At 57.8% G+C, this 67,098-nt stretch overlaps 1 protein-coding gene across 2 annotated transcripts; it reads left to right on the forward strand.

The window, feature by feature from the left end:
- The first annotated feature begins 15,749 nt into the window (after nt 1-15,749).
- WSCD2 (WSC domain containing 2) lies at nt 15,750-59,394 on the forward strand. 2 transcript variants are annotated; one of them, XM_056114462.1, is made up of 9 exons: nt 15,750-15,753; nt 25,935-26,340; nt 29,939-30,053; nt 33,507-33,691; nt 44,118-44,239; nt 47,094-47,268; nt 50,915-51,079; nt 53,917-54,117; nt 59,000-59,394. In XM_056114462.1, the coding sequence occupies exons 2-9, from the start codon at nt 25,953-25,955 to the stop codon at nt 59,350-59,352; spliced, it is 1,704 nt and encodes a 567-aa protein (XP_055970437.1). In that variant the 5' UTR covers nt 15,750-15,753; nt 25,935-25,952; the 3' UTR covers nt 59,353-59,394. The 2 variants fall into 2 exon arrangements, with proteins under 2 accessions (XP_055970437.1, XP_055970436.1); XM_056114461.1 differs by lacking the exon at nt 15,750-15,753 and having other exon boundaries at nt 25,919-26,340.
- Nucleotides 59,395-67,098: the final 7,704 nt, after the last annotated feature.

The following is a 67,098-nucleotide window of genomic DNA, read 5'->3' on the forward strand; positions in this document are numbered from 1 at the left end:
GATGAACAACGGGAGGACAGTGACAGTGACAGTGACTGTATCCTGTGCCACAGCTGAAATCTCCCCCCCCCCCCAGCATCCCCCTGTCCCAGCCTGCCCCTCCACCCTGAATCTGGGGCAAAGACTAATATTTTTATCATCTTCATAGTTTTCCCTTTTCTTTGTTTTAAATTTTGATTTAGGGCTGGAGAGAACATAACAGCTCGGAAGAACAGGTTCTGCTTGTGGGTGATGATGGGATTTGATCCCTTTGCACTGGAAGGTCCCTTGGGCACCTTGGGTAGCAATCCTTGAGCACAGAGCTGGGAGGAGCTCCTGAGTTCTGCCAGGTGTGGCCCCAAATCCGAGAAGAAAAAAAAATAGATTTTGTTTTCAGGGCCCAGGGGTGAGGTTCCTCTGTGAAATACTTGCCCTGCACGTGTGAGATCCAAGTTTCCATTCCTGGAATGCACCCCCCACCCCCAATCAGTTTAGCTTCCAAATGTAGAACTTCTTGGTTTGTTTTTGTGTTCAGGGCTTAGTCCTGTCTGTGTGCTCAGAGACCACTCCCCACCGGCACCTCCCTCCGGCCTCCTTCCGGCGGGACAGCGACCTCTGCGATGACCTTCCTCCCGGAGGTCTCATTCTGTGGTTCCGTGGCTTTCCACAGAGCGATTGGCTGGGCCCGCTGACCACAGCCCCCCAATCAATACTCGGCAAACGTGGCCACCACAGAGCCAGCAAGCTGCGGTGACTATTCCTAGTGCACGCTTGGGGGCAAGACCCTGGGGTTTAGGGCAGTGGAGACAAACCCTCCACAGAAGCCACGAGAAGCCCACGGGGGCTGTGGCACTGGGATTCTCCAGGGGACTCAGATCCCATCTTTTTTTTTTTTTCAGTGTGAAGATTGTTCTGTTTTGGCAGAGGCCATTAAGACATTCTTTAGGGTATCACTAACATGTTACAGGTTGAGTGATGTGAACTTTTGTATATAGCACTGTAGCAGGATTGTCCCGTTGTTCATCGAGTTTGCTCAAGCAGGCGCCAGTAACATCTCCATTGTGAGACTTGTTGTTACTGTTTTTGGCATGTCGAATACGCCACGGGGAGCTTGCCAGGCTCTGCTGTGTGGGCAGGATGCTCTCGGTAGCTTGTCGGGCTTTCTGAGAGGGGTGAAGGAATCGAACCCAGGTTGGCTGCGTGCAAGACAAACGCCCTACCTGCTGTGTTATTGCTCCAGTGATATATAGATCTCTCTGAAAATATGTATGTATGCATATATATTTTTTTCCTCTGTGATTGGTCGCCTACTATTTGAACCCCATCAGATGTGGCATGGTACTCTTGGAGGAGGGGTAGGGAGTGTCCTGGAACGTGTTCACTCGTGCGTGAGGCTCGGCCCAGTTGTGTGGAGGGTGGCCTTGAGCATGGTGGGAGTGCTCCCTGAGCACAGAGCCCACAGTCAGCCCTGAGCACCACTGGGTGTGGCCCCCACCAAAGCAGAGTGGCCCCGGGACCAAGGACAGCCATGCTGAGCCAGGCTGAGGTCGGAGTTCAAACCCCAGCTCCGGCCTCTCTCCTGCCTGGAGCTGCCTGGCCCTCACTTGCTCGCTCCCACCACCCCTCCGAGCCTTTCGTCTGGTCACTGCCCACGGGACATGCCCTCAGGACTGACCGTCCAGGGCAGCAGAAGGGAGCCCCCCCACCCCAGTGCAGCCGTGGAGCCTGGGGCTTGCTCCGAAGCCATACAGCACCCTCAGGCTGCTCGGTGACCCCCGTCCTTGAACTTCTCCCCAGGGCATCCTGGCGCCGGTGCCTCCCGCTGCCCGCCGCTGCCGCTGCCCGCCGTTCAGCAATTTAATCTCTGGGTGTCTGGTTCCCTGACACGCTCCCGAAAGGAGGTCAGTAGGGTGAAACTGCAGCATTAGCATAAATTATTGACCCTCCGCTGTGGCGGCCACTTAAGAACTTCAGCTGCAACCCACCCCTGGCGCCCAGCCTCGGGCCACCGGTCGGTCAGTCGGGGTTGCCCGGTGGAGGAGAAAGCTGCCAAACACGGGCTCCTCGCGTTGGTCCTTCTGGAGGTGGGCTCTGTGAGCACAGACAGACAGATAGACCTGCCCAGGCACAGCAAAGGGGGCGAGGCTTCTGCCCAGATGTGACGGGAGCCCCGGGGTCAGGGGGGAGGCACGCCCAGCTTCCTTGCCGCTGGGAGCCACCCCGCCCCCCGCCCGTCCCTTGAACTTATGGGCCCGGAAGGGAGGAAAACGGGGGGAAGGCATCAGTCACGGGGCCACTGGGCCACTGGGCTCTGGTGTGTTGCCTGCGGCCCTGGCACCCAAAATCAGGGTCTGGCACGGGGCGCGTGCCCACAGCATGGGTCTCTGTGGCTACCATAACGTGGACATTCTGCTTTGGGGTTCGGGGGAGCCCGGTGGGGAGCTCTGGGCCGGTCTGATCGGGAAGGTTCCTCACCTCTAGAAGGAAGGTTCCGTCTGATCAGTGTCACAAGACCCTTCCCGGGACTCCTCCCCTGCCCTCTGCCCATTGGACAGAGGAGGAGACTGGGGCTCAAAAAGGTCGCTTGCTCAAGGTCATCTGGATGGGGCCCTTAGCCCTGGAGCTTGGAGGAGGGAGGCCGAGGCTGCAGCCGGGCCCCATCCGACTGGGCCACGCTGCTCTCGGCCCCTGCCTCGGGCTTCTCCAGAGCCTGCCTCACTCCCACGGCTCCTGGACAGTCCTCCTTCACAGCGGGGGCCCCAGCACCGCCCCCACCTCGTGCCAGTGCTCACAGTTCCTCTCTCACACCCACGTCGCCTGTGTCTGCAGACACACAGGAGCCGAGCACTGCTGGGGGAGGGGGGAGGAGACTCTGTTCCGCATCTTGGCATCTGTTTTCCCCCAAGTGCCAAGGAAATTCCATCTCCGATAAACAACAGGCAGCGCCCAGGAACGCCAGGGTGTTTGTTCCCCGCCTGGGCTCTCCTTTCCCTGCAGGGGCTGGGGCCAGTCCTCACGGCTCTGCCCTGATCGCAGTCCCCGGGGCTCCACAACACACGGACGGGCCAGGCCAGCGGCAGCGGGCACAGGAATGAATGGCTCCTTTCACTGCCTTTGCTGCAGACGTAGCATCTTCCGTGCCCGGCTCCACGCTTCCTGCCTCCCGTGCTGTTCCCAGGAGCGCTCCCCACCCCCCCGAATGGGGGGCACCCTCCGGAACCCTCGAGAGAGGCTGCCTTTGGCCTAAGGACTGTAAGGACGGCGGTTCTCGGGGGTCCCAGGGACTCTGGCCTGCTTCAAAATCTCTGTGCTCTGAAAATGTGGATGCTGAGGGCCTCAAGCCATTGCACGGTGGGGAAGGCGTCTGTCTTGCACACGGCCGACCCAGGTTCTATCCCCGGCATCCTGAGCACCACCCGAGTACTCCCCGAGCACCGCCGGGAGTAATTCCTGAGTGCAGAGCCAGGACTGATCATTGAGCACTGCTTGCTGTGATCCCAACGCTAAGAAAAATTAAAAAGTGGATGCTGGGCCAGGGACCAGCCTTGCATGTGGGAGACCTGGGGTCTGGCCCCGGGTCCTACGGGCTTCTCCCCCAGCACCCCAGGAGATGGCGCCCAAAGGAAGAGGACAGCAAAGTGGGAACGCTGTTGTGTGTCCACATGGGCACTGAAGCACCTTCTCAGAGTGGCCCACGGTTTCCTCTCCTCTTCCCTGAAGCGAAGGGGCTTTGCAGCAGCCCCGAGGGGCTGGATCTTGAGATGGGCGGGGGGGGGGGGGGTCGAGGGGTGGTTCCTGGGCCTGCTGAAAGGGTCATGACTCTCCCCAGGGTCCTGATAAGGGGGAGCAGGAAGGTGGATGGAGAAATGTACATTGGCAAACACCGCCACAGCGGGGAGAGAGGGGGACAGGCGCCAAAGGGCATGGGCAGCAGAAGAGGAGTGGACGGGCTCTCCCCTGAAATCTGCTGACCTCTGCAGGCCCTGGGCGTGTCTCAGAGGCCATGCGTGTGTGTGTGTGTGTGTGTGTGTGTGTCCGGGAGCTGCTGTGGTGGGGCGGAAAAGTGCCAGAGACGCGGACAGGGATGGGTGAACACCTTACGGAGCGGCTGCCAGAGGCTGTGAGTGCATGACTGAGACACAGAGATCCTGAGTGCTAGGGAATACCTCTGAGGGGGCCAGTCTCACAAACAGGGCTCAGAGGGGCTGGGGGCACTCGCCGAGTGGCCCCACAGCCCTGCATTTGTCCCAGTTTAACTCAGGAAACTGGGAACGAAGGAAGGGGGTTCCGCACTGACACACCCGGCGATGCTCAGGGCTGACTCCTGGCTCTGTGCTCAGGCATCACTTTCCAGCGGAGCTCCAGGGTCCGTAGGGGGTGCCGGGGATTGAATCACGGTGGGCCACGTCCCAGGCAAGCTCTCTCTGGGCCCCAAATCACAACCTTTAACTTCCCGCCCAGCGAGCTTCCTGTGGACGCTTCCTTCCGAGTCCGGTGAGGAGACCAAAAGGGTAGTGTAATGTAAAATCACCGAAGAAACGGTAATCGTCAAAATGAAATTCAACTTATGACTAGTGCTAATATTAGAATCTAAAGTTATGTCTCTTCATGATATCCATGATATCCGTATGTGAAAGTTGTAAGATGTTTTCTTAAGCCATTCCCATTTTCCTAAAGTCTACCTACCAATAAAGCTTCATTCGTAGGGGGAAAAGGGAATGTTATTTATTGATATAAAGCTATATCAAGATTTTGAGATCACAGATACTCTCACATTCATTTGCAACCTGAATTTTGAATGGATGCTTAAGATACTGAGGTTCATGTGATGATTTAGCTTTGTCTTCGAAAATGTAATTTTTTTGCATTTCATTTTCCATAATAAATGCTATATCAGATAAAAAAAAAAAAAGAAGAAGAAGAAATTCCTCCACGTTCACAGAGGCACAGAATCACACTTCCGTTGCCCCGGGCAAGAGAGAACCAGTCCATCACCCTGTTCCCATAGGAAGTCCTTGGTCCCCACTCCCTCATCCATCACTCCAGGGGGTACCGGCAGCCCTGACCCCTCCCACCAGGGCTTAGCTTGCCCTTTCCTGAATCTCTGCTCTGCCTATCTGCTCCGTCCTTGGCTTCCTCCACGCCCTGCTCGGTCCGTGTGATTTCCTGCAGGCAGTCAGGAGCCTGCGGTCTGTGCTTCCTCCCCTCTTCCTGCGGAGGGACACACGGACAGAATCTCCAGCGAGGACCGGGCGTGACCTGCCTTTCTCTTCACTGCGGGCCTGGGTGGGACTCGGGAAGAGCAGCTTGAGAGACGCTTTGGCCCAAAGGTGCTTCCTGTCACGCCTGCTTTCCCTGCGTCCTCTCTCCTCACACCGGTCACCTGCTTCAAGGCATCACAAGGTACAAGGCTCACATCCCGGCTCAGGAGAATGTCATGGGGCCTGGCTCAGGGTGTTTGGAACATGACGAGAGACAGCAGAGAGGGGGACACGGTCCTTCTTGCCCAGGCCCCTGATTTGATTTTATTTTATTTTTGTCATAGACTGAGCTCTCCCATCAGCTGAGTTGATGGGCAGATTGGAGGTGCCTCTCTTGAGACTGGGCCCAAACTTAATTCATTGGTCTCCCTTCCGTGGTTCTTGCATGTCTCTCATTCGCCTCCCCCTTTACATTGACGTTTTGGGGCCAGAGAGATAGTACAGTGGGGAGGGGTTTGCCTTGCACACAGCCGACCTGGGTTCTATTCCCAGCATCCCATATGATCCCCCGGGAGTAATTCCTGAGTGCAGAATCAGGAGCAACCCCTGAGCATCGCTGGGTGCTCAAAGAAATGTAGTAAATTGACTTTTTTATTTTCTGAACTGAGAACTGTTTAAGAAGTGAACCGAACGGCAGGTCTGAAATGGACATGCAGTTCCCTAAACAGAGGCTTCACCATGCTCAACTCCAGAAACCGAACCAGCTCACTGCGCTCGAGCCAGGCCCTCTGGCCAGGCAGTCCTGTGAGCCGGGCGCTCCTGGGCAGCCAGAGACAGGATGTTCTCAAAGGCGGCGGGGACATGTGAAAGTTTTATTAGCACCTGGGAGAGATTTGCTCCCTGGCGCCGCTGTCATGGTGAGGGAGGGAACGCAAATTCGGAGGGAAGAACGTTCTCACTTTCTGATGGACTGTGACGGATGCCGGCATGGTGGCTCTGTCACGGCTGGTCCTGGCCCTCGGGGAACTCCTCGGTGCCGCGTCCCTCCCTCTTCTGCCGTGTGTGTTGCACTCTGTGCATCTGTCTGGAACAGGGACTCAAGCACCTCCCCGCTCTCTGTGCCCTTGTCCTGGGACGTCCAAGCCTCGAGGCCCGTGGGGTACCTGTGGAATGACTCTGGTGTCAGACTTGCCCTGCCAGGACATTGAGGGACTCTTTTTTTTTTCCTTTTTGGGTCACACCTGGCGATGCTCAGGGATTACTCCTGGCTCACGCACTCAGGAATCACTCCTTGGCAGTGCTCAGGGAACCATACGGGATGCTGGGAATCGAACCTGGGTTGGCCACATGCAAGGCAGATGCCCTCCCTGCTGTTTTATGGCTCCAGCCCCCCATTGAGGGACTCTTGGGAATAGACGTGGGCTGGTATGTGGGCGGGATCCCTGCGCTGTGATTTTATCAGGACCGTGTGCCTCCCCAGTCTGCTCCTTGGGCCCTGCCGGTCCCTGGCCATTCCAGGGAGGGTTTATTGTCCTTGGGATCCTGCCAGAGGTGGGTGGGGAGGGGGGAGAGGAGACCTGCCGGTGCCTGGGGCTCTGCCTCACCCCTCTGGGTCTCAGCTTGTTCGTCTGTAAGCGGGAGGGTGCCCCTCTGCCTCACTGGGGGCTGAGGATGGCAGAGAAGCTGGTGCATACACACACAAGCCAACAGAGGTCCCCCCAATGCTGGTGTAGCGAGTCTTTGGGGGGGCAGCCAGGGGCTGTGCTTAGGTTTCCTGCATGGTCACCCCCAGTCTCTGGCTCAGAAATCCACCCTCGCGCTGCCTTCAGCCCTTCCCGGAATTCTGCCCTCCCGTCTCTCTGACCGTCTGTGTTCCTGCCCTGACCCGGCTTGGGCGCCCCCCACCCCCCACCCCGTCATGTTCAGAGTGGCGAAAGCACGGCTCCGAACGACTGTCTCAGGAGTTAAGCAGTGAAGAATGGGTTTTGATTCACAGACATCCAGAGCACAGCACCTTGCTTCAGGTCTGTTTCGATCCAGGCACCGAGAGCCTCCGGGCCAAGGTTTTTGCCTCCCTCCCTTTCCCAGACCTTGGACTCCCCGGGACAGTGACAAGGAAGCCACACTTGCCTCTCCTCGGGGCCAGGTCCCTGTGGAAGGAGAACCTTGCCCTTCCAGGCCACCTCGTGGTTCTAAAGAGAGGATTTGTCTGTCCCCAAACCAACCAGAGTGGCAAGAGAGGGTAGGGGGTGGGCTCTGCTGGTCAGCTGACACCAATTAGGACCCCTCTGGGGAACTGAATGTGGGGTTGCCCCAACCCAGCCCCACTTCCCGGCCACCAGTGTCCGTCCTGCCCGGTATTAACGGCAGGAGGAAGGGATGGTGGCGCGGTCATCAACCAGAACTTTCTCAAGCCGAGAGAGGCCGGGTGTTGCTCTAGAGCCCCGATTGCCCGCAGGACCGCAGGGGCACCCCCTCTCCACTCCCCCGTCCCTGTTCCCTCTCCCTCCACTTGTTCTGAGTGCCCGTTGCCTGAAAATAACAAGGTTGGAGGCAGAGTGATGAATGCGGTGAGATCAACTCGGTACTAATTTTGCCTGGAAGCCATCGCTATTTTGGGCTCCCGCTGAGCGCTGGTTTAGCTTAGCTGGTTAGAGAACAGACTCTTGAGGTCAAGGGTATGAAAAGGAGCAGAAACGGGCCCGCGAGCGCCAGTCCGAGGTCCCGAGGATGCTCTGCCACCGGGCCACTGGAATCTTCTAGTAAGTCATTCTCTCTTCTCCTCGGAGAGGCCTTCCCTCCTGTCCCTACCCACCCCCCAACCGCCAGTTACCCTCCACTGTCCTCTGAGTGACCTGCCCTCCTGCCCCTCCCAGCCCCCACTAGATCTGCTGGCTGGTGGGGGCCCCCGAGCGGGGGGCTGGCTGGGCTTCCTTGTGTCTTTGCAGGAAGCTGTCTAGGTTCCAGTTTCCAGGCCCCAACTTCCTGTGGATGGACGAGGGGCGAGTGGGTGGGCCGAGTCTGTATTCTGGGCTCCTGGTGGCAGCAGGCCTGACATGGGGTCACCGCTGAAGTCATTTGACATAGAGTCACACTCTCAGTCAATGCGCATTTGAAAAAAAAAAACAATGCTTCCGTTTTATTGTGGTTTGTTGTGTGCTCGGTGCTTACTCCTGGCTCTGTGCTCAGAGACTGTGACTGGCACGGCTAGGAGATGTGTGTGTGTGTGTGTGTGTGTGTGTGTGTAGGGGGGGTTGGGGCGGGGGACAGCATTATGCCGTGCCAGGGATCAGCCCAGGTCAGCCTCGTGCCGGGCAAATGCCTTAAGCCGTGTACTGTCTCTCCGACTGGAGGATGATTCTGAAATGCCAGCAGAGCGTCAAACCAAGAAACCACGCCTGTCCCCGGGGAGAGCGGCTCTCCACCTCTTCCCTACTTAGTGCTGCTGGGCCTCCCCTACCCAGATACTCAGGACAATTTGTGGACAAAACGTTACCAGTCAGTGTTTAAGGGATTCCCCCGAGCTCACATTTATTTTTAATTTTTACTTATTTATGACTTTTTTTGTTGCTGTTATTTTAAATTTTGTATTGAATATCTGTAGCATAGCAGTAGGGCGTTTGCCTTGCGTGCAGACTGCCCGGCCGATCCGGGTTCGATTCCTCCTCCCCGCTCGGACAGCCCGGCCAGCTACCGAGAGTATCTCGCCCGCACGGCAGAGCCTGGCAAGCTCCCCGTGACGTATTCAAGATGCCAAACACAGTAACAACAAGTCTCAAGATGGAGACGTTACTGGGCCTGCTCGAGCAAATCGATGAACAACGGGAGGACAGTGACAGGGTATTGAATATCTGTGAGATAGACCGTTGCAAAGCTGTTCATGGTTGGGTTGAGTCATACACTGATTCAACGCCCATTCCCTCTACCACTGTACATTTCTCACCACCGATGTCCCCCGTTTCCCTCCCACTATCCTCCAACCACTCGCCCCCCACCCCCATCCCCCGCCTGCCTCTGGCAGGCACTTTTCTTTTCTCTCTCCTTTTGTGCATTATGGTTTGCAATACAGGTGCTAAGAGGCCATGGAGTTTGTTCAGGGCGTTCAGTATTTTTATTAGGACGGTAAGGCTGGAGTAGCTTTTTAACTGAGTGGCGGCTTTGGGGTGTGCTGTGACTGTCAAGGCTTCTGGAAGTACAGGGAGGTGGGGGAGAGGTAGCCCATCCGGACCCCAAGAAAGCCTGGAGATTTCAGTCACAGAACCCCGCATACCAGAATTTTTAGCAGTTTATATCTGCCTGGCAAGCTACCGAGAGAGAGTATCTCGTCCGCACAGCAAAGCCTGGCAAGCTACCCGTGACGTATTCAGTAAGCCAAACACAGTAACAACAAGTGTCACTGGGCCTGCTCGAGCAAATTGATGAACAACGGGAGGACAGTGCTACAGTGCTATATCTGGTGAGGTCCATCCCAAGACTGTGGGATCCAACCGGGAGCATGGCAATAATTTTGGATTATGGAAGCAAGAGGCTGCCGGGGGCTCTGCTTGGGCGGGCACCAGGCTGACCCACCCCCCTCTGATTTACGTCCCCCCCCCCCCCACGGTCTGTTCAGTCATGCATGGGTCCAAGATTAACTGTGGCTTTTGGCTTTTGATCTCTGTTGACATTTATTTACGGGTCTCTGAAGCAAGGCCAGTAGGAACCAGCTCACATTTGAACTGGCCTGGGCAGGAGTGCCAGGCTGGCAGGGCGCGTGTGGACCAGGGCTGGGGAGTTTCCTGTATTGAGCCCAGCTACCCAGCGGTGCTGCCTGTGCTCTTGGAAAGATTCCTCTCTCCGCCGGCCCCAGCCCCCCGGCCCAACTGCCCAGCACTTAAAGTTTGGGAGGACCCTAATCACGAGCACAGATGGGCTGGGGGATGGTCCAGCAGGTCAGGCACTGGCCTTGCACAGGGGCCGGGGACCTGGGTTTGCTCCCCAGCACCACATCTGGTCCCCCAAGAACTGCCAGGGTGATTCCTGAACACTGCCCCCCCCCAAAAAAATCAAAAGTTAAATATCGGCTACAAAGTTGCCATTCCCTCATATGCTGCAGGCTTGAAAGGCGTCACTGGGGTTGCTACAGGGGGCCTGGGGGGCTGCGAGCCCAGGGGTCCCGGAGAGGGAGGGCTGGGTGGGGAGTGGGGCTGATGCTCTGGAGAGGGCAGCCGGTCAGTGGCTCTGCGGGCCGGGGAGGGTGGCTTGGCTGCCAGGGCGCTGACAGGGATGAGAACAACGCCCAGACAAGGCGCCCTCTGTTCCGGCAGCCCCCGGGGGCCAGCGGAGGCCGCTTCTCTTGGCCACTTCTCCCGCCGGGGAGGCCGCACTCCTGGATCCTTCGCGGGAGGAAAACAAACTCTAAATGGACACAGGACAGGGCAGGGCAGTGCTCGGTCTCCCCCCAGGCCTTCCCTGGGTTCTGTGCTGTGGGTGCTCCTGGCGGGGCAGAGGTCTGGGTGCAGTGGTGTGTGTGTGTGTGTGTGTGTGTGTGTGTGTCTATGTGAGAGTGTATATGTGCTTATATATAGATGTAAGGGTGCATATGTGCACATGTGTTTGAGTATGTGTGCATATTTGTGTACATGTGTGTATACGTGCATATGTGTGTTGAAGTATGTATGCAAGTGTGTGTATATGTGTGTATATTCGTGTTTACATATGAATGTGGGGGAATGTTCATGTGTGTTTGAGTATGTGTGTGTATGTGTGTGTGCATGTGTGTGTTGACGTGTATGTGAGTGTGTATATATGTGTTCACATATAAGTGTGGGGAGGTGTGCATGTGTGTATTGGAGTTTGAACATGAGTGTGTGTGTGTATATGTGTGTTTGTGTTTACATGTGAGTGTGGGGAGATGTGCACGTGTGTGCTGGAATATATAGGTGAGTGTGTATGTGTGTCTTATAGAAGTGAGTGTATTATGCGAATGTGTGTTTGTGTGCAGGTGTGAGGGTCACATCCGTGTATGTGTGTGACTATGTGAGTCTCCCCGGGGACAGCCGGTCTTGCAGGATGGTGGGATGTAAACCCGCCCTTCGGCCTGCTTCGACCTGTAGCTGGGGCCTCTCCCCAGAGCCCACGTGGTGGGCCTTCAGCTCCATGTTCGTGGAGTGTGTGTCTCTGCCCGCCCCCGGTCATTCGTCATTCTCTGTCTGGGCCTCAAAACCGCCCAAAGGCCGCAATGCCCTCAGCCAAGGGACGATGATCGGGGCCTGAGTGAAGCACAGCGGATAAATATCACGGTCCTCCCGTTGTTCATCGATTTGCTCGAGCGGGCCCAGTAACGTCTCCATTGGAGACTTTGTTGTTACTGTGTCTGGCATATCCAATACTCTCGGTAGCTTGCCGGGCTCTCCGAGAGGGGCGGAGGACTTGAACTCGGGTCGGCCATGTTGGCCGCTTGTAAGGCAGACGCCCTACCACTGTGCTATGTATTAGCTTTCTGAGTCACACCCGGTGATGCTCGAGAGTCACTCCTGGCTCTACTCAGGGATCGCTCCTGGCAGTGCTCAGGGGACCACATGGGATGCCGGAGATCAAACCTGGGTTGGCCGAGTGCAAGGCAGACGCCCTCCCCGCTGTACTATCGCTCCAGCCCCATGCCGCTGATATTTCTAGGCTCAACCCTAGCCTGCCCACCAGAGGGCAAAGTGCCCTTGTTTGGGTCCCGGGCAGAAGCGGGGCCCTGCGTACCGGGGCAGGGCGGGCCGAGGGAGACAGGCCTGGCCCCTGCCCCGTGGTGACCTGTCTGATGGCTCCCTGACCAGCAGTGCTCCCTGCTCTTCCCTTGAGATGTCTTCAAGCCTCCCAGCTGAGCACGCAGGTGGGGGGTTGGCGAGTGCAGCCTGAGGGGGAGACCCGGGCACCTTCTCTCCTTCCCTTGGGCCTCTCAGGAGGCAGAGGGGAGTGACGGTGACGGCCTGGGGAAGGAAGTCTGGCCGTGTGCAGAGACATTTCGTTTGAGGACCGTATCTGAGGGTGCTCAGGGGCCGCTCCCAGTGCTCGGGGGACCGTGTGGTACCAGGGGTGCAGCCGGGGCTCCCGTGGGCAGAGTCCGTTCCAGTGCTCTGCGCTTCTCCCAGGCCCTGTGTGGCTTAGAGGGTCATGGCGGTGGGAGCAGGCAGGGTGCCAGCAGACAAAGCCGAGGATGTTTCTGAAGATCCTGCAGGGCCCAGGGCTCCCCCCTCGACAACAACAAACCCCCCTCGGTGCACCACCCCCTCCCTGTCTGCTGACAGCTGCGCGGAGGTTGGGATATGCTGGTTCTGGCCCCAGCAGGCACGGGGTGCCTCGGTGCCGTCTCTGTGCCGTGCAGAAATGAAGCATCAGCTGCCTCCAGCCAGCTAATCAGGGCGCCCCAAGTTTAATACAACCCAGGCGGCTGAGGCAGGCGAATGTGGAAACAAAGCCGCGTGCAAATGTGTTTTTATGTAAACACAGCAGGGGGTGTGGCTGCCTGCGGAGAAAGTACCGGGGGCTGGTACCTCTGAGAGCAAAAATAGCCCTCCGCCCTGAGTTAGCGCTCTGGGTGCAGGGCGGCCTGGGGTGGGGGTCACGGGGAACCAGCTGCCTCCGGGGGACCCCCCTGCCCGGAGCCGCCCTGCAGGTGGGCAGCAGGGCCGGGGCGGGTGGAGGGCTTCTCGGAGCCTCTGCCTTGCAGAGAGCCGCCAGCCAGCGCTGCAGAGAAAGAGCACTGGATTGGCTTTAGTAATTTCACGACAAGATAGATGCCCAGGCTTGTGCTGTAGTTTCAGTCTTGGTGTTTTGTTTTGTTTTGTTTTTGTTGTTTTTGTTTTTTTTTTTAAGCAAATGCGGGTGGGGGGGGCTTGGAGCGATAGCTCAGTGGGTAAGGCGTTTGCCTTGCGCAAGGCCTACATGGCCAGCTCGGGTTCGATTCCTCCGCCCCTCTCAGAGAGCCCGGCAAGCTACCGAGAGTATCTCGCCCGCACGGCAGAGCTGGCAAGCTCCCCGTGACGTGTTCGATATGCCAGACACAGTAACAACAAGTCTCACCACTTGTTGTGAGACGTTAGTGGTGCCCGCTCGAGCACATCGATGACCAACGGGAGGACAGTACAGTGCTACAGTGCGGGTGCCATCAGGGAGGGGGCCAGAACACAGCTACCACAGCCCCCCTGCCCCCCCCACTCCCTACCTTTCATTCCTCCCCCCTGAGCCTTTTATTCCTCCCCCTGAGCCCTTAGGCTGGAGCCCCTGCCTGCCCACCCCCCTGGCTGGCTGGTTTCCTTTTGATCTTTCTGGAATGTCCTGCCAGTGAAGCTAGAGCCTGGGTCTGGCTGCTGTGTGTCTGTGGTCAGGAAGGGCTGGGCCACAGCCGGGGGTGCTCAGGGCTGACTCCTGGCTCTGTGCTCAGGGATCACCCCTGGTGGAGCTTGGAGGACCCTCTGGGGTGGTGGGGATCACAGCGGGACTGGCCGTGTGTGGGGCTTTACCTCCCCCTGGTGCTCTTCCTCCAGGCCTGGAGCACCGTCCTCCCGTTGCTCACTGATTTGCTCCAGCGGGCACCAGTAGTAACGTCTCCATTGTGAGACTTGTTGTTGCCGTCTTTGGCATATCGAATGTGCCACGGGGAGCTTGCCAGGCTCTGCCATTCGAGCAGGATATTCTCGGTAGCTTGCTGGGCTCTCCGAGAGGGGCGGAGGAATCGAACCCGGGTCAGCCGCGTGCAAGGCAAACCCCTACCCGCTGTGCTACCACTCCAGCCCTGTCACTTAATACATATATTTTGCAGGAGGGACCCACATCTGGCAGTGCTTAGAGCATAACTCCCGGCTTAGCACTCTGAGATCACTCCTGACAGTGCTCAGGGGATCCTTTGTGGAGCGGGGAATTGAACCCCGGTCAGCCCCGTGCAAGGCAGGTCGTGTGTCTACTGGGCGGATTAGTACAAAAGTGAATTTTCCTGCACTGTGGGACTCCATGGAGGATTCTCGTATGAAACTCAGAAGGTGAAGAAGGTTGAGTTTATTGTCCAGTAGATGGGTCTGGGTCCCTCCCCAAATGTCTGGGCCTCTCCCTTCCCCATGAATGACATCCCTGTCCCTCCCCATGCGGGTCCACTCGCCTCTGGTGATGGCAAGCCCCCCCCCCCCCCCCCCGTCCCCGTCCCCGTCCCCTCGTGAGCTGAGAGGGGCCTCCAGGCTGTCCTCAGCCCCCAGGGAATGAGAACATGGTGGGGGTGGGCAGTGTGTGTGTGTGGGGGGGGGGAGGGGGATGCTTGTGCCCCTTTAAGCAAGTTTGGGAAGTGGAGCGCCCAGGCAGGGCAGTTCCAAAGGGAGTTCAGCCTGTGGGTCAGGGTTCCGGCCAAGGTTCCTGCAGAGCCCCGGACCCTGGTCGTGTGCACTTGAGCAGGAAGATGCCAACAACACCCGTCGCGGCAGGGAGCCTCCACGGCATGCCTGGATCCCAGCTCAGTCTTTGGGGGTGCGGCGGGGGCTGAGGTCCTCCATAGCCGTCACCTCCCTGGGTTTTACCCAGAAAACCCAGCCGTTTTCTGGGTAAAGAGCCTGTGGCTTTGAGACTCTGCGCCTCTGTTCCTTCTCGATGCTTGTGGGCAGCTCCCGCCCAACTGCCAGGCTCCCGGCCACTGTCTGTGTCCACAGCAGCCAGGGGCCCGGAGTGATGGGACCGCGGGGAGGGCCCTGCTTTGCGTGGGCTGAGCGAGGCTTGATCCCTGGCACCCCGTCTGAGTAATTCCCAGTGCAGAGCCAGGAGTGGCTCCTCAGCAGCGCTGGGGGGCCCCCAAACTAACACCTCCCCCGAATCTTGCAGCCAGTTGTGGAAAAGAGCCGTCCGGAGGCTCCCGAGCGGCCCCTGCAGGAAGAGGCGGTCCCTGGTGTTCGCTCCGCCGCCGGCTCTTCTCTGCCCGAGGGGAGGGGCTTGCTGCTGGGCTGACCCTTGGCTGTGTGCAGTGGAAGGGCGATCGAGAGACGGTGTGATCAATAATTCATGGACACCGCTCTCCTCGGGTGAGCGGGAGGCAGCGAGGCCTGGCTGTCTTCCAGGGAGAATTCGAGCCCTGACACGCAGGGCTGTGGGGTTGTGCGGGGCGGGGAACAGAATTCCTGCCGGAGGGCAGCTGGACCCGGCCTGGGGGGATGGGTGCTGAGGCCTCAGGGCTCTCCCGGGAACCTTGTGTTAGGGCCGCAGGAGCCCTTCGGGAGCTGAGATCCAGGTGTGGGGCCTGCAGTGTTGGTGGTGCCAGGGCTTAACCTTGCCCCGTGTTTGCAAAGACAAGTTCTCCAGCAAAGCTGCATCAAAGGGTTTGGCATTGTCCTGGGGCTGCTGCAGGGCTGAGGGGTGGGGGGATGGGGCGGGCCTCCCCTCCCCTTCCCTCCCCTTCCCTCCTTCCCCCTTCCCCACCCATTCCTTCTTTCCCCTCCCCTCCCCTCCCCTCCCCTTCCCTTCCCTTCCCTTCCTCCCTCACCCTCTCCTCCCTTCCTTCCTTTCCTTCCCCTGCCACCCAGCGGGTCTGCCCTGTGGGTAAACATTCTGCCCAGAGCCCGCCGAGCCATCCATTATCTCCCCCAGACAATTAGCAGCCCATTAAGGAACTGATGCAAATGTGTTCTAATTGACCTGCGACTCAGCTCCCAGGAGAAGGATGACTCCAGATGGCTTAATGATGGGGATTTAGGGCCTTTCTTTGGCGTCCCTCTTGGGGAGCACAGAGAGTTGGGCTCCAAGGGCTTCCAGCTGCCCGGCAGGGAAGGCCAGAGACGGTGACCCGCGCCCTGAGTCTCTCCCACCCCTCCGGGGCCCACGAGAGCGGTCAGCACTCACTCCTTCCTGTTCCACGGCTGCCCCGCTGCACACCCCTTCCCCGGGGCCCTGACCCAGGCACTGTGGGGTCACTGCATTCACCGTCCCCCTAAGGACACTCGTGCCTGTGGGAGCAGGCTTGGGTTCCCAGGAGACCAAGCAGGAAGCATGGAGAGTCACCACCCAACTCCATCGCTCCCCCAACACACACACAAATACACACACGCACACAGACACGCACAACACACACACACAACACACACGAACACACGCGCACACACACACACACGCACACACACTGCCCGCCAGTGTGGGACATCCTTTCCACCCGAGGAACCACCGTAACTTAGCACATTCCCCTAAAGTCCATGTGTATGTTGGGGTCCGGGGGTGGGGGGGAGTCTGTTTCACATGGTGGGCGGGTGCTGAACAGCAGAAGCTGCCCCCTGGAATCCGCTGGCTGTGGCTGGTTCTTCCCTCTCCCTGCTCCGAGGCATTGCCCTCCCCAGAGCACCAGGATGCAGGGCTTGACACCCTCCTGCTCCTCCGCCCGCCCGCCCGGTCTCTTACAGGCCTAAGGGCTCGGGCTTTGATGCTCGGAAGACTCATCCCCCGCCTGGACACAGCTTGTTTGTTTACCCACCACTTGTGAAGCTGAGTGGTTTCTTACAAGGCGGCAGACCTGGGGTGGGCTCCGGGATGGAGCACGCCTTCCTGGTAGGAGGTTAGGTTCGAGTCCTGATGCCTCATGGTTCCCTGAGCACTGCTGAGAGTGACCTCTGACACTGAGTTAGGGGTCGTCCCTGAATACCACTGGGAAGAAGAATGCAATGACCTAGTGTGTAGAACAGTGCCTGGCACAGCAGAGCTGTTCAGTCAACAGTAACCCATGCTGTTAAGGTACAGTAACTTTTTCATGGCTGGCGTGACGTTTGCATGAACTCAGTCCTTCCAGTACTCACGACAGAGTTGACTGCTCCCGGTTTTCAGGGGAGGAGACTGAGTCTCAGAGAGGCCCCGACCCGGGACGCTGTGTGTCAGACTGCTGGGCTCAGGCCCGGCTGTCCCCGCCTCTCTCCCACCGTCGTTCCCGCTTGCTGGCACAGCCGGCTTCGGGGTCACGAGTGAAGAGGGCCTCGCGTGTGCCCCTGGAACAAGACACACTGGGGTCTTCACCGGGGGAAAGGCAATTTTAATATTTTTTCCTAATGGGCACCATATGCTCCCTCGGATTTTTTTAGTTAATTACCTCGCGGCAGATGGCTGGGTGTGCGGGCCGGGCAGCGGATGGCGCGGGGCCTTCTCGTTTATCTTCCCGAGTTTGGGGAAAGATGAACGAGAAGGGAGGGGGCCCGCCCTGGAGCACAGTGGACCCCGGGCTCTGCTGGGTGGGCTTCAGCTCTGCTTTGGGGTCTGGGCCATGTGGGCAGGCAGACACCCGCCACCAGGCCAGGCTCAGAGAAGCTCACTGTGCGGGTCCAGCGGGGCCACCGTGTTCCCCTTGGACACAGCCAGCGTGTGTGTATGTGTGTGCATGTGTGCGTACATGTGTACACATGTGTGTGCTTGTGTTTGCGTGTGCGCACGTGTATACATGTGTGTATATGTGTGCGGCGCATGCCCACATGTGTGCGTGCACAGTTCTTCCCCAACATGAGTTGGACTGCTGGGATTCTAGACCCCCCGAGGGCTCAGGTGACCGGTCAGGAGGGCACCACGGAGGAATCGCCCATGTTTCCTGGCCTTGCTCTCACGTGCCGAGTGGTTGGTCGGGAAAGAAGGGCCAGGAGGTCGGGACAAAGGGGAAGGGGTCCGCGGCTGAGAGAAAGAGTGTTAGAGGGTCTCTGTCTGTTTCTGGGAGACACGGCGGGGAGGAGGGAGGGGGCTCGCCTGGGGTCAGGAGTAAGCCCCGAGAGAGAGACAGAGAGACAGAGATAGAGAGAGAGAGAAGAGAGGGAGAACCAGAGATAGAGAGACAGAGAGACATACAGAAACACAGAGATAGAGATAGAGAGAGACAGAAACAGAGAGAGAGAGAAAGGCAGAGAGAGACAGAAAGACAGAGAAACAGAGAGACAGAGAGAGATAAGAGAGACAGAGACAGAGACAGACAGAGACAGACAGAGGGAATCTCGCCCATCTGGTGGTAAGGAAAAGGCCGAGCACATCGGAGTCTCTCTGGGTGATGGCTCTGTTTGGTTTGGGGCGGGGTGCTGGCTTCAGGGCCACACTCGGCTGTGCTCAGGGCTGACTCCTGACGCTGTGCTCAGGGATCCTCGCGGACTCTGTGGAGCGACAGATGGCGCCCAGGCCAGCTGTGTGCGAGGCGCGTGCCCTGCCCCCGGCCTCTCTCTCCGGCCTTCCTGCAGTCCGGTCTCGGGGTGGCGGAGGGGGCCCGGCCTTCCTGTGGAGCTGGGGATGCAGCCTTAGCACACGCCACCCTGTTCCCGGCCTCCCTGTGGGCGCTGCTGCCAACCGGTCATTTCCTTGACTGCTCAGCGCCAGCGGTTCATTGAGGTGCTAAAAATAGGCCGAGTTTAGACACCCTGAGGCTCCAGCTGGAGGCACAAACCACAGTCGCCGAGTCTGCCAGTCTGCCACGGTCCACGGAGGGGCCTCCCGGCCGAGCTTGGGGGGAGCAGGGGAAACAGGGGGAACTCAGCGGCGGGGGAAACTGAGGCTCGGAGGGCTGGGGTGGGGGGAGGTAGCAAACCCGCGAAGAGAGAGGAAGAGACGTTAACTTCTTTTCGCCACAGCTCCCATCAGCCCTAAAGTCCAGCTCACTGGGAGATGGATTTTTTTTTTTGGTGATGGGTGAGGGGGTGGGGTGGGGGATGTAGCCGACCCGCCAAGCTCAGGGCTTTCTCCTGTGTCTGTGCTCAGGGACCACTCTTGGTGGGCTCAGGAGACCAGATGTGATGCGGGGGCTCAAACCCGGGTCTCCTGCATTCAGGGCAGGGTGGGTGCCTTCGGATGGGGGGTCACAGCTCACAGACGACAGGAGAGAATCCAGCCATTGTGGTGTCAGGGGTGTAATGATCACATGGAGACCGGAAGGGCTGAGCAAGCACCCCCCCAACACACACACACAAGCATACCTGCACACAGGGCCCTGGGGAGAGCCCCCCCCCCCACTTGCCTGGAAGGCTGCAGGAGGGAGAGGTTTGTGATGCCCTGAGGCTCGGGGAAGGATGACTGTTAGTTGAGATACAGCGAGGGGGGTGGGTGGGGAGAGAACTTGGCTGTCCTGGACCAGAGGGACTGGCAGCACCGGGGTACCTGGAGGCAGGTGGGCCTGTGGCTTGGCAGAGGAAGGCGTGATGTGTCTCTGCAGGGCCCAGAACGTTCTGAGGCTGTCGCTGGCTTTGCGGGGCGTGGCATGGAGCCATGCTTGAGAATCTCAGCCCCGGGGGAGGCCAGCATCCCAGCCCCTCGCTCAGTTTTCAAGCCTCCACAAGTGGGGGCTCCCAGCCCACAGACAGCGCCCGAACTCCCTCCAGGAGGGCCCCCCACCTCCCAGCACACCCGGATGGTGGAAAAGCTCCCTTCGTACCCCTTCCCCCGGTGGGGTCCCCCACTCGGCCCCCCGGCCCACCCCCATCTCTTTTGTTCCCTGCCAGCTTCTAATGAGCTCATTATCCTCTCTAAACCCATTTGGCACCCACTTAGAGAAAAGATGTGTTGGAATAGAAAAGAAAGAGAAGGGAGCAGCAAAAAAGGTCCAGACCCAGAAATAGCGTCAGAGAGATGGGAAGCCACGGGAACCACGTCTCTGCCGTCTCCACGGCAGCACAGATGGGCTGCGGCGGCCCCACGTGCCTACCAGGAGCCACCCACGTGTGGAGACGGGCTTTCTTGAGCACCTACTGCGCACCGGACGCCATCCTGAAATTTTAAATTCCGTCTTTCAGCAGCACCGTTGCAGGACTGTCAGACCTGTACGCTTCTTTTTGCTTGCTTGCTTGTTTTGTTTGGGTCCTGGGGCTTGGAGGCCAGCCCAACTCTTGCTCTTGGCAGTGCTGGTGGGACCCTGTGGTGCCCAGGTCTCAAACTGGAGCCCCTTGTGCATGAGGCCTGTCTCAGAACCAGTGAACCATCCCCTGGTTCCCAGACTCTCACTGTCACTGTCACTGTCCTCCCGTTGTTCATCAGTTTGCTTGAGCGGGCCCAGTAACATTGTGAGACTTGTTACTGTGTTTGGCATATAGAATACATCACAGGTAGCTTGCCAGGCTTTGCCGTGTGGGAGAGATACTCTCAGTAGCTTGCTGGGTTCTTGAGAGGGGCGGAAGAATTGAACTCGGGTCGACCGTGTCGGCCTCGTGCAAGGCAAACGCCCTAGTCGCTGTGCTATCGCTCCAGCCACCCAGACGCTCATCTTTTTTTTTTTTTTTTGTCACACCCGGTGATGCTCAGGGGTTACTCCTGGCTCATGCACTCAGGAATTACTCCTGGCAGTGCTTGGAGGACCATATGGGATGCTGGGAATTGAACCCAGGTAGGCCGCGTGCAAGGCAAATGCTATCGCTCCAGTCCCCAGACTCTCATTCTTCACAGGAGAGGGATCTCAGGGAGAAGCCGAATTAGTCCCCCTGGGAACGCAGCGGGAGGTTGGAAGAGGATGCATGGAGATCAGGTCGGGCTGCCTCCAGCACCATGCTCTTGCCCTCCTGTGGGATCCTGCATGTCCTCAGGGCCGCTGGGCATTTTTCTCCCTGGCCCTTGGGTGGAAAGATCCGCCTGTGTGTGTTCTGCGAGGGAACAGCACTGCCTGGAGGTTTTGCGAGCCCATAGGAGGTCATGTGACCATCACTGGTGTCCGGGCTTGTCTTGGGAACGGAGTCTGTCTCCCGAGCTCGGCGCTGAGGACAGCCCAGCGTCTGCCCTCTGTGGAACCCTTTTCCCGCTGTGATCCGTCCGAGTGGCTCGTCTTTCTGTGCTGGGAGTGTGCTCCCCACTCCTCCTGGCATATTCTGCTGCTCCTTCACCCAGGCGACTCCGACTCCCCTCTAAAGGTCCTCTCTGGGGAAGCACTGTCTGCCCCCTCCCAGTGGATAGACCCTCATGTCTCGGGGCTCGTCTGGCCCCGGACTTCTCATCCCAGAACCACCCCAACATTATAACCTGAACATCAGGAGCTCGTGCACAAGCACTCTGTGGGAGCATAGAAAAATTTTAGGGGCCAGAGCGATAGTACAGCAGATAGGGCGTTTGCCTTGCACGCGGCCAACATGGGTTCAATCCTCAGCATCCCAGATAATCCCCCAAGCACCGCCAGGAGTGACTCCTGAGTTCAGAGCCAGGAGGAACCCCTGAGCATCGCCGGGTGTGACCCAACCCCCCCAAAAAACAGAAAAAAAGAAGACAATTTTTCATCAGGGGGTTCGGAGCGATAGTACCACCGGAAGGGCATTTGCCTTGCATGTGGCCAACCCTGGTTGGATCCCCAGCATCTCAGATGGTCCCCTGAGCACCACCAGGAGTGATTCCTGAGTGCAGAGCCGGGAATAACCACTGAGCATTGCTGGGTGTGGCCCAAAAAAGCAGAAAGGAAAAAAATAAAAGCTTTCACCAGGTTCTCCGGGGACTGTGTTCAAGATAGACACGTGCTGAAGGCAGCCGAGTCAGGAGCCCCCACGGTCCAGCCACTTCTCCCCAGTTGTGTGTGTGGCCCTGAACAGTCATGAAGTCTCTCTGCATCTCACTCCTGCCACCTGTAAAATAGCTCTCACTCCGGTGTCGTCGTGAGGCTTCAGCTGGAGCAAGGGTATGTTGAGAGAAGCCTCAGCTAAGCGAGTGTCATGAAACCCAAGCTGGGGATACTGACTGATGTTCTGCATCTGACACACTCATCGACAGCCTCTGTAGGCGTTTCTCTGGCTTCGTGATGAAGCACAAGGGGGGTTGTTGAAATGGGTATTTCCCCCGTTCAGATTCTCAGAAAGAAGGCTCTGAAATATTTCTATCTGCATCCCAAACACACACTCTCTGCCCCTGTCTCCCTCTGTCTGTCTTCCTGTGTGTCTCACAGGCACACCCACGGATTTGGCAAACCAGCTGTTCTCAAATGAATGGAGAAACAGGTAGTTGGGCGGATGGATGGAGAGTTGGATGGATGGATGAGTCTCATGGTTCACTTAAATAGATGAATGGATGGATGAAAGGATGAGTAATGGCGGGTGATGGATGGACAGAGTAAGGAAGAGATGATGGACGGGTGGATCGACTGTGACTGAACCGGTGGGTGAGTAGCTGTCTGATGGATCCCTGGAAGGATGATGGATTGGATTAAAGAGAAAGCCTGGAGGGGCCTGGAGCCACAATAGAGCAGGAAGGGTGTTTGCCTTGCCTGCGGCCACCATCCGCGGCGTCCCTTGCAGTCCCTTGATTACCACCAGGAGTAATTCCTGAGTGCAGAGCCAGGAGGAACCCTGCACATTACCAGGTGTAGCCCCCAAACAAACAAACAAGCAAACGAAAAGAGAGAGGAAGCTTGAAGTTAGAGAATCAAAGACTCTTAGAAAGTCCGTCCATCAAAAGGTTCACGGGCATTCGAAGGACCTGGTCTTAGCCCCTCTCCTCCACACGAGAAGGAAAAGAGAATCTCTGAGCCACACACTAAGTGCCTGTTGCCTCATGCGCCCACTTACAGAGGGGCTGGCAGCACTGGGGGCTGCCCCGCTGGTGGGTGGTGGAGCTGAGGTTGGAACCCAGAATGTGCCAGGGCAAAAACACAGTTTGCAACGCCTGCCTTGGTGTTTGTGCTGGGTTTGTTTGGGCATTCCCAGCTTCCTCCTGGCTCTGGGATCACTCCTGGCAAGCCTCTGGGGATCCTGTGAGGCGGCAGGGAGTGAACCCAAGTTGGCTGCATGTAAGACAAGCGTCTTACTGCTCGTATTACCCCCAGCCCCCTTGAGCCCCTATCCTTTGAACCGCTCAGGCCCGGCAAAGCCTGGAGATCATCGGGAATTCAGAGACAGACTCCGTAGCCAATGAGTGGATTGATGGATGGAAGAAGGAATAGTCTAGCCTCATAAGAAAATAGATTCGGGGGTTTGGAGAGACAGAACAGTGGGCAGGGCACTTGCCTTGCATACAACTGACCGTCATTTGATCCCAGTCCCTCCAAAGAGTCCCCTGAGTCCCTCCCGGAGTGACCCCTGAGTGCAGAGCCAGGAATAAGCCCTGAGCACTGCCAGGGGTGGCCCCAAAACAGAAGCACAAAACAAAAAATGAAAAGGAAATAGATTATGTTTTGTTTGTTGATCTATTTATTCCAAGTGCCTACCTAGACCAGTAACTGGTCATATTGGGTGCCCAGTTCTCGGTGGTGTCATGAATGGGTTGGCCTGTGGAGGACCCTCCCTGAACCCCCGTTGAACTCCCTGCACTGCTGTCTGGGTCAGGAGGGGGAGTCTTCCTCATTTGGAGGGTCCATTGGCCACCAATGGAATCCCATGGATCGACCAAGCTCTCAAGGGCCTGCCCCCTGCTGGTGGTAATATGAACCAGCACCCCCCCCCCCCCCCCCCCAATGAAAGAATTTTCTCCCTGACATTCACTTTCAGTGGTGCATCCTGAATATCCACTCAGAGTGCTGTAGTTCTCCACCCTTTGGACTCAATAACGCTGCCAGGAAGTCATACCAGACATCCTGCTTGGAGAGGCAAAAGCGCCTTCATGCTGCACCGGGCTCCTGGGGTGTATTCGAGGAACCCTGACACGGCCGAGCCACTGGGTCACGGCAGACTACGGTCGTGGGTTGCCAGGTCTGTCTCTGAATGCCCAGGGGAGCTCCAGGCCGGGCCAGGCCAAGCACAGGACAGTTCAGACACGGGCTATGAGGGGCCATGGAAGGTAGTACTGCAGGTCAGGCTCTGGCCTCGAGTGTGGCTGACCCAGACTCAATCTCCGGCACTACCAGGAGCCGTCCTGGAGCACAGAGCCAGGAGCAAGCCCAGAGCTCGCTCAGAGCAGTCCCCAAACAAGATCAGAACAGAACAGAAAGGCAGGCGTTACGGATTGTGGCTTCCTTCCTTCGCTCTCCACACCCACCCCTCTGTAAAATGGGCATAAATGTGGCTCAGGGACCCCCTTGGGTTTCGATTATACAATGATCAAATACCCATCCCTCCACCAGTGCCCATTTTCCACCACCACGGGTCCCAGTATCCCTCCCACCCCCATCCCCCCTCTGTGGCAGGGCATTCCCTTTTGTTTTCTCTCTCCTCTTGGGTGTTGTGGTTTGCAAGAGATGCATTGAGTGGCAGTCATGTTCGGTCCATAGTCTACTTTCAGCATGCATCTCCCCTCCTGGGAGGATCCTCCCAACACTCTTTATTTGGTGCTCCCTTCTCTATCTGAGCTGCCGTTTCCCCTAGAATGCCCGGCTGGCCTCTAAGCCATGGAGTAATCCTCCTGGTACTGATCTCGGCTATTCTTGGGTATTAATCTCCTATTTTGTTACTTTATTTCCCCCAGATGAATGCAATCTAAAAAACCCTTTTATTTTATTCTTATAAAGTTACTAATAATATTCAAACACCAATCCTACCACCATTGCACCTTCCTACCACCATATTTCTAAATGCAAAAAAATTCAAAATAGGGGCTGGAGCAATAGCACAGCAGGTAGGGCGTTTGCCTTGCACGCAGCCAACATGGCCGACCCAGGTTCGATTCCCAGCATCCCATATGGTCCCCCGAGCACCGCCAGGAGCAATTCCTGAGTGCATGAGCCAGGAGTAACCCCTGAGCATCACCGGGTGTGACCCAAAAAGAAAAAAAATTTGAAAATAAATTTTTTTTTTGCGTTTTTTGGGATCACACCCAGGGTTTCTCCTGGCTCTGCGCTTAGAAGTTACTCCTGGTGGTGCCCAGGGGACCATATGGGATGCCATCCCCTTTCCCTTCTTGGGTAGAGAGAGGAAAAGGGCTAGAGATCGGGTCTCTCCGCCAGTCTCTGCAGGGTCTTCGTTTCTGTAACTCCCAGCTGTGGTCCCCCCGTAAAGCACGTGGGTGCTGGTCACTGGGAAACCAAACAGAAGATGCCTTTGGTCTGGTTCCGTATCGGCCAGGATTCGCACAGGCGGGCGATTTGTCCAGGACGCAGAAAGTCCTGCCGGGAGTGAAGGCGACCCGTGAGTCCGTGCCTGCTAGCCAGAGACGTTCGTGTGGGCATGGCAGCACATCTCTGGATGGAGCGATAGGCTCAAAGTCCCCAGGTTCTAGGGGTGTTGGCAGAAGCCGAGCCGGAGGAAAGCCAGGCCCGGGCTTCCAGCCAGCACCAACGGACGTTTCCTTCCCTCCCCTCTCTGGACTCCAGAACATTCCCCAGCCCCTGACTCTGGCCCCTGGGGGCTGGGGACACACCTCTGATCCCCATTTCTGTGATTCATTTGCAGGTCACAGCCCTGAGTCCTCCTGTTTGACCGCATGGAAGTGACCAGCTATCACTCCCCCAAGTTGGACACCCCAAAGTGGTCTCTCCCTGGAAAAGAAGCCCCCAAAGGCCCTCAGTGAAACAGTCCAGCCCTGCCCGGCCTGGCCACTGGTCACCGCGGATTCCTCCTCCAGCTCCCCTCTCTACAGCCCTGAGGGACCTCTCCAAGGTCAAGGACGAGATGTAGAAAAATGGGCCCTTCCCCCGAGGAGTGGGTGTCTCCGGCCTCACCACCCCTTTGCTGGCCCCCCGGAGCACCCCAGGACCTCGGGATTGTGGACGAGCTCCATCCTCCTTTCTCTGGGCCTTGGTCAAGTGCTGGACTTGAACTTGGCATCCCCAGTCTCTGCACGTGGCTGTCGCCTGCGGAGAGGGAATAAGACCGAAGACCCAGCGGGACCCTGCCCTTGAGGGGATCTTGGAGAAAACAGCCGGAAAAGAAACAGCCCGTCACCAGCCGCGCCTTCTCCCCGCACGCCCCAGCCTAGCCGGTCCGGAATGGTCCTGCTATGGCCAAGCTCTGGCTCAAGTTCCAGCGGTACTTCCGCCGGAAACCCGTGCGTTTCTTCACCTTCCTGGCGCTCTACCTGACGGCAGGCAGCCTCGTCTTCCTTCACTCGGGCTTCGTGGGCCAGCCGGCCGTCTCCCAGAACCAGGCCAGTCCCGCCGGGGGCGCGGGAGGCCCGGCTGAGGTCGCCGAGCTGCCCTTCGCGGGCGACTTGCACTTGAGCCGGGGCTTCCGGGACGCGGGGGAGGCCTCGAGCATCGCCCGGAGGTATGGGCCCTGGTTCAAGGGCAAGGACGGCAGCAGTGAGAGAGCCAAGCTGGGCGACTATGGAGGCGCCTGGAGCCGCGCGCTCAAGGGGAGGGTCCTCCGGGAGAAGGAGGAGGAGCGAGGTAAGCAGGGCGAGCCCGAGCCCTGGCGTCCCGGGAGGAGGTGAAGGATGGGGGGGGGGGGGGGCTGGAGCGATAGCACAGTGGGGAGGGCGTTTGCCTTGCACGCGGCCGACCCGGGTTCGATTCCCAGCATCCCATATGGTCCCTTGAGCACCGCCAGGAGTAACCCCTATGCACCACCAGGTGTGACCCAAAAAGCAAAAAAAAAAAAGAGGGGTAGTGGGGGGAGATGATAATTTGGAGTTTCAGAGGCAGTCAATGCTGCCGGTGAATTCTGCTGGAGGTCAACAGTCAGTGTCAGCCCCACTCTCTCTCCCCGGGAGAACGCGGAAGCCCAGAGAGGGAAAGCCTTTGCGGGATGTCACACGGCTTGAAAACGGCCACACATGGATCAGACCCTGGTTCTGCCAGGACGACTGTCCCTGTCACCGTTCCCAGTCTAGCCTCATCTTCACACCCTGTCGCGGCCCGGCCAGAGAGTGGGTGTGGGTGACGGCCGAAACACCTCCCGCAGCTGGTCAGGGAATAAAAATCCACTCTCGCGCCTGGTAATGATCACCGTTCCCGGAGGAACTCCTCACGCCGGCCACTGTGCTCCGAGCCCTTCCCCCTGTTTCTGTGAGGGGAATGACAGACGTCCTGTGCTTAGCCTCCGTCCTGCCTCACGATCGCTCACGTAATAGCTGCTTTATTATCAGCGGCAGTGTCACGCCTGGCGCCTTCAGAGTGATCCGCGTGGGCCAGACCACGACGTGCCTCATCGCCTGATTCCACGCTCCAGCAGCTCAGCTAGAGGCTGGTGTTAGCCTGCACCCCAGGTGGGGAAGATGCAAACCCCATGGGAAGCCGCAGACCCGCCCCCTCCCCCGCCCTCAGCTCACAGGCAGATAAGCAGGAGACTTAGCACAAGGTTCAATTTAACATCAGAACCGAGGGCTCTTCTTGTCTGGCACTCACCTGTTCCCACCTTAACTTGTTTAGCTACTTTAGGGGCTGGAGAGAGAGTGCGGGGGCTTACGGCATCTGCACACGCCTGACTCCCATTCCATCCCCGGCAGCTCCCCTGGTTCCCTGAGCACCCCCAGGAGTGATTCCTGGGCACAGAGCCAGGAGCAAGCTCCGAGCACTGCTGGGTATGGCTCTAACTCCTCTCGCTGCAAAGCATAGATATTTTATGAAACGTGAAGAGGGAAAGGAAGAAAAAAAGCCTGGATTCGGGAGATGTCCAGGCAGCCGTGGGACCAGGCAGCAGTTCAGCAAATACACGACACCTGCCTGTGATAATTAGTCCGAGTTCAGCAAGGAGGGACGGTGGCTGAGAACAGGGGACGCTTCTCTGGTTCTCTGACCTGATGATGCAAAACACACTTGGCACTTGGCAGAAGCTTGATGCCCTGATGCGGGGTTTAAGCCGTTAAGAACTCAGAGCCCCTGGCTGGAGTAGGACAGGGGGAACCCTGAGCTGCCCCCCTGTCAGTCTGCCGGCTCCTCATGCCCCCGTATGCAGCTTGGAGTGGCAGAGTCAGAGTTCAGGGCCCAGGGTCCCTCCTCCTCTCTGAGCCTGTTTCCTTTTGGGGACGGGATGTCCTTAAGAGCAGGGGTCAGGGAGGCCGGGGGCTCAGGAGCTTGCCTTGTGCGTGACTTACCCCGGGTCCGTGCTGGCACCACACGGTGTCCCCGAACGGTGAGGGGGGAAGATGAAGGTGTGGTGGGTTCCGCAGGGCCTGGCACCTTTCTGGGCTCACGGCCAGATTCTCTGCACAACCCACAGGGATGGATTCCTGCTGTTTTCTCCTCACACATGGCCCAGAGGCTGAGGAACTGGCTCTGGGCTAGCCAGCTGGAAGAAGGGATAAACCGTGCTTAAACCCCGGGCGTTGGAGGCTTTGCCTGTGCTCCCCAGGGCCCGCAGAGTGCTCGGCTCAGCGCTGGAGGCGGTGGAAGCCCTTGGCATGCCAGAGGCTACGGATGTGGGGAGGCAGAGGTGCTTTGGGGCCAAGTGAGCTCCCGACGGCCACGGCAGCCGGCTGGACAGAGAACCCTCGATCCTAGCCATGGCTGTTCCCCTGGTCCCCAGATTCTGGGGGTTCAGTGGGGTGGGGCATGATGGGGGATGAGAGAGAGAGGGGAGATTTGGAAGGGAAAGAAATCAGGGGGTCCTCATCTCCTCAGAGAAACGCCGCGGAGGGTCTGCTCCGTGGCAGACTCTGCATCCCTCAGCTTCTCCTGCGGTAACGGCGAGGGATCATTGCAGGGATCAGGAAGGGTCAGAGAGGGTGAGCGGCTTGCCTCATGCTGCACAGCAGATGGGAGCAGAGCTGACTCCCGCCCACAGCCCACAGCTCTTCCTCCTATCCGTGGCATTCAGTGGTCTCCTTCTTAGTGGTGGAACCAACTCATTCATCTGACAGACGTATGTGCTGAGATGTGTCCAGTGCCCGGAGGTGGGGACCCAGGCAGGACGCACACACTGACTGGAATGGAAAGGGTCAGGATTCGAACCCGCGTCAGCTGTAGCTCCCAAACCATTGCTCCTTCTGGCCCGCGCCGTTGCTTCCTGTTTGCCAACCGACTCACAAACCCTGAGTCGGAGGAAAAGGGATCCAGACATGGCGAGGGGTCCGCTTTACAAGTCACCTTTATTGGAGAGAGCCAAAATTTAAAAAAAAAAATCTTTAAGGAAGATGAATTGAAGGCAAAAGAGAAAAGAAAGAAGAAAGCCTCACCGCAGCCTTCTTTTCTCTGGTGGGCGGGCTCGGCGCTGGCCACTGTCGGGCCATCAGTACTGGCGCTTTGTGCCACTTCATGCCAGGGCTGGGCGGCTTTTCCCACTCAGCAGTCTGAGACCGTGCGGGAGCAGTCTGAGTCCATGAGGGAGCACAGTCTGAGTCTGTGTGGGAACACAGCCTGAGTCCGTGCGGGAGCACAGTCTGAGTCTGGGAGGGAGCACAGTCTGAGTCCGCAAGGGAGCACAGTCTGAGTCTGGGAGGGAGCACAGTCTGAGTCCATCTGTGAGGGAGCACCATCTGGGTCCATGCAGGAGCATTGTCTGGGTCCATGAGGGAGCACAGTCTGAGCTGTTCTGAGGATGTGGTGCTGATCAGTGCCTGGTGGGGATCATCGTCTAAATGTTCCCTGCAGACTCGGGCTGCACTTGGCTCGCTGTGGGTGCCAGCTGTGAAGTGCTGGCTGGGCACTGTCCATGCCAGCTCCTGTCCCACTGGCCTTCTCCCTCTGCCCTGGGGGCGTACCAGTGCGCTGACAGTGCGGTTTCTAGAAGCCCTCTGAGTCTGTGGGGTCACCTGGGTTTGGGTCTCATGGGGCCACGGTGAGCAGGAACCCAAGTTGGTGGGCTCCCTGCTCCGCCAGGAGGCTCAGATCCCGAGTGCCCACGGCCGTCAGGAGAGCCAGGCTACTCGGCGTGACCCGAGCCTCGGAAGCACCCCCTCCCCTGCGCAGGCTCCTGGCCTCCTGGTGGGGGCTGCCCGCTCCTGCCTCTCTGTGTCTGGGGGGCCTGGGCACCCCGGCCAGAGGGACCCCCGCCCGTGACCCCTCAGCTGTGTCCTCAGTGCCTCTGACTCGCCTTCTCTCCCCAAAGCCAAGTACATCGGCTGCCACCTGGATGACACCCAGAGGCGGGCCCTGCGAGGCGTGTCCTTTTTCGACTACAAGAAGATGACCGTCTTCCGTTGCCAGGACAACTGTGCTGAACGGTAAGCCCCTCCCCCCCACGCCCCCAGATTCTGCTGTGCTGTTCATTCCTTCTCCCCAAGGGTGGGGTGGAGGGGGGACACGCGACACGGGGAAGGGGCCATGTGTACGTGTGTGCCTGTGTGTGTGCTTGTATGTTTCTGTGTGTGTGCATATATGTGTATACGTCAATTGTGAATCATCTGTATTGATGTGTATCTGTAAATTTGCATGTGTGTCTGTGTGCATGTGTCTTTGTGGGGTGTGTGTGTGTGTGTGTGTGTGTGTGCGTGCATGCAGGATTGTCAGAGCTGGTCTGAGGGGGTGGGGGGACACTGGATAGGGGTGAGTGGTGGCGCCCCGGGTCCAAGATGAGCGGGTTGCAAGTTTCCTGCATAGACGAGGTTCAGTAACGCAGTTGTGTAGACAGTGGGCGGGGGTGCAGTCCAGACTGCCTTGGGGGAGGGGAGTGTGTGTGCAGGTGTGAGCTGAGGAGGGACTGCAGGGAGCTGGAGGTGGGGGTGGGGGTGTCCCCTGGCTCCTCAGCAGGGGACCCTAAGGCAGGGGTTTCTAATGTGGAAGGGGAAGGGTCTCTTTCTGGGCTGCGGCAGGGACCAGCCCCGCCCAGTGACCCGGAGCCCAGTGCTCAGTGACCCAGGGTCGTGTATTGCTCCGAGTCCGGGCCCTCCCTGGCCCCGAGAAGGAGTTTCTGGGTCAGACGTTTCCGTGGGGCTGTGGCCGCAGGCCCCAGGAGCAGGACAGATGCGATGGATGTGCCCCTCGCCCCTCCCCCCCCGGATCTCAGGGCTCACAGTGGCTGGTGAGGAGCCTGTGGCTCCGTCCAGCTGGGCCCTTGAGGTGGCTCTGGAGTCAGAGTTCCCGAGGACCTGGCCTGGCCGGAAGTGAGCGAGCCCATGGCTGGTCCAGCCCCTCCTGCCCAGTTAGGGAAATTTCTTTTCTTTTCTTTTTTTTTGTGTGTGTGTGGGGGGGGGCATGGGCTGGAGGTCTAGCACAGCGGATAAGGCCTTGCATGTGGCCAACATGGCCAACCTGGGTTCGATTCCTCCGCCCTTCCCAGGGAGCCCGGCAAGCTACTGAGAGTATCTCGCCCGCACAGCAAAGCCTGGCAAGCTACCCATTACATATTCGATATGCCAAAAACAGTAACGAGTCTCACAATTTGTTGTGAGATGTTACTGTTGCCCGCTCGAGCAAATCGATGAACAGTGAGAGTGCTACAGTGAGACAGTGCTACCATGCAATGGGCAGTTTCAGCTGGTGCTCAGGGATTGTTCTTGGCTCTGTGCTCAGGGGTCACTCCTGGTGGTGCCGGGGACCAATCTGGGTCAGCTGCATGCAAGGTCAGCGCCTTCCCCGGTACCGCCCAAGCCACTGCCGACAGCCAGAGCCCGGCCCCTCTGTAGTTCAAAAAAGACTCTGAGTCCTTGATGGAGTCCATGTATCCTGTTTCTCTCCAACTGTGCAGAGACAGAGGTGAATTCCACACCGCCCCAACCCTACTCCTGGGTCTCAGCTCACTCACCAGCCTCGGACCGGAAAAGGGCAGTTCAGGGAGAAGGAGGTTGGGGCAGGGCCCGTCTCGGGCGTGGGAAATTCAGAGATATCACTACCCCATTCCCCACTCCAGCATGCCTGGGTTTCGGGGGAGACCCCTCAGGGGAGTGGCCGCCCCCTGCCACCAGGAAATGTGGCCGTTGGTAGGATGGTGCAGGTTGGCAGGGTCAGGCTTAGTTTCGGTGGGGCTCACCGAATGATTGGGTAACCAGAGGCTTCCCTATGGAGGGTTCAGGAGGAGAGACAAAGGTGAGATGTGAGAAGGTCTTGGAGGGTGAGTAGGAGTTTTCTCAGTAATCCGAGTAAGAGAAAAACCAAGCTTAGAAGTTCTGCAACGTCCTGTATACTTTTTATCCTCAGGTAGGACAGGTGGGGGTGCCCAGAGGGCCCCAGAGACATTGTCAGGAGGAGAAGCTGAGGCTACTCTCTGGGGTTCCCTGCTGCCAATGGGGACCTGGAAGCATTAAGTCAGGGCTGAGTCCTGCCACAGCCCAGGGAGCTGGACAAGATCCAAGGGTCACGATCTGGGGCCGGAGCAGTAGTCCAGCAGGGGAGGTGTTTGCCTTGCACGGGGCAAATCCAGGTTTGATCTCCGGCATCCCACAGGGTCCCCTGAGCACCGCCAGGAGTCATTTCTGAGCGCAGAGCCAGGAGGAAACCCTGGCATCACCGGGTGTGACCCAAAAAGCAAAACAAAAGCCAAGGGTCACAGTCCTTGGGGAGATTCTCTGCTAGGGCAGGAGTCAGGCAGTGTACAAGAGGGAATGAAAATAAGTCCCGGAGTCCTCCGGGGCCAGAGAACAGAGGGCCAGGCACTTACCTTGCTGCAGCCAACCTGGGTTTGATCCTCAGCACCCCTTATGGCCTTCAGAGCCCCGCCAGGAGTGAGCCCTGAACACAGAGCCAGGAGTCAGCCCTGAGCACCGTCAAACAAAACCAATCAAAAAGTCCGACGAGCTTGAGAAAACAGGGGCTGGGTGGATAGTGAAGGGGGCAAGGTGATGGCCTTACCTGTGGCCAAACCTGGCTCCATCCTTGGGCGACGCCAGAGTCCCGCCTCTTGCAGGAAAGACCAAAGGAATCCATGAACAAACGTTGAAGCCACCCCCCACCCAGACCCATGGAGTTCCTTGGCCACAGTAAAGGTCCATGGCCCCAGTCCAGCAGTCACAGCGCTGCCCTGTGACAGGCCTCTGGCCCCAGGTCTCCCCGCTGGACTCCAAGGGAGGGGCTGCCTCTGACTTCGGGTTGGTGACACGCCCAAGCCTTCTTCTTGGGTGTGCCCCTCCAGTCCCTGGCTACCCCAGAGGGGTCACAGGGCACCTCGAGAGAGACTGAGGCGGAGGCAGAGGGGGCTGGCCCAGCCCGGCCTGGGGGACTCGGGCCCCTAGAAGCCCGGTTTGTTGGAGCGGGTCTCGCTCTACCTGCCCAGGGCAGCGGGTGGGTCTGCTGGGATTGGGGAGATGCGTGGCCTCAGGTGCTCCCACCAAGTGCCCTAGAGCGGCTGTTTGCAGATGGCGCCCCAGGGCCCCGTGGCTTGAAAGCTGCCCCTGAGGCCACTGTGGCTGTGTGGATGCAAGGTGCGTGGGTGCGTGGGGAGTGGCTCTGTGGGCTGCGTGCGTAGGAGCATGGGTGCCGGCATGGTGCATGGCGCCTGGGTGCGGGTGATGGCGCACAGGTGCCTGGTACACGCATGGGTGTAGGCAGACGTGCCTGTGTGGTGTGTGTTCAGTGTGTCTGTGTGGTGTGTGGTGCGTGCAGTGTGCACGGCATGTGCACGGTGCATATGTGTAGTGTGTGCTGTGTGCATGTCATGTGGGCCGTGGGGATGCGTCCCTGGTCCCCGGGTCCCTCTGGGGGCTGCTTCCCGTCCCGGTGACCCTGGCGACCGTGTCCCGCAGGGGCTACCTGTACGCCGGGCTGGAGTTTGGCGCCGAGTGCTACTGCGGCCACAAGATCCAGGCGGCGAACGTGAGCGAGGCCGAGTGCGACATGGAGTGCAAGGGCGAGCGCGGCAGCGTGTGTGGCGGCGCCAACCGCCTCTCCGTCTACCGGCTGCAGCTGGCCCAGGAGTCCGCCCGCAGGTGTACGTGGGGCCTCGGCCCGCCCTCTGGGCCCGCCCGCCCTCTGGGACCCTCCCCTCTCCCGGGACCCCCTCCCCCCTCGCGGTACCCCTCACCCTCTTTGGGGGGCCCCCTCACATCTTCCCCCTCCCCCCTCCCAGCACCCCCTCCCTTCTCCCGGACTCTCCCTCCCCCTTCACCAGGACCCCCTCCTCACCCTCTCCCAGGGCACTCTCCCCTGCTCCACGCCCTTGGCCCCAGGGTTCTGCCCCCTGCCCCCTGTCCCCCCCCCCCCCCGCGGAGCGCTCCCTCCAGAGCGCTAACCCCCCCACAGAGTACTCGCTCAAGCCCCCACCCCCCGGAGAGTGCTCCCTCCGCCCACCCCCCACAGAGTGCTCCTCGTTGGAAACCTCCAGGCCTCCCCTCTCCTCCCTCCTCACTGCCTCTGGGACTTGCTGCACCCGGACTTCCTCCTTGGCGCCCCCAGAGCCCCCACAGCCCGTGTGCTAGTCTGAAGGCAGCTGGCCCCCAGGCACGCAGAGAGGAGCGTCCAGCGCGGAGAAAGGGCGCTGGACTTCCGTGTACTCTCCCCCCTCGATGAGAGAGCGGGGCTCAGGACACGCGTGGGCAGCCTGGGGCCTTCAGCGTGCCCCAGAACGGCCCCTTTGTCAGTGCCATCAGGACTCTGCATTCCTGTGTCCCTCCCTCTCTGCCTCTCTGTAACCGGAACTGTGTTGGTGCAGGTAGCCTGGGTCCCAGCCCCACACCTCAGCTCCTCTGAGCACTGCCAGGAATGAGCCTCAAGCATGGAGCTGGGAGTTGCCCTGAGTATTGCAGGGTCCCCCCCCCAAAAAAAATAGAAAAACCGAGACTCGTTCTTGCACCTGGCCCTGGGCTGATCCCCCCGGGCCTGATGTTATTCCCTGTCCTCCAGCTTTGGGGGGTCGGTTGCCACTGCTAATTATCTTCATTCTCCAGCGGGGAACAGGCTTTGTGAAGTCCAACAAACATGCCTGAGGCGGCACAGTCCCTGGGAGGAAGTCTTCAGCTGATGGTCCTGATGCGAGGAGGTGACTTAGGTCCTCCCCCTCCCTCACAGAGTCTGGCATCAGGCACAGGACGCCACATACCTTCCCTAATCCGGTGGTCAGTGCTTCCCCGAACCAGCCCCACACCCCTGGAGATCTGTGTGTGTGTGTGTGTGTGTGTGTGTGTGTGTGTGTGTGTGTGTGTGTGTGTTTGCTTTTGAGTCACACCTGGCGATGCTCAGGGCTTACTCCTGGCTCTGCACTCAGGAATTACTCCTGGCAGTGCTCCAGGAACCATAATGGGTCGCCAGGGATCGAACCCAGGTTGACCACATGCAAGGCAAACGCCCTCCCCACTGTGCTATCGCTCCAGCCCCAAGGAGATCTTGTTAAAATGCATGTTCTCTTCTTTTCAGTGGAGTCCTTCAGTGTTGCTAAGAGGTTCTCCAGTGAAGGGAGGCAGCTCGTCCCTTGGTCACTCTGGGAATAAGGCCTCAGGCCTCAGAGGTGCTGAAAAGTTCTGCCCAGTGTGCCAGCCTACCTGCACAGAATTTTAACCTGTGCACACACACGGGAGGGTGGGGTTGATCAAAATTCCCTGTGGTTGGTCTGGTGGTAAGTTCTGGTTTGCAAATCCCCGTCCTTGTCTAAGCATGCGGTGTTGTGCAGGAGGGTTGAAGGAGTTGCTGATTTGCAGAGGAGCTGGTTACTACAAAAGAATGCACCCCCCAGGGGCTGGATGATAGCACAGCAGGTAGGGCGTTTGCCTTGCTTGCAGCAAACCAGGGTTCAGTTCCCAGCACCCCCTGTGGTCCCGTGGTGCCTCCGGGAGTACTTTCTGAGTGCATGAGCCAGGAGTAACCCCTGTGCATTGCCGGGTGTGACCCAAAAAGCACTGTAGCACTGTCCTCCCGTTGTTCATTGATTTGCTCAAGCGGGCACCAGTAACGCCTCCGTTACTGTGAGACTTGTTGTTACTGTTTTTGGCGTATCGAATAGGCCACGGGGAGCTTGCCAGGCTCTGCTGTGAGGGCGGGATATTCTCAGTAGCTTGCCAGGCTCTTGCCAGGCTCTCTGAGAGGGGCGGAGGAACCAAACCCAGGTCGGCCGTGTAACGGCAAACGCCCTACCTGCTGGGTTATCGCTCCAGCCCCAAAAGCAAAAAAATAAAAAAGAATGTACCCTCCACCTCCAAGTTCCGCCCAGGCATGCAGACCCAGCTGGCCAAAGGGCTGGTGTGGAAAATTCAGGCCTGGGGACGTCAGCGCGAGCGTAGTTTGACCGGTGGCTAAAGGGGGTTGAATTTGGTGTTAGATTTCTGGTCATCATGGGTAGTCTCTTTAGGTCAGTATTTATCTCATTTGTTGGTGACTTTGCTGGTAGAAGAGATGGTCTGAAAATCAGGGGTACTGAGAAAGAAAGTTGCTGCATGAGACCACAGGAACTGGGCCGTTTTAAGACACCGGCCAGACCATTTTGTTAACGTTTGGATTGGTGGGATAATCTAAACTTCCTCAATTCTCTTTCGCTTTCACACACAATCATGTGAAATCTAGACTCAGTTTTCTCTCTCTCACACGCATACATATGTGTAATCTAAATTCGTTCTCACACATACACACGTGAAATCTAAACTCTCTCAGTTCTCTCTCACGCACATTCATACACACTCGTGAAGCACCTGCTATCAAGACATTCCAGTGGACCGTCAACTTCCTCAGCCAGTTGAAATATGAGTGTCAGCCTGCAGAGACACAGTTAGCATGGTGCTACTCATTCTGGGACTCTGTGACAGGGGGAGGGCTGGGGGGTGGGCTGGAGGCCAGCCCCCCCCCAATTGGCAGGAAGGCTTCTATGCTCTTGTCGTACTCATTCTGGGGTCACAGACCCCACACCCCGCTCCGGAGTGGGGGATATTCTCTCCCTTCTGAGAAAGGCAGCTTTGCGTGCATGTCTAAGACAAAGGACACCTGGGATTTCTACGGAGAGGGGGGTCCTGGATGTCCTAAGCTCCGCCCCCGCCCCTTTCCTGGAATATCTCTGCATGGGCTTAGCATTTCGCTGGAGATTCCAGAAAACACCCTGAACCTTCTGAACCTCCCAGGCACAGTTGCTGAGGTGGGGACGGGGGGGCGGGGTTGGGGGAAATACAGCTGTTTGCCAACATGCTCACTGGGACACAGACGCTTGGGCTCCAGGAGAGCATGAGTCTGATGCTCCCCCCCCCCCCCCCCCCCCCCGTGCAGACAGGCCCGAGACCGGGGGTCACAACTCCAGCCTGGAGCAGGCATGGCCAGAGGGCGTGTTCTGAGCGTGTCTCATCCTTAGGGGACTTTCTGGCAAAAGGGAGAGCCATGTGTCCCAGTGGGATGTCCCAGCCTTGCTCCTTCCCTGCCAATATCCTCCCTGAGGGAGTGAGAGGCATGAGGAGCAGAAGCTTCCCCCTGAGCGCTCCTCAGAGGGGGTGGGGAGAGACAGGATGGCCTGCCCAGCACTTGGAGGAGAGCAAGCCACCCCGACTTGAGGCATGGGAGAGAAACTGAGGCCAAGGGAACAGCATGTGCAAAGGCCAGGGGGTCCTTTCATGGGCAGGGAGGGAGGTCCCAAGACCACAGCATATTTCAGGGATTGACTGTGGGCTGAACCCCAAATCTCGAGTTTCTTGTTGGGGTGTCAGCTTGTGTCATGCTGAATTAATTTCTTTGCCTTTTTGGATCACACCCAGTGATGCCCTTCTGGCTCTGCACTCAGGAATTACTCCTGGCAGGGGACCATATGGGATGCCACGGATCAAACCTGGGTTGGCTGCATTCAGGGCAAACACCCTCCCTGCTGTGCTATCGCTCCAGCTCCGCACCTTGATTTTTTGAGAGGGGTCAAGATCCCAGCCTCTGGCTCTTTGGGCCCCAACTCTCTCATCTGCTCTGTGTCCTGTTTCTCGGCCTTCCCTAGAGTCTCTGCTCCAATCCCGTGCTGCCCTGAGCATCTCCGATTTAGATACATCATGGCGGGAAACCTCCCAGGTCATTGGCACATGAGGCTGGCATCTGCAGTAAACACTGCGGGAAGCGTGCGTGCGTGTGTGTGTGTGTGTGTGTGTCAGGGGGACTCTAGTGACATTTGTGGTCAGTCATTGGCATTGACCCTGTATCCTCGTTGTGCTCCCTGAGCTGTGGCACAGACCCCGAATGATTGTGAGGATTCAGTGACTGTTTCTTACTGGCCCGGCTCTGCTCAGGGAGGGGGGACCCTCCAGGGACCGGGAGCTAGTCTCCGGGTCTCTGAGGCTGATGGCCTGTCCCCACCGTCCCCAGAGCATTACAAGGTTGGTGGAGCGAATGGGGCAGGCACCCTGCAATTTTGCCTCTGCACAGACGCTTGGGCATGGGGGCACTTTGCCCTGGCTACAGAAGAGCCGAGAAATGGACTTCCTTCTTGGATGCATTACATTTTTCACCGCAGTTTGGGGTTTTGTTTTATTTTGGCTAAATGTGTCAGCGAGTGTAGCTGTCCTCCCGGGGAAAAAGACCTGCTGATTTGAGGTCTTACCAACAACTGCAGCTTGGTAAGATGCTGCAGGAAAATGGCCCAGAAGAGTCTCACAAGATTTGCCTGGTGAGGTTCCTTAGGAGGACGTGGAGCTGTGACAGGTGGGGTCAAGGGTGGCCATCATGGATGACTGTCCAGGGTTGTTGGCGGCCATTGCTGGCAGCTGTCCATGGTGCTGAATTCCCGTTGAATCTGCTGCCCCCAAGGCTTGGCACCTCTGCCTCTTGCTTGTTCCTTCCTCTTACGGTGACACTTGCATGAAGCTTGCGTCTTCCCTGAAGGGGGAATACCCTTGACTCATGGTTCACAGTTTACCCAGCAGACATCACGCCCTGTTGTAAGCTCTGGCCTCTTTTAGGGGGCGGGGGCAGGGTGGGGAGGGTGTTCCCAAGTCAGTAGAAGAATTGCATTCAGTGCTTGCGTTTTGTGCCCTCTGATAGATGCCCCGTTCTGTCAACTGTTGGTGTGAGTAGCTCTCATGATCCTGGAAAGGCCTAGCGGAGGGATGGGCCATGCCTAGCGCCTTCTTTGTCAGGTTTGGAGACTTTGCCTTCCCCTCGGATAGAGACATGCCCCCCGCCCCACCAAACAGCCCCCGTTGCTGCGTCCATTGTGTAGGACAAGGAGAAGAGGAAACGATGACAGAGACCTGCTTCTTCTGCATCAGGATGAGGGACAATTGATTCATTCTTCTCCCCTAGGCAGAATCCAGCAAGGCCTGGAGGACTGCATAGGGTTTGAGGCTGGGATGATTCTTCGTCTTATCCCAGCCTTTTTGCTCACTGGCCCTGTTGACCTTCGGCAAGCCACTTATTTATTTTTTTTCTGAGTCTCCAGTGCCTGTGCACTGGGGACAATTCCAACCTGTAAACTGCTATGCCTGACAGGCCAGAGAGACTCTGCCACACACACAGCCCAGTGCGTGTCTCGGAGGAGAGGTGTGACACACCCGTTCCTCAACTGAGCAGCTCCTTGTCTCAGTCCATAGCACCTAATTCAGGCGATTTGAATTTCCAAACGCCTGCAGAGCCTTTGGTGAGGCCTAAAAATAGCTGCATTGAATTCTCCTCGGACAGTTAGGTTCCTTCTGTAATTCAGTCTCTCTGATTACAGGCCCTGCTAACAGCTCCCAGCTCACCGCCTATGCCCCTCCTGGCTGGCATCTTTAATGCCATTGAGCCTGGCCTAATTACCCCGAGGGGGTGGCAGGGAGGCTGGCCTCCTTCAAACCGAAGAGAACTCTCCCATGTCTGCCTTGAAGTCTCTGCCTGGTGGATATTTCCCTCATTTTTCCCCTTTTGTGATGCCCCAGAACAAAAGGATGAGAGGGCTTCAGAGATCTTTGTAGCTGCTCTTCAGCGTCGCTTGCTCTGCCCCCAGTAAAAGGGTTGATGGATGGTCGCTCTGTTCGCCTCTTGAGAATAATGGCCTGCACCACACCCGCCCGGCTGGCCTGGCAAAGCAAAGCTGGCCTGGTCAGAGGGTGGGGCAAAGGCTCTTGTGATCCCCAGACTCTGGGGGTGACCCCCAGCCCCAGAGAAGGTTTCCATGAAATCTCCGGGGGGAGGGGCTAAGCATGCTGTCTCTGGAGCCTCGCATGTCAGAACGGGACAACTTCTGCAGAATGGCGGAGAGATGAGGAAACGAGGCGGTGATGTGGAATGAGCCGGGTCCTGTCCTAACCATTCTACATGTGTTGGGGGGCCCAGTGTGGGGGAATAGAATCCCGTTCATCTTGGGACCATGGCCCGAGATCCAGGAGAGCAGCAGGGTGTGTGCGAGGCGACGTGTGTAGCTCATGGCACACTGCCAATAGCGGCACTGGAGGGCCGTGGCGATGGTCACTGCTGTTGTTCCCGGTTCCTCTCCAGGATCCTATACCGCACACCTCCAGGGGGACACCTCCTCAGCCTATGGACTGGGGATCTATAATCCCCAAATCCGGCCCCAACTCCATGCCGGATTCCCCGCCTCCCCCCCGACCCCGACAGAAAAGATTCAAAGGCCTGGAACACTTTAAGTTGGCGTTTCCCTGATGAGGTCAGGTCTTGTTCACATCAAGCCAAGGAGGGGAGTAGCCAGCAATTAGAAATGGCCTCCAGAGTGCTCCCCCTGCCCAGGACCATCCTCCCTCCCTTTCCACCAGACTTGAGAAAGCCCCCTCCCTCCTGACGAATCCATCATTGTCCCCTCAAAAGTTGAATGGGGGGCTGGAGCGACAGCACATCGGGTAGGGCATTTGCCTTGCATGCAGTCAACCCGGTTTGATTCCCAGCATCCCACATGGTCCCCTGAGCACCGCCAGGGGTAACTCCTGAGTGCAGAGCCAGGAGGAACCCCTGTGCATCGCCGGGTGTGACCCAAAAAGCAAAAAAATAGTTGAATAGACCGGACAGTAGAAAGACATCCCATCTGGCACGTTAACGGATCTGGGGTCCAGACTTCTCACTCTGTCCTCTCACAGCCCATGCCTCCCACCAGAGAGACCCCTCCCTCCCCTCTCCCACCTCAACCTCAGCTTCCGCCTCACCCTGTGCTGGCCCTTTAAGGCAGCTAAGCCCTCACCTGAGTTAGTATTCAGGACCCGGTGCTCTGCCTTCCCTTGTAAGCTGAGGTCAGGGACTCATTAGCAGATGCTTAAATGTCAGAGGGAGCCCAAGCTGGCTGAGCTGGGCCCAACACCTCCCTTTGTTTTCCCACCCTTGCCTTCCGCCTCCCCAGGGCCAGGCTGGTGGGGGGATCCCTGGCAGAGATGCTAGGCTGGGGGCCTCCATGCCCTCCCCCAGTGTAAGAGCAGCGGGTTAGGGAGACAGATGGACAGACACCCAAGGAGCTCCTTCTCCTTCCACCCCTCACACTGCGGTTCACGAGGCTCATCTCTGGCCTCTGGGGCAGGGCAGCCAATGGGCTTGCCCCCCTGTGCATAGAGAGGAAGTTGCCCCAGGTCCAGGTTGGGGCAGGAGGGAGGTGCCAGGGGCACCTTCCTGGGGATGCTGCCCATGTGGCAGGGGACAGCTGCGTCCCTGGAGAAGCTGAGCTGAACAGGGGGCTGGAGCGACAGCACAGCGGGGAGGGCATTTGCCTTGCACGCAGCCGACCCGATTTGATTCCCAGCATCCCACAGGGTCCCCCGAGCACCGCCAGGAGTAACCCCTGTGCATTGCTGAGTGTGACCCAAAAAGAAAACTCATGCTCTGGCCTAAGCTCTGGACAGGAGTCGCTTGGCCAGGGCAACTCAGCCTGAGTGGCTGGTGCAGGGACGAGCTCAGCTTCCGCTGTAGGGCCCGGCTGCATGGCCACTGCCGGAGCCCCTGGCTGGGCCCCCAGCCTCGGGTCCCACCAGAAGGAGCCTGAGAGAGACCCCCCCCAGAAAGCACAGACCGTGGCCAGGGAGGCCTCCCTGAGAGGCCCTGAGCTGGGGCTGCAGGAGCCTGCAGGGATGCCCCCGCAAGCAGGCATCCCAGCAACTGTGCCCTCTCTCCACCTGCCACACATCCTTGGGGAGCGTCGAAAGCCCTCGTGCTCAGCTCCAGGAGAGGGGGCCCATGGTTTCAGCCTCCTGGGGAGACACCCCGCTGACCGGGCCTCTGGCAGAAGCCCCAGTACCCGCTCTCCTTCTGTGCCTGCCAAGGCTTTGTAGGCAGCAAAGGAATCGGAGATGCAGAACCAGGTGCTGGCTCTGGGGGGCTGTGGAGAAGTACCCGGCCTGCAGGGTAGGTGAGGGTCACAGGGGACCCCTCCCTTCTGCTGCATGGTTGCCAGGCAACCCAGAGAGAGAGAGCCCCAACCTGCCGCCCTCCCTCTCCCAGCCCCATCCCCCCATTAGGTTTGCTGGCCATCAGAGGCATGGGAGGACACAAAGATGCCTGCGGGTGCTCTCAGGCTCACCCCTGACAGTGCTCAGCAACCAGCGGCCATGCCAGTGTTGAGTCCAGGTCGGCTGCATGCAGGACAAGTGCTTAGCCACTGTGCTATCTCTCGGGACCCGTACTTTAAATTTGTTAAACTTGTCTTTATTACAGAAAAGCATATGCAGCTATACAAAGAATTCAAAAAACCTTACCAAGAGATGGAAACGGAAGTAGAGTCACATTCTATGCCTAAAACGTTCGTTTCCATCCAATGGCAGGTCACGGTCCCTCGGTGTTTAAGAGTCAGAAGTCAAAATTACCACATAATTCTGTCCTGTCAGAGTTCTACGAACAGAACCAGAAGAATAGATGGATATGTGTATGAGTCTATCATTATGATTATTGCCGTAGAGTAAGAGTGATATAATCATCGTGTTAGTGTAATTCTAGGTATTGCTAGTGCATTAGGAGATTTATTGAAGGGTTGGTTTCTGCCTCACTGACAAGCTGAATGACACCCAGGGGACCCACCATAGTCTGGGAATCCAAGCAGGAGGTAACTCCGTGGTTTGGGGGCATTTCCTTCGTTTCTGGGGGTACTTCAGGCCTTGCTTCAACTAATTGGACAAGGCGCACCCAAACTTTTGAGGGAAATCTCTCTGTGTCAGTAAAACTTGTCAATCTCCAGACTTTTGTTTTATTTTGGGTCACACCTGGTGGTCCTCGGAGGTTCCTCCTAGTTCTGCACTCACGAGTCACTCCTGGCGGTACCCAGGGGCCATATGGGACGCTGGGATTGAACCCAGCATGCAATCCGCCAGTGCCCTAACCACCGTACTATCTCTCCCGCCCCAATTCCCGAACTTTAAGGCAATCCCAAGAACAAGTTTTTGTCCAAACTGGGGTTCCTATGCCTACACCTTGTCAGGCGGCTCCAAGATCAACCATGGCTCTTGCTTCTCCGAGAGCCCTCCAGGGCCCCCGTCTGCCCACGATGCTTGCAAGATTGGTGCTGAGAGATCCTCTTGGCCAAGCTGACATTTTCCAACACGTGGAGTTTGATGTTCTCAGTTCTCAGTGGGCATGTACCTTGCATTCGCCTTTGTCTCTGGACTAAGCTTGAACATCATTTTTTTTTTTGGCAGGGAGCTTCCCAAGCAGTTCTCCGGACCCAGGGGACAACCTGGCAGTGCTAGCTGTGACCCTGGATCACAGCACAGGGGTCTCCCGAGCCACACCGGGCAGTGTTCAGGGCTGGCACCCGGGACAGAGGCAGAGTCCAAGTGCCCCTAAGCCTGGTGCCTTGTCCCCAGCACCCAGCGCCCCTGTTCCTGATGCACAGACTCCTCCAAGCTCCCATTCTACTCCCAGCTCACCCAGGGCTTTGTTGCCAGCCCCTCTGTAATAATACAGTAATAATAATTAATAATAATAATAATAATAATAAGGTAAATGTAAATAAGGCTGCGGTGAGCGTACAGATCCCGGGCCAGACCTCTTCCCTTCATGCGAGGTCACTCTGGGTGCAGTTCACACCGTCCAGGCTGAGAGGGGGACCAGCCCTGGCTCATCATTCCCCACTCCCCAGTGCCCTCCTTGCCCCGTAGAGCCTGTGAGACACAGTTTCCCTGAGTTGCTGATGGGGCTGCTTGAGTGGGGAGAGAGCAGGCGGGGCCTTCAGACTGCCCCATGCAGCCCAGAGGGTCCCGGCATTCTGTTTTCCCTGCTCACACCTTTGCTTACCCACGCCTGCCCCCAAATGTGCGGCCTTCTGGTAAGGGTGTGACGCGTGTCCCGAGCTGTGACACCAAGCAAGATCCAGAAAGGAGACACGAAGGCGGGGGCGGGGGAGGGGGCAGTGTCAGAGGCCTGGGGTGCTGGCGGCCAGGCCGGGGTCGGGTCCCCAGTAGCCTCCCTCTTGGCTAACGGGGTGGCCCCGGGCAGGGTTTTGGCCGCCTCAGACCTTCGGCTTCCCCCCCACTCCATCTGACGCCCCGTTCGTTTCCTCTCTGGCTCTCCAGACGGAAGCGCCGTCTTTCGAGGCTGCTTCCGCAGGCCTGAAAACCTGTCCCTGGCCTTGCCCGTGACCGTGGCCATGCTCAACATGTCCGTGGACAAGTGTGTTGACCTCTGCACCGAGAAGGTGAGCCTGGGGCCCATTTCAGGAGCTTGGGGAGGGGTGTGGGCCCCCACGCCTGGCGGGAAGAAGGGGCATTCCTGTGACCTGTGATGGGGGAGCACATCTCGGGGGGCTCTCCCAGCAGTGCCAGTTTGAGTAGACCTTGGTATTGGCCATTCTCCAGGGAGGTCTTTTCCCGAGGAGGGATGCTGAATGCTCACATTGGGGACAGCATGTAAACAGGCCTGGGCAGCTGATGCCTCTGGCACGGTTGCCCATCCCAGCCCATGGCGGCAGGAGGGTCCTGTCCTAGCAGTGCAACATTTAGGCCTGAGGGCACCAGGGAGCAGGTGGCCTGGATGCTCTTGGGGCCTTCCTCGGCCGAGGCACTGGATGGCAGACACTGCTGAGGTCAGCGGCCCGGTCAACTCCATGAGTTCCAAAGCTCAGCCCCAAATCATCAAGACCTTGCTTGCAACTCCACGGCCCTTTCCTTCCCCTTTAAGTGTCAAAGGACTCTCGGGGTCCAGGAAACTCAAGCAGGGCCAGAGCGATAGTAAAGGAGGTAGCTGGGATGGAGAAGAGACCACTACGTAAATGATGCTTTGGAGGGCTTGTTCGGGACGGGAGATGCGTGCTGAAAGTAGACTATGGACCAAACATGATGGCTGCTTAGTGCCTGTATTGCAAACCATAACACCCAAAAGGAGAGAGAGAGTAAGAGGAAATGTGCCAGCCACAGAGGTGGGGGGCGTGAGAAGGGGTGGGGGTGGCTGAGGGACCCTGGGAACATTGGTGGTAGAAAATGGGCACTGGTGGGGGAATGGGTATTCGTTCATTGTATGACTGCAGTGTAATCACGGAAGTTTGTAAGCCTGTCACTGCATCTCATGGTGAGTCCTTCAAATAAGTGAAAAATAATGGTAAGGTAGGTGGGGTGCTTGCCATGCATGTAGCTGACCAGGGTTCAATCCCCGGCACCTCGTGTGGTTCCCTGAGGGATGCCAGTAGTGACTCCTGAATGCAGAGCCAGGAGTGACCCCTGAGCATCACCGGGTGTGGCCCACCTTGCCCCTGGTCAGAACGAAATGCCCCCAGTCGGGTCCCAAGTGCTCCTGCGTCTTTGCTCCCATCTTCCGTCAGACGCTGCCGGTCCTCGTCAGTAACTGTTAGAGCCACAGCAGCTGTGTGGACGGGCCCTGAGCCACGGAGCAGAGAGCTTGGCTGGTTAGGGGTTCCCGGAAGCAGCTGCTTCCGGCAGCATCCAGGTCTGGGGCCTGGAGCCGATGGCCATGGGCGGCTCCTCCCAGCTCCCACCCTGCCCACTTCCTCGAAGGCTGTTCCCGGGGCAGACTGGGTGGGGCTGTTGGAGAGAGCCAATTGAGGCAGTGAGGAGTGGCTGTCCCCAGGGGCCTGGGGTTGCACAGAGGATCAATAATGCGGCTGCAGCTGTCCCTAAAGCGTGGGCCTCCTGTCACTGTCAGACCTCAGGGGTCACCCTCGGGGGTCCATGGGCCTGGGACAGACAGAAAGACGCCGCCATGATCGTTTTCACCCCTCCAGGAGGGAGAAACCAAAGTGTCTTTCCCCTACTCACGCCCCTCCACCAGTCGCCCTTTCACAGGAAAGTTGGGGGACCCTCACCCACCCACCCCCACCCCCGGCACGCTGTCTACTTTCAGTTGAGCTGGGTTTTTTGCTTCCGGTCACATCTGTCTGCAGAACAGAGAGGCTGGGACGTCTGCTCCCTGAGTAGTGCTTGGGGGTGGGGCGGGGGAACGATGCCAGGGTTGCTTTGAAGTGAAAGCTTCTGAAGGCCATTGACTTCAGAGAGATGGGTGGGTGGCGAAGGACCAGAGAGCAAGAGAGGCCACAGACAGAGTGACCGAGGAGGCGAGAGTCGTTGGTTGGATTGCGGCGGTGACCGCCTTGTCTGTGCGTATCAGGCGGCAGATGGTACCAGGAGTCTTCTCCCCCGCGAGTTATTTTCTATTTACTTTTAAAGGCACTATTTTAAAATTAGACGCAGGCTCCACCTTTCAGAACAAAGGCCGTTTCTCCCCTGGCATCGCAGAGCAAATTGCTGACATTTTGCCATCGGCCTTTGTTCCTTGATGGTTTCCTTCCACACTGTGTCCTTTATCATTTCCGTAAGTATCACATAATATTCACAAGCAAAGCATCAACCCTGGGGCCAGAGAGAATTAAAAGGAGGTGGATGTTTGCCTTGCACAAAGCTGACCCTGGTTGGATCCCCGGCACCCCATGGGGTCCTCCAACCACCGGGAGTGATCCTTGAGGGCAGACCAGGAGTAAGCTCTGAGCATCAACGGGGATAGCCCAAACCCTTGCCCCCCCCCACCCCCGCCAAGCCCATCAACCCCAATCATCTGTGTCTTCATATTCTTGTCAAGTTTTGCCACTTGGAACCTACTTTGTTCTTTGACCAAAAGAACCTACTCAGACCCGGGGGGTCTCACTCCTGGTCCCTGACACTTTCACTCTGGTCAGTTCCTGGGTCTGGCCCTGGCCTGGGTGACCATGTGCCTTGAGAAGATCAACTCTGGTAATTGAGTGCATCCCTGATTGTGGTACTTCCAGGGCGGGTGATGGCCGTCAGGTGTTTGTACAGGCCCTGAGAAGGTGTCCATTGTCTGTCTGTCCGTTAAACCTCCATAAAGCTGGGGACACAAGAGAGTCCCAGGGTACCTGCACAGGGGGAGGAATTGCCCACCTGGGCCTGATGGATGGAGTTGGGGGAACCTCCGGTTAGGAGAGGGACACAGGACGGGGCTGAAGGAGGTGATGGGGGCTCTGCCCGCAGGGTCGGCAGCCCCAGGTCAGTGCCTGTCCTCTCCCTGTCTCTCGCCACCCCCAGGAGTACCCGCTGGCGGCCCTGGCGGGCACTGCCTGCCATTGTGGCTTCCCCACCACGCGCTTCCCGCTGCACGACAGAGAGGACGAGCAGCTCTGCGCCCAGAAGTGCAGCGCCGAGGAGTTTGAGAGCTGCGGCACCCCCCGCTACTTCATCGTCTACCAGACGCAGGTCCAAGGTGAGCCCCGGGCAGGCGGGCAACCGGCGGGGCAGGGGGCTCTGTGACTCCATCCCCCCAGCCTCCCCATGGCCTCCATGCAGCGCTTTTCACAGCACCGTGGGGGGTACCTGGTGAGCGGGGGGCACCCAGCCCTTCCCCACACACCACCGCATGCTCCTGGGTTAGCTGCCACCCGCCCTAGGCCTGGCTTCCTCTTGCTGTAAAATAGGATTGTCAGTCATTGACCAGCCTCCAAGGGTCCTTCACAATGAGATTCTGTCCCTTTTCCTCTAAGTCCCTGTTCTCTCTTCCTTTCTTCCTTCCTTCCTTCCTTCCTTCCTTCCTTCCTTCCTTCCTTCCTTCCTTTCTCTCAATGATTATATATTTTTATGTTTTTTCTTTTTGAGTCACACCCAGTGATGCTCAGGGGTTACTCCTGGCTCGACACTCAGGAATGACTCTTAGCAGTGCTCAGGGGACCAGATGGGATGCCAAGGGTCAAACCTGGGTCAACCACTTGATAGGCAAATGCCCTCTCTGCTGTTCTATCATTCTGGCCCCCCCTTTCTTTCTTCAAGCCACTCTGTCCCTCTCTCCACTTCCTCTTCCTTTGTCATAGAATCTGCAGGGTCGGCAGCCCCAGGTCAGTGCCTGTCCTCAGCCGTCCCTCTCCAATTCTCTCTCCGGCAGCTCCCAATGTTCAATGATAAAACTGTGGTGGTGATGGTGACTGCGGTGGTATGGTGGCGGTAGTGGTGTTAGTCATGGTGGTGGCGATGGTTGTTAGAAGTATGATGGTGGAGTTGGTGATGAGGAGGTCGGTGATGAGGAGCTGGTTGTAGTGATGATGGTGATGGTGGTGGGAACAGTGATGGTGGTGGTGATGGTGATGATGAATGTGGTGGTAATGGTGGTGATGGTGGTGATGGTGATGGTGAAGATAGTGATGGTGATGGTCATGGTGGTGGTAATGGTGGTGATGGTGGCAGTGATGGTGGTGATGGTGGTTGTAATGGTGGTGATGGTGGTGATGGTGATGGTGGCAGTGATGGTGGTGATGGTAGTGATAGAGGTAGAGGCTCAATGATAAGATTTCTCCGGAACTTCCTTTGTGCCCCTGAGGGTTAAACCCTTCCTCTGCATCTTCGCCCTCGGTGCCCTCATCTCTTCCCTAAGGTGGGAGCCAGTCCCGTGCCCCCTTTCTAGGAAGGACGTGGAGACTCCGAGTGAGGGGCTTGCCCAAGGCCACAGCATTCATAACACAGCTAGACCAAAACACTCTCTGGGTGAGCAGGGCGGCATTGGGGAGGGGGCCAACAAGACCCCTAAAAGATGAGCCCAGTGTCTACCCATATGTCACCCGACGAGATGTGTGTCCTCTGCCAGGCTTCATCACACTGAGCACAGCCCCAGAATGACCCTCTGATCAGGCCAGCCCTGTGCCCGCCACAGCCAGGACACTGGAGCCCCCACGTGCTGGGGCCTGGCCAGTCCCCCACGAGGGCACTTTCCTTTCAGCGTTCTGACTCCTAGCCCCTGTTAGAAACCTCTGGTCACAGCCCAGAGAACACCTCACGCCCCCATCCAAACCTGGAGAACCAGCAAAACCCTTTCGGCCTCACCCACCCCCTCAGTCCCAGCTCGGGAGGCCAGGCACTGCCCGAGCACAGCAGGAGAAGGGAGCTGCCCCCAGCCTGCTCCCCCCAGCCCAGGGCGAGGGTGGCACCTTCCTGACGCTCAAAGGTGTTGCCAGGATCAGTGGCAGCTCTGCGCAAAGCTGCCCCCCTCTGTCCAATGCAGGGTGGTCCATGAGCCCCAGACCCCCACTCGGCTCTGCCAAGGCCCGCTCTGGGCTTGCTGCCCACGCCAGTGAGGCTGGGTGGGCCTCTGTGGGTTTCTAGGACCTGTGGGTTACTCTGTGCTCAGCTGCGTGGCCCCAGCCTGGGGGGACATCACAGACCGACCGATCAACTTCCCCTGGGGAAGGTGGATGGCTATGATGGGGTACAAGTGGGAGCCTTTTCCATCAAGAGCTTCCCTGGGGCTCGCCGTCCCACATGCCAGGGAGGCTGCGGAGATGCTCAGTTTAATCAGTCGCCCGGAGGCTGCCCTTGGCGCTGCCACTTCTGAGCACCTCCAGCCTGCAGGGCCCCAGTGTTCCCGTTCGCAGGTGCCTGCTGAGCCCTGGGGCCTTTCCAGCTGGGCAAGCTCAGCCTCCTGGAGTCCAGTGGCACCTGTGCTGTGACCACTGCCAACTTCCAGCTGGCACGGAGAGGCCTGGTCACTGGGCCAAGTCACAGCACTGGCCGGTGGCAGCGGGGGATCAGACTGAAGCCACCGAGCCCCGCGCCTCTAGCCCCATCTGCAGCATCTTCCCAGACTTTCCCGGCTCTGGCCACGTGCTCTTTTAAGTCATTTCTGCGCCCCGATGAGCAGCTGTGGGGGCTGAGGCTTGGAGAGGGGAAGAGTCGGGTGCTGGGTGGCACAGCCAAGAGGCCGGCCAGCCTGTCGGGGCCCCAGAGCTCTGTCTGGCTCCAGAGCTCCAGACGATTCCACCTTCAGCATCTGCGTGGACTTTCGAAGCTTAAGAACCAAATGGGAGGGGCTGGAGGGATGGCACAGTGGAGAGGGCGTTTGCCTTGCACACGGCTGACCAGGATTCAATCCCCGGCATCCCATATGGTCCCCCGAGCACTGCCAGGAGTGATTCCTGAGTGCAGAGCCAGGAGTAAACCCCGAGCATTGCCGGGTGTAGCTCAAAAAGCAAAAACAAAAGCAAAAATGAACCAAACAGGTGTTGGAGAGATTCTGCTTGTGGTGCCGGGTGCAGGCAGAACACAGGGAGCCCCAGGCTCGGTTCCTGGTACCTCATGGTCCTCCAAGCACTGCCGGGAGTGGCCCACTGAGCACAGAGCCAGGAGTAATGCTTATGCACCATCAGGCAGTGATTCCCAAGTGACATACAGGAGCTAAAGAAACTTCCTCTGATGTGATAAAAGCATCAGTCTTCCCAGAGAGGGTTTGAGCCCCCCAGACAGTGTTTGGAGAGTTTGTTTCCAGGGAAATCAAGAGGCCAGATTCTCCTTCCTTTCCTCCCAACATTTCATTATCAAGAAGAAAAGCAAAGCTCCTGGAAAAAGAAAATGGAATGATCCAAACTGGAGCCGGCACTGTCTTGCTTTTTTTAGTGTTCTGATCTAGAGCAAAGCATCAGGGGTCGGGGGAGGTGTGAGAAAGCAGCTTGCTGTGCCAGGGGAAACTGAGGCTGGGGAGAGGGCTGGTCCTTCCCTTTCACCTGTGGTGGAACCCTTCGGTCAGCCTGGGGTGGCTTGGGGACAGGGTAGTTGTTCCTGTTTTATAAATGGGGTGACTAGGGGCTGGAGCAATAGCACAGCGGGTAGGGCATTTGCCTTGCACACGGCTGACCTGGGTTCGATTCCCAGCATCCCATATGGTCCCCTGAGCACTGCCAGGAGTGATTCCTGAGCACAAAGCCAGGAGTAATCCCTGAGCATCTCCAGGTGTGACCCCCCCCCAAAAAAAGCAAAAAAAAATAGGGTTACTAGAGGCTGGCAAGGTTCCTCCCAAGGGCTCAGGAGCAGGGATTGGAGGAACAGTGGGCGTCCAGGTGCCCACCTGCCCCATCTGTGCCCTGCCTTTGCAGACAATCGCTGCATGGACCGACGGTTCCTCCCTGCCAAGTCCAAACAGCTCATCGCTCTGGCCAGCTTCCCGGGCGCCGGCAACACGTGGGCCCGCCACCTCATCGAGCTGGCCACTGGCTTCTACACGGGCAGCTACTACTTCGATGGCTCTCTCTACAACAAAGGTGAGGGGGACAACGGGGACAGAGAGACGGCTCAGCCGGTAGGGCGCTTGCCTGGCACACGGCCAACCTGGGTTGAATCTCTGGGACTGTATATGGTCCCCTGAGCCCTGCCACGAGTGACCCCTGAGTGCAGAGCCAGGAGTGAGCCCTGAGCACAGAGCCAGGAGTGAGCCCTGAGCACAGAACCAGGAGTGCGCCTTGAGCACAGAGTTGGGGATATCCCTGAGCACAGAACCAGGAGTGAGCCCTGAGTGCAGAGCCGGAAGTGAGCCCTGAGCACAGAGCCGGGAGTGAGCCCTGAGCACAGAGCCAGGAGTGAGCCCTGAGCACAGAACCAGGAGTGCGCCTTGAGCACAGAGTTGGGGATATCCCTGAGCACAGAACCAGGAGTGAGCCCTGAGCACAGAGCCAGGAGTGAGCCCTGAGCACAGAACCAGGAGTGAGCCCTGAGCACAGAGCCAGGAGTGAGCCCTGAGCACAGAACCAGGAGTGCGCCTTGAGCACAGAGTTGGGGATATCCCTGAGCACAGAACCAGGAGTGAGCCCTGAGTGCAGAGCCGGGAGTGAGCCCTGAGCACAGAGCCGGAGTGAGCCCTGAGCACTGCCTTCCCCCACCCCCCCAAAGATCAAGGTAAGGAGGCAGGGGGCCTTGGGAGTGCTGGCTGGGCCAGGGGAAGGGCTCGCCCAGGAGGCCTCGGAACTCCCCTTCCGAGTAGCTCCTTCCCTCCCCTTAGAGCCCGCACGCATTTCCTGAGATTCCGAGTCCCTGCCTGCATTCATTGGATCGGGCACATTTATTAAGCACCTACTATGTGCCTGGCACCTTCCCCTCTCTTAGGTCACTGCACATGTTTGCTGAGTCTCTCCTGTGTGCAGGGACTGAGACCCTGTCGGACCAGCAAGATCAGTTGTTTTCAATAGCCGGTCCCTGGCCCGGCCTTTCTGCTGCTCTGCGGTTCTGTCCAGCTGGCGGCATCGTGCTACGTGACTGACAGTCTGCCTGCTGGTGGGGTGAGGCTGAAAGGCAGTGCTCCGCTCGGAAGTGGAATCGGGTTCCCTTGGCAGACGTCGAGGGGGATCCTACTGTTTCCCTGGGTCTCGTCCACGCCGAGTCCGTTTCCTCCCCCCACAGAGGCTTTGCCCATTTGGCGGCCCAGCGGGCACCTGCAGAGCTCCCAGAAGCCCTGGCTGTGGACTGTGGGCTGTGCCACTGTTTGGTGCCCGGAACTGAGCCAGGTCTGCCTCTGTCTCCTGCAGAGAAGGTGCCAAGGCCAGGGCGGGGGGGTGGGGGGGGGGGCGGATAAGGTGCCACTGGTGTAAATGCTGAGACTGGAGAAGAGAAGCAATTTGGCCCGAGCGACAGAGATCTTACTCGATGGACCAGCGAGGACTGACCGTGAAGCATGTCCAGTTTCAAAGTTCACAGTGTCAGTATTCCACCTCCCAGAGATGCCGTTCCTGAGAGCCGGGGGTGGGGCAGGAGTGCCGGTGGGTGTGCAGGGAGCAGGGATGCCGCCTCTGAGGGGGGCTGAGTCTACAGGAGCAGCCGTCTTTGGCTCTGGGGCATCCTGTCTGCCTGCCACGGAAGCCCGGAAGACCGTTTCCTGGCTCTGTCGCTTTGAGCAGGTCACTGTACCTCTCTGGTCCTGCTTCCTCAGGCACAAATCAGAGCAGGCAGGAGGGACGCGTCCGGGTTGTCCTGCTCATTCATGGATCACTGATGCTCGTAGTGTGTGCCCCACGGAATCAAAGGTCGCGGTGAAAATCAAAGGCTCGATCAGAGGGTCCCGGCAAGGGTTCAGACCCAGAACAGTCTGCCTGATTCTCCCCTGCCAGAGTTGCTTTGCCGCTCACAGCTGGAACAGGATTTCAGACTCCAGGGAAGAAAAGGACAGTCGCGTTTGATGGCAACCAGCGCCGGGATCATAAACAGGAAAGGGGCCGGGGGACGGTTCTGGGCTGAGGTGCTTCTCTTGCGTGCAAATGACCCTGGTTCCAACCCTAACACCGCATAGGGTCCCCTGAGCACCACCGGGCGGTCGTGACTGAGCACAGAGCAAGGAGTAGCCCTTGAGTACCCTGGGTGTGGCCCAAACTGCTCCCCTCCAGCCCACCACCCCGTCCCCCAGGGGAAAAAAAAAAACCACCAGTGCAGCAAGATCTAATAGAATTTAGGGGATTTTGCCGGTTGGTTATCGCTGTTATCTGAGCATCAAGGGACGCGGAGTATCTCGGGGGCATTTTACTTTGGGCCTGATGGTCTCTGTTCACGGGCTGCCTGGGTTTCTCGAATGAGACTCCCGGAGGGAGTCTGGGAGCCCAGCGGGGAGAGCATGTGGGTTTCACTGGACAGGGGAGTGGGCTGGACTCTGCTCCACACTGCCAACCGGACCCTGGTCTCTCCCCGGCGCCCCTCACCACCAGCCCCCACCCCAGGCACGTCCTTCTCCCTCGGAGGCAGAGGAGCAAGCGGGAACAGGGCCAGCCGGGACACTGGCAGACACCCACCTCTCTCCCCATCTGGGTGGGGGAGTGTAGCTGCCACCCTCAGACCTTCCAGCAGCCCCTCCAGGCACCCACACATGACCACTGACCTGGTTGCCACGTACCATCCTACATAAAGCAGATTCACAAAACTAAGAAGACTCAGACACTTTGGGGAAATTATTGTGTCGGCCACATAGTAGGTGCTCATGAAACATGGCCTCAGGGAACAAGTGAGAGAAGGCTGGTAGGTGTGTGGACACCTGGGGTACCCTCAGTGGGACGGGGGAGGGAACCTCTTGGCGGCCTGGCCTCACCAGCTGTGTTCTCACCCCCTCCCGTGCTGGGGGCAGGATTCAAAGGTGAGCGGGACCACTGGCGCAGCGGGAGGACCATCTGCATCAAGACACATGAGAGCGGCCAGAAAGAGATCGAGGCCTTCGACGCCGCCATCCTGCTCATCCGGAACCCCTACAAGGCGCTCATGGCCGAGTTCAACCGCAAGTACGGCGGCCACATCGGCTTCGCGGCCCACGCACACTGGAAGGGCAAAGGTATGGCGGGGAGGGCCGGGCCTGGGGGCCGGGGGCTGCAGAGCCAGGGGTGCCCCTTCGAGGAGAGCTGGGGGCACAGGAAGGGCATGGGGTGAGGCTCCAGGGTTAGCTGTCTGCCGAATAGGGCTGTGCTATAAACACACACACAGGTACAGAGGTGCACACAGAAACACGCATACACACACAGCGACCCGAGACACACACACAGATACAGAGACAAACAGAAACACACATACACAGCGACCCAAGACTCATAAAGACACATCGAGAGAAACATGTCCACACGAAGAGAGACACACACACACACATACAGACACACACATTAAAAAGACACATATACACAGAGACACACAGACACATACACGAAAGCACAGGCATAGACTCATGCCTGCACAGACACAATCACACACACACAAAAACACACAGACACACAGAGACACAAAACACACAGATACACACAAACAGAGGCACACATACACAGAGAGACATGCCCACACATAGTCACCCACACACATATCAACACAGACAGAAACACAGACCCCCAGAGATACACAGATAGACACATACACAGAAGCACACGGAAACACATGCACAGACACAGTCACACTAATGCACAGACATACACACATATATACACGGACACCTACACGTATAATCACATGGTCACAGACACACAAGCACACACAGGCCTACACACAGAAATACACACACACACACACACACACACACACACACCCCTTCAAGGTTCTGGTGTGGTTCAGGACACACACACACACTCCACATGGATATTTCTTGGGTTCAGATCTCAGTTCTTCCCCCTGCCGCAAGAACCATCTTCACCCCCTTGATCCGGAGAACCTATCTGTAAAGTGTGGGGTCGTCATCACTGCGGGGAAGGGTGATCTCTAGAAATCGAACCCTCTCAGATCACTCAGCAAGGACCCGAGTGCTAGTCCGGAGTGGAGGCTGCTTGCCTTGTAGACGGCCGAGCTGGGTTCCATCCCCAGCACCCCACGTGCCCCCCTACCCCCCACCAGGGGTGATCCATGGGCACAGAGCCAGGAGTCAGCCCCAAACACCACCAGGTGTGGCCCAAAAACCAAAAGATGAAAAATAAACAAATCTACCCGGTAGGGCTCGAGAGAGAGCCGGGGATTCTGTGCTTGGTGCAGCCGAGCCCAGCCAAGCCTGGGGACTTCCAGGTCCTGAGGGGCACGGTGGGGTCCTCTGAGCCTCAGAGCCCTTGGGGAGACTCGGCCCAACACCCGGGCCCATTCTCGTCTCCCACCTCCACCCGCCCCCTCTGTCCTGCCCTCCCGGGACTGGATATACTAAGTGGGTCACTAACTCATCAGCTGCCCGCTGCTGGCCACACCCTCCAGATCGACATCATTGATCAGCCCCCAGGGCTGGCCTCATTGGGGGGGGGGGGTTCTAGTGCATTCAGGCACACTCTGCCCCTCCGCCCGCCCGTCTCCCTCTCTCCCTGTGGGGGTGAGGGCTCAGACACGTGGTGACTTTTGCTCCCTCGTGGCCAAGAGAGCTGCAGCCAATATTTGCAGAGTCAGAGGTGAACCCTGGGCCGGATCTGTGGGTGCCCGTGCCAGGAAGCGATGATTGCCGTGTGAAAGGACCAGGAGGTCACTCAGCTCCGGGGTCCTGAGTCCTGCTTGCATCTCGGAACCCCAAGGGTGTGGGGGTTGGGGGACCACCGTGCCCAGGACATGGTCAGACATCAGCACAGCAGGTCCCCCAGCAGGCAGCACTAAGTGGGGAAACTGAGCCCCAGAGAGAGGCAGGCATCTGCCAGGGTGATGAAGTGTGTGGTGGTGGGACTGAACTCTAGCACTCCACCTCCTGGGCACCCCGTTGTCCCCCGGGGGAGGGAGATTCAGGCAGGGACAGGACTTGGCGCTCCGGGTCTCCTGCCAGCCTCCTCTGAATGGAAGCATGGGGCCAGACCATTGCAGTGGGGAACACCACCCAGGAAGGAAGGCGGGCAGGGCCCCCTGAGCCCCAACCCAGGCTTGCTCTTACCTTGTGGGGAGACCCTGAGGCATGTGCAGATCTCTGCCGTAGCCCCTTGCCTCAGGTTCATACTCATTCCAGGGGCCCCTCGTGTCTCTTGGTCCTTACTCACAACCCCAGAAACCGACCCGGAGGGGAGGTGGCGTCCAGGCAGCCTGAGCCAGAGGATTGCAGGGGGTGGAAGAAGGGGGCACGCCTCTCCTATCGGGGGTCTAGGGCTTGCTTTGATGGAGGTGGGGGTGTGGGGGGCTGTCCAGCAGCTCCTCCCAGGCTTGGCAGGTTCCAGTGCTCTTGCCCAGCCCCCCCAAAGAGCCCACTCCCCACCCTGTTTCCTTTCCTGGGCATCAGCATCCTCCTGTGTGTACAGAAACAGAATCCCGTTGGGATTCCTAAAGGCAACCCCCAGGCTCACTCCCACCCCCAGGCCCACCAAAAGGAAGTGCTAGGATAGGGCTGCCTCTGGCCTGCTTTTAACCCCCACGGCTCTGGGTGGCTGTAGGGAAGCACCTCTCAGGCCCACCTGAGGTCACTGGATCAAACGTGCATTTTAATGAGATTCCCCCAGAAGCTCCAAGGATTGTAGCTGTAGCACACCCTTGGCCCGGAATGTCCTGCCCACACACAATCACACACACACACACACACACACACACACACACATACACACAACCACACTCACACAATCACACGCACACTCTTCGGGTTCCAGAACATTAATTTTAGAGTCTCCCTGGAGTGGGTCCAAAGCAAAGTTTTATGTGAAATGATTGCGCAAGGTGAGTTGTCCCAGTTCTGTTTAATGAAACAGAGACCGTGTTTAATGATTCTCCAGGGAATTAAGTGCAGTTCAGCTATTAATCAGGCCAGGGACCTTCTGTGGCAGGAAGATAGGGGAGCAGCGGTCAGTGAGCCCGTGTGCGTGCATGTGTGCATCCCAGACTGTGTGTATTTGCGTGCATGTGTGCGTGCAGAGTGCATGTATGCATGTGTGCGTGTATGATGTATGTGTGTGCATGTGTGCATGCAGAGTACATGTATGTATGTTCATGTGTAGTGCCTGTGTGCACAGTCCTGTGTGCAGAGTGCATGTCTGTGTGTGTATGTGGAGTGTGTGTGCAGTTTTTTGTGCAGAGTGCATGTGTGTGTGCATGTGGAGTGTGTGTAGGTATGTGTGCGTGCCAGAGTGAGTGTATGTGTGTATGCATGTGGAGTGCATGTGTGTGTGCATGCCAGAGTGTGTGTGTGCAGTTGTGCATGCAGAGTGCATGTATATGTGTGAGAATGTTTCTGGCAGAATCCATCCTCATTACTGTGTCTGAGGCTGCCATGGGCAGACACAGACCCCCCCCACCCACCCCCCTGAAGTTTTCCTCCAGCAACTGATTGAGGATCACCCTAAAGTCGGGGTCTGTGTGTTACTGGGCAACCGAACACCATCTCCCTCCTCAAGACCTGGGGGGACAATCATCCAAACCACCAGGGATGTTGTGGGGGTGACTCAGGAGTAGGGAACTTACCAAAAAAAAAAGAAGCAGAAACAAAGCTTAGACTTTATAAAAGCTGCATTTTCCCCCTAATCACTCAGATACAGCTGCTTTTAATCCATTATAACAGTATGGGTCCAATTAGACAGATATATTGTAAATAATCTGCTTTAAGGTTAAAAAATGCAAAGTCACTGCCATAAATATTTACCAAGCAGCCTGAGAACAAAATCCTCACAGCAGTGCCTACAGCCAGTGTGTGTTAAGAGTCGCTGCCCACAGACACCCATCTGCATCCCCACCTGTTGTTCCCTCCACTTCCTCATCCTCCCACCCAGAGAGCCCTTCATCACCCAGGATGATGGCTACTACACAGAATAACTATGGCCGCACAGGGTAGCCCCGTGGTTAAAAGCCCAGACTTCAAGCCAGACTGATTGACCTCAGATCCCTGCTCTGCCAATCATTAGCTGTGTGGCCTTGAGCAAATGCCTTGCCCTCCCTGGAGGCTCCTGTTTCTCTTCTCTTAAGGGGGATGAGGAGGAGGTGCCTCTTCATGGGGAGGGACACGTGGAGTCAATAACTATATATAACTATATATTTGGTTTTGGGACCACACTCAGCTGAACTCAGGGCTTACTCCTGGCTCTGTGCTCAGGGATCACTCCTGGTGGTGCTCAGGGGATCATACAGGGTGCCGGGGATTGAACTCTTATCAACCATGTGCGCGGCAAGCTCCTTACCTGCTGTACTATCTGTCTGGCCCCTATTATATATTTTTTTTATTGTATAGCACAGTGGTAGGGCGTTTGCCTTGCACGCAGTCAGCCCGTCCAAGCCGGGTTCGATTCCTCCACCCCTCTTGGAGAGCCTGGCAAGCTACCGAGAGTATCTCGCCCTCACACCAAAGCCTGGCAAGCTCCCCATGGTGTATTCGATATTCCAAACACAGTAACAAGTCTCAAAATGGAGATGTTACCAGGCCCGCTTGAGCAAATCGATGAACAATGGGAGGACAGTGTTACATACCGGTACAACAACAGCAGAAAACATCACACAACACAGTAACAGGCTATAAGGCTGTGCCTCCTCAGAAATGTTAGAGTTAACCCCACCCCCAGGGAAGGACCAGAGTGGTCAAGGCGAGAGCTCCAGAGATAGAGCACGTGACTGCACCCCATGTGGGTTCCAGAGGTCCTGGCCTGGTTGGACCCTGAGCAGACAGGGGCCATGGTGGGAGGGACCCAGAAAGCCCAATGACTTCAAGGCTGTCATGATGGTAAATGATGACATCCACTGCCCTGGCCACTGACCGGTGGGTGGCCGCTGGGCCCACGTAGCTCACACAGCCCCTGTCCCTGTGTCTGCAGAGTGGCCAGAGTTCGTGCGGAACTATGCCCCATGGTGGGCCACCCACACGCTGGACTGGCTCCGGTTTGGCAAGAAGGTGCTGGTGGTTCACTTCGAGGACCTGAAGCAGGACCTGTTTGTCCAGCTGGGCCGCATGGTCAGCCTGCTGGGCGTGGCTGTCCGGGAGGACCGGCTGCTCTGCGTGGAGAGCCAGAAGGACGGCAATTTCAAGCGCTCGGGGCTGCGGAAGCTGGAGTATGACCCCTACACCGCCGACATGCAGAAGGCCATCTCTGCCTACATCAAGATGGTAGACGCCGCGCTCCGGGGGAGGAACCTCACGGGGGTCCCCGACAACTACTACCCCAGATGATGCGTCCGACGGGGGGTGGCCAGAGTCCTCGCCGAGCAGGCCACCCCCACCAAGCCCCCCGATCTTTCCTCTCTCGGGTGCAGAGGCCACCCCCTGGGCTGTTTTTGCCTCCCCTGAGTTTCCTGCATGACAGTGGAGACTCGTGGGAAGAGACTGTCCAGACGCTCACCCCCAGCCCCGTCCCCACGTGCCCCTGGAGCTGGGAAAGGGCGCCAGGGAGCTGCAGCTGCATGGACACCATTCTGTCTTTTAGGGGCCCTGTCCACGCCACTCTGACTTGTGAAAGGGGGTCCCCGAGTCATGCTGAGTGTCCTCCCCTGGGCGGGGAGAGCTGAAGAAACTTGCTTTAAGAAGTGGTCCTGGACCCCTGCCCCACGGCTGAGCTTTTAAGGCCTCCCTTTCTCCTTCCCGCCCTAAAGTGCTGGCACCCAGGGGGACCCCGGCCACCTTCAGTCTGAGGAGAGGTTCCAGGGATGCTTCCCTGTGGCCCCGGGTTTGGGACGTTCTGGGCGGCGGGAGGCAGTGGTGCTCACGTGGGGTCTTCCGTGTTGGAACCCAACCCCAGGCCATGCTGCTCCTGAGAAGAAACTCTGCTGGCCTCGTCCACTCTTGGACCAGGATTCTGCCAGACTGGGGCCTGTGGCCTTGGGGCCCTGTACTCCACCCTCAAGGGCCTCAGTTTACCCCCCACTCTGAGGCCTGCAGCATCTTAGCAAGAGCGAGAGCCTCCGTGGCACTGTGGCACATGGCAGATTCGGTACTCGGATCTGACACAACCCTTCTCGGGCTCCTCTCCGCGGTCCCTCTGTGCTCCTGGTGTGGGAGGGCATCCAGGGCACCACACTATGAGCTCCCACCCCCTGTCGAGCCCACCACTGCAGCATTCACCTCTCCTGGCCATCAGACAGGGGAGGGGGGACCCTTCATGTCCACACACGCCCTGTGCTCCAGCCCAGACATCAGACCAAAGGATTCCCAAGGACCAGAGCCCTGACCATCTCTCTCAGAAGGCGCCCACCTGGGGCTCCTCGCTCCCCCCACCTGTGTTGCTTTTCCAGCCCCCAGCCCCCACACACCTGCTCCCCACCACATCGACGCAAAAGCCATAGGTCCCAGCCCTTTGCCTCCTGTCTGGAGCTGCCCTCCCCCCAGTCCCGCTGGAGCCGTGTGGTGCGGGAAGGCTCCCTCCCAAACAGCCAAGAGACTGGAGAAGGCGCGTGCAAAGAGATATATTTTTTTAAGAGGAATACGACTAATTCATTCCCACCCCCGGGAACCCGCCATGCAAAGAGGAAGACCCAGGGGTGGGGCTCGAGGCTTCCCTTCCGGGACCCCCTTCGCTGTAGGCAAGGGGCCACTCCAGAGCCAGGGCTGGGGGGCTCTGAATGTATTTTGTACCGTGTCCCACCCCCGCCACCCAGGCGACTTTCTAGGCTTCTCTCTCCCCAGGAGAGGTTCTGGCCTCCCCTCCCCCTGGGAGGTCCCTCTCTCCGGGAGACTCGGCCCAACACCCGGGCCCATTCTCGTCTGCGGTCACTTCAGACCACAGTCCCGTCTGTCTCTCTCTGAAGACTCCTCAGGTCAACACCGTCATTAAAAGCAAGTTTTGTTGATAATTTAACCCTGTGGCAGAGTGTTGTGTTGGGCGGGTCCAGACAGTTGGTGCTTTTCTGCGTGGTTGAGCCTCGGTTTAGGACCTGGATATGACAGAGAGGGGACGTAGGCAGAGAATGTCCTAAGGCACACAATTGTTCTCATACCTGTAATGGTCATGACGGCCAGGATCCGTGTGTGCAGTTCCTCTGTGCCACTAGAGCACAGGCCCCAGGGGGAAGCCACGATGGTCCCATCTCTGTCGGGGATGGGGGTTCCCGGGTGCAGCAAGGTCACACCTGCATGGAGGCGAGTCGTGTGGCCACGGCCCCTGATGACAGTGGAGGGCTGACAACCATGTACATTTTGCCTTTGGTGACCATGGGTTGGGCGGGGGTGGGGGGGGAGGCTAAGAAGATTCTAGAAGGATGGATATGTCCTGGCATGGTTGGTGAAGGGTTCCTGAGGGTGGGAGCGTCTCATGGTATTTGCGAGTGTGGGGGGTCTCTGAGTGTGGGTGCTGTGTACTGGAGAGGCGTCGGTGAAAGGCTGAGGGGTGAAGTGAGCAGCCCCCGAGGTGCATCAGTGTCCAGACCTGCAGTGGCCTGGGGGGAGCCTCGTGTCCCCCCTTGGAGGGAGAGGGGAGCTCAGGAGTTGCTTTTTCTACCCTGTCTTGGCTGCCTGAAGCTCCGGAGGAGGGAAGGAACTGCTGGGATGACAGGAGACTCGTGGGGTTTGTCTCACCTGGAGACTCCTGTTGGCGCTCCAGGTTCTTCTGAGATGACCAGCGGGCCCTGAGCTAACCTCTGACCCCAGTCTCAAGCCAGGCCTTGGTCCCAGGCTGAGCTCCAAGGCCAGCATCTCCCCGCTGGGTCACAGAGAAACTCCCATCCCGGTCCCAGGCTGAACCTGACCTGGAACCTGAGCCATCCCACAGCCCTGCTCCCAGCCACACCTCTGATGCCCGCTGCCCACTGAGTCTGCGCCAGGCCCAAAGCCCCCCACGACACCCACGGACAGTGTGGCCCTGAGCAGGCCGAGAGCAGTGTGGTTCCGAGCCCCGTTTGGACCACCCAGCCCACTCCTGATCAGGCCCGCCTCGACCCTGGGCTCAGGCTGAGCCTGAACCAACAGGCCCATTTCCCATCACCTCTAAGTCAGAACCCATACCAGCTCCTCAGCAAGGGGGCTCCTCCTGGGGTCTCACAGACTCGGGGATCCTCACCCCACAAGACCCTCCCTGGGGTGGGTGGGATGCTTCAGCCCCTCAGGGCAGCGAAGGGGCTGACACTGATGTCCTAGCAACCTCCTCCCTGGTCTTTTTATCAGCCCCAGCTACCACTGTGAGTCCAATCTTGAGATCTCAGTCTTGATACCTCAACTCTTGGTATCACAACATAAGACCCCAAAGGAAGCAAAGCATTCATTCATTCATTCATTCAACACCTGTGCACCGAGTGTCTGGTCTGTGCCAGGAACAGCTCTAACTTCCAAGGATTTAAAAAGAAACAAAGAGACCCACCCCTCCCCCCCAAACAACAGTCCCTCAAGAGTTGAAATGTTGGGACTGGAGTGATAGCACAGCGGAGAGGGCATTGGCCCTGCACGCAGCCAACCCGGGTTCGATTCCCAGCATCCCATGTGGTTCCCGAGCACCGCCAGGAGTAATTCCTGAGTGCAGAGCCGAGAGTAACCTCTGCATCACCAGGTGTGACACCCCCCCTAAAAAAAATAGAAGAGTTGTGATGTCACCAAGTCCTAAGTTGGGGCTTGTAGCTGGTCAGAAAGATTTTTGGAAGCTGGATGGTGGGGCAGGGAAGGCAAAGGACTGGAGTCACCTCCACAAGGTCCTTTGGAACCCCAATATCTGTGGGGGGGGCGTTGCAGTCACAGACGGGAGTCTCAGAGGTGGGCAGCAGAGCTGGACTGGCCGCTGTCCTCTGCTCCCAAGAGCACAACATCCTCCCCAGGGTCCCCACCACAGGGACCACCCCATCCTGCTGTGGCCCCAGGGACCTGAGAGCCGCATCCGGCAGCCCTGGGCTGGGCCTGCACCCCCAATGTCTACAGCGACCCGGGACCTGCTGCAGACCCGTTCTCTGCACGTGAGGGGGCAGGGGCTGCTGGGGGACCGCCCAGCAGTGGGACTGCCCCTCTCCAGAGACTGCTCCCTGCCCCCACCTTCTCTCTGGCTCTGCTTTTCTTCCCTTCCTCCTCTCTGATGGGGTGAGCCTCGCGCTTCCCGCCTCTGTTGTTACTTTCTTCAGCTGCTCATTAAACCTCGTCTCTTTTCTTTCTTCTCTCTCTCTCTCTCTCTCTCTCTCTCTCTCTCTCTCTCTCTCTCTCTCTCTTTTTCCTCATTTTGTCTGTGTTGTTCTTGACCTTGGCTTCTGTTGGTGCCAACACCTCCCCGGTTCTTGCTCCCTCTCCCTCTTTGTCCCCTCCACGGCCCCCTCCTCCCCATCTTCCTGGAAAGTGTGTGTGTGTGTGGGGGGGGGGGGGTGACTGCAGGATCCAGGCGCTGGAAAACAAATGCTACCCAGGCTGGTAACCAAGGAAGTGGTTTCCTTAGCAACGGAATCTGCTCCATGGGCCAGTCCCTTAGCTATTACTCTAAGTGTAGGGGGGAAGGGACAGCCGGCCCAGAGACAGGAGCAGGGGGACCATGAAGGGGCCAGTGGACACAGAGCCACTCAGTGCACTGGGGGTGACACTCAAAAGTATGAGGAGGTGAGGTCAGGGAGAGGTGCAGGAATGGCATGGGCAGGGGGAGGAGAATTGTGGGATGGCAGAGAAAGCCAAGAGGGGGCCCGAGGGGGTCTCTGCCTGGGTAGGTCTTCGCTGAAGGTAGAGTTTGGGGGTGCAGAGAGGCTGGGAGGGTGGGAGAGCAGATGGAAAACTGACTCTGCTCCCGTTCCCCAAAGTTCCACCTAGTTGGGTGACATCGAGGGAGAGAATGTGGAGACAGAAACAGGAGCCTCTCATGTCATTTCCCTGTAGACGGTGATGCTGAGGGCCCAGAGACTCTCTGCGGGGTAATGGATTGGGGTCTGACTACTGCCGGCCTTGGATCGGGACCCGAAAAAAATCCCAGAACCCTGTCTGGAAGCCAGGCCAGACAGACAACCAGGGCAGGGCAGAGAAAGAGACGCTGGGAGAGAATGCAGGGCGGGAAAGGGAGAGAGAGCTAAGCCAGTGATTTGGCACTTTCCCCCGTGGGAAAACAGAAAATATGTTCCGTTTTGCAGGAACGAGGAAGGGGGTGGGGAAGAGGGGAGCGGCCCGTGCACGATTGCTTTCGCGGCTATAAATAACTGCCCCCACAGAAAACACCTGTCAAGACGCATCCACTTCCAGAGAAAGGCACCGTGGCCCCAGTCAGGGCTGATATTTAAGTGACGGGGCTGGGGGGTGGGTGGCGGAAGAGCACAGGGGGCGAAGGGCAGAGAGTTGATCAATGAAACACGGAACCTCGCTCTGTTCCCAGAATGCAATCAAACGTGCTGGCGAGGAGGGCTGTAAATCTGAATGATAATAATATCCATCCCCGCGAAAGAACATGTTTATTTATCATGTTTGTGCGTTTGCTATTCCCCCTCAAATTTATCGTCTGCAATCTGCCAGCGTGCAGAGGGAGAAAGCATGGAAATGAGGGCCAACTGGTAGACCACGGAGGTGGGGGAAATGATCAAATATTTATCCCCTTGCCCTCCCTCCAACTCCGGTTGCCTTGCATCCAATTTCAGAGGAAGGTGGGGATTTCTTCGAATGGAGCCTGTATGCCTCTATTTCAGGTCTCAGACAGCTCAGTGGAATGAACACTTATTCTGGAATGAAATGTGCTGCCAAAGGATTTTTGTGTTTTCTTGGAGGCATTTGCTAAGCAATTGGGGTGGGGTGGAGGGAGAGAGGAGGGGGGAAGAAGAAGAAGAAGAAGAAGAAGAAGAAGAAGAAGAAGAAGAAGAAGAAGAAGAAGAAGAAGAAGAAGAAGAAGAAGAAGAAGAAGAAGAAGAAGAAGAGGAGGAGGAGGAGGAGGAGGAGGAGGAGGACGAGGAAGAAGAGAGAGAAGAGGAAGGAGAAGGAGAAGGAGAAAGAGAGAGAGAGAGATGTTGATCCTGTTGGTGGATGAGACTTTGCTGTATCCTATGATGGAAGGTTTATTTTCTGTTTTGGGGCCACACTCAGCAGTGCTGAGGGCTTACTCCTGATTCCACACTCAGGCATCACTCCTGGTGGTCTCAACGGACCATATGGGTTGCTGGGGATTGAACTCAGGTTGGCTACATGCAGGGTAAGTGCCCTACCTGCTGTACTATTGCTCTGGCCCCAATAGAGGGATTTTAAATTTCCTTCTGAGACCTGATTTATGTTCCATTCTGAATTCATCACAGTTGCCTGGGCTTCAGAAATTTGGAATTCAGACTCTCTGAACCCCATTTTCTGAAAGGCAAAGAGTGGGTGTCCGGGGGTGGGGGTGGGGCTTGCTTAGTAGTTGAGATGTGCCTGCATGGTACATGTTGGGTCTGTTGCCTCCCCCCAAGCCCGGGCCCGGACGGAGGAGCTGTCACTGTCCTCCTGTTGTTCATCAATTTTTCTCAAGCGGACCCAGTAACGTCTCCATTGGAGACTTTGTTGTTACTGTGTTTGGCATATCGAATACAGCATGGGTAGCTTGCCAGGCTTTGCCATGCGGGCAAGATACTCTCGGTAGCTTGCCAGGCTCTCCGAGAGGGGCGGAGGAATCAAACTCTGGTCGGCCATGTTGGCTGCATGCAAGGCAAACGCTCTACCGCTGTGCTATCGCTCCAGCCCAGCACAGAGTATTAATGTTGTCATCCCTGCATCCAGGGATGGATGGGGAGATCCTACAGACCCCCCAGTGTCCCTGGTACAGACTTGGTTCTAAGGTGGTTTTCTGATTAAGGGAATCCAGGAAGATTAAAGGATGTGCAGAGAAAAGACACAAGTCATCAGCCAAGGCAGACTTGTCATTCCCTCCACAGTTTTGAATGTGATCTGGAGAAATTCAGGAATGTTCTTGATCATGCCCTCTGCTGTGTGGATCCCCATGGTGGGTGGTTGGAGTCGCCCCCTCACACCAGGTCTCAAGAACCAATTGCACACACCTCTTCAAAAACCCACATTCAGGGGCCATAGTACAGTGGGTAGGACACTTGCCTGATCCCTGGCATCACATCTAGTCCCCCAAGCCCACCAGGGATGATCCCTGAGTGCAGAGCCAGGATCGGCCCTAATCACTGTCAGGTGTAGCCCAATCCTTGCCCTCTGCAAAAATCCACATTTTGCGGTACAACAGTGGGTGGAAATTGGTTATGGCAGGAAGAGTTATGCCATGAAACTCTTTGATGCTTCAAATGAGGTGGGTTTAGGGATGGTGAGGATCGGTCAGTTGTTGAAACTTCATCAGCACACCACTCTCAGTGGGCGCAGACACACAACTTACTGCCTCTGAGCTGACCCCGTCCCTCCCAGTCTTCATCATTGGGCCTCTCCATCTCTGTGCAGTGTGGCTTCACAGTGCCTGCTCTCCCACGCGGCCTCCACGCCGCGAAGACCAGATCCAACCCCACTGTGAGCACTTCGGATGTCCCTCCCGAGGTCATGTGCCCAGGGGAGTGGATGAGGAGTGGGCATACTCAGGTGGGCAGAAACCGTCCCTTCCCCTCCAAGGAGGTTCACTCATCACCTTATCGGGCACGACGAGGTGCTGAGTGAAAGAAAAAGCACATCCATTACATGGCACACCACCCAGGGTGTATCAGCACCCACGGACTTTGGTAAAGGGGAGTGGAGCATTCCCACACCCCCATCCCCATATGATGGTCAAGGATGGGGGGTCGAGACCCCTACACCAGCATGGGGATGATAAGAACAGCCAATGCTTGAGTGAGCCGAGTGCTGGGCCTTACCCGGGGAGTTGTAAAAGGAACCCCCCTCCCCATTGAGACCGAGGCTCAGTGAGGTTAAGTCTGTTGTCCCACATCACACAGCTCAGAAATGATGTGCCAGGACTTTGTGCTCAGGCCAACTCCCTTTCCTGGTTTTGGCACACAACACCCTGCATTGCCCAGGACTTATTCCCATTTCAGTGCTCAGGGATCACTCCTGGCGGACTTAGCTGGGGCCAGGGAT

Source organism: Sorex fumeus, unplaced genomic scaffold (assembly GCF_029834395.1).
Source record: "Sorex fumeus unplaced genomic scaffold, SorFum_2.1 ptg000025l, whole genome shotgun sequence".
Lineage (NCBI taxonomy): Eukaryota > Metazoa > Chordata > Mammalia > Eulipotyphla > Soricidae > Sorex > Sorex fumeus.

What these genes read in the sequence shown, in the direction of transcription:
- WSCD2 (XM_056114462.1), top strand. Translation starts at nt 25,953, where the DNA reads ATGGCCAAGCTCTGGCTCAAGTTCCAGCGGTACTTCCGCCGGAAACCC. An exon ending in CAGGACAACTGTGCTGAACG is followed by an intron (nt 30,054 to 33,506) that starts GTAAGCCCCTCC and finishes CGTGTCCCGCAG; the next exon opens with GGGCTACCTGTACGCCGGGC. An exon ending in CTACCAGACGCAGGTCCAAG is followed by an intron (nt 47,269 to 50,914) that starts GTGAGCCCCGGG and finishes CTGCCTTTGCAG; the next exon opens with ACAATCGCTGCATGGACCGA.